This window comes from Lutjanus erythropterus, chromosome 5 (genome assembly GCF_056507025.1).
Source record: "Lutjanus erythropterus isolate fLutEry1 chromosome 5, fLutEry1.hap2, whole genome shotgun sequence".
In the NCBI taxonomy this organism is placed as follows: Eukaryota; Metazoa; Chordata; class Actinopteri; order Lutjaniformes; family Lutjanidae; genus Lutjanus; species Lutjanus erythropterus.
In genome coordinates, this window is record NC_139321.1 from 19,278,412 (window position 1) to 19,350,500 (window position 72,089).

The 72,089-nt window shown below is 39.3% G+C and overlaps 1 protein-coding gene across 3 annotated transcripts; it reads left to right on the forward strand.

The window, feature by feature from the left end:
- Positions 1-270: 270 nt before the first annotated feature.
- Positions 271-42,283, forward strand: tsc22d3 (TSC22 domain family, member 3). Of its 3 annotated transcripts, XM_084719049.1 has the most exons (4): positions 271-1,047; positions 20,619-20,654; positions 40,544-40,595; positions 41,825-42,283. In XM_084719049.1, exons 1-4 carry the CDS (start codon positions 707-709, stop codon positions 42,095-42,097), a joined length of 702 nt encoding a protein of 233 aa, XP_084575175.1. In that variant the 5' UTR covers positions 271-706; the 3' UTR covers positions 42,098-42,283. The 3 variants fall into 3 exon arrangements, with proteins under 3 accessions (XP_084575175.1, XP_084575176.1, XP_084575177.1); XM_084719050.1 differs by lacking the exon at positions 20,619-20,654 and having other exon boundaries at positions 272-1,047; XM_084719051.1 differs by lacking the exons at positions 271-1,047; positions 20,619-20,654 and adding an exon at positions 39,726-40,009.
- Positions 42,284-72,089: the final 29,806 nt, after the last annotated feature.

The window sequence follows — 72,089 nt, forward strand, 5'->3', positions numbered from 1 at the left end:
GCTCAGCCACTCCTTGTGCTGTCAGCATGGCAGGGTGGAGCTGGCGGAACGGCACATGTTTCAAGCATGCTCTAAAGCTTCACGCCCTCTCTGTCTGTTTCCCTTCCCCTCAGTGCGTGCACGGCTAAGCTGAAAAAGAGAAGAGGAGGGCTCAGAGTATGTAACTATGCCATTTACCAATCACAGGGGTTTCCCCACCCTCTCAGTCTCCCTCCCTTTCAGCTCCCTCCCACTGTCTCTAGGCACACAGACCAAAAAAAAGTGCAGGGAAAAAAGTGATAAGCAGCAAGCAGCTTCTGGGTTTTGCTTTCAAGCGCACTCCTGCTGAATCGGTGTGAGTGAGTGTGTACGTGTGTGTGTGTATGTGTGGGGCGTTCACTCTCTCTCCTGCCACAGTAACATTGCAGCAGCGTCGGCCCTGAACAAAAGGCTAAACGCAGCAGAGCCACAGGACAAGAAACTCAGGGACAGAAGCAGGCTGAGCGGCCCAGCGTGACTGCACTTCTCAGGGAGGAACTCAACCTGCCATTTAGCCCTCCTGGCCCCGGAGTGGAGACAGGATGTCACACTAGACCAGCCAGGAAAACACCCTGTTACTGACTGTTCTGTCTATCACTTTGTCTTTCATTCATACACCTCAGTCTCTGTCCTGCACCTGCCCGTCTACACCTGGGTGTCTTCCCTTTGCATCCACCTGTGCTTCAAGATGTCAGACGATGACTGCCGCTCGCCCATCGGCCTGGACTGCTGCAGCTGCTGCCTGGACCTGGCCAACGGCTGCGATGAGTCCATGTCCACCAGTCCGGCTCAGGGCCTCGGTACCAATGGGGGCCTGCCAGCGAGCCCCACCAGCCCCAGTGTCAACCACTTCCGCCAGCTTCGCAACCAGCTGATGTACCAGAACCTGAACACGGACAAGCTGAACAACATCATGAGGCAGGACTCCCTGGAATCAGTGGTGAGGGACCCCTGCTTCCTGCTCAACGAGGGCATCTGCAACAGCAACATTGACCAGACCATGCTGTCTATACTGCTCTTCTTTCACAGGTATGTCTACTGTTTGCTTATCAGACAGGTTCGTGCTTATCTGATAAGGTAGCCACTGAATATAAAAGGTCTTTTATTAGGACATGAAATTTGAACCTGAAGTGAAAGTTATTCTTTACCCCTCTTAGGGACATTCAGTACAAAGTCCAACTTTTTTCACTTGTGGATCAGCTTATATCATATTAACATGAGGGCTGCTAGGAACCATATTTTGCTTAAATGAACCAGATGGCTAATGTTGACTAATCAGGTTTTCTTGGATCAGCACTTCTTCTAAAAAGGCTGACACCAGTGTTTACTGTCATGGATTAAGTATAGGCTAAGCAGAGGGTGTTCATTTTGATCCTATTCCAGAAAAGCATTTCAAGTATGATTTAAAAAGCACATTATTACTTCCTTTAAAAGTAATTGTAGGGCTGACTGCCAGGTTGAATTTTGTCTGTGTTTGATGAACACAACAAACTTTGTATTACTTCAAATTTAAAGTTATTGGAATAAACAACAATGTCTCGCAATGTCTATTTACATCTACAAATCAATATGCCATGTGAAAGTGGCATATCTGATATGTTATTTAACATGACATTGAGAATGATATGTGTTGTTCACTATTAACACTATTTTTTTTTCTCCTTTGGTGAGAACAGTCATTAATGTTAGTAAGACATACTTTAATTCTGAGAAAAATAGTTGTTCCTTGATTCATTATACATAAAAGCGCTTTACTTCAAAACAACACTGTAAAAACAAAAAAGGTAGAAATTGAACATTTCAAGGCAACGTAATGGATTTTTGAGGTTTGAAAAAGTTTTTCCAACTAATAATATTTTGTTTAGATTATTTACTTTCACTGTTTAGATAAACTAAATTATGTGAGTTTTAGAAACCCAAGAAATTGTATTTCAAAATTTGCTGAGTAAACTCATCAAAGTGTAAGTGAATAATGACTAGTAATTCAGTATTTCGACTGCAACCATTTAATTTTTGAACATGTAAATACTGACAGTTTTTTGAAAAACCTTTCTTTGGGATTTCTAAAACTCAAAGATTCAAGTTTATCCAAAGAAGAAAACTAAATTTAGTGCAACAAAATAGGATAGGGCAGCAAAACATTGTTTAATTTGGTTTGGTGAGTTTGAGGTTGATTCAGAACTCATAAATTTCGGAAAGACAGTTGCCTTGAAAATCTGAGTTTTCTCAACTTTTTATGTTTTTTCCAGTGATCAAAACACCAGGTGGATTAAAATAAAGAAAAAAGCCAGAAAACAGAGCCCAACAAAATCAAACCTAAAATGAATTTCTCACAAAAAGGTTATTCTAAAACACCAGTTTGCTGTCATGTTGATTCAATTAAAATGATCTTTTATTGTTTGAGGTCAATTAAAACTGGCTTGACACTCTCATCGCCGCTGCCAAATGCTGTTTAGAAAACAGCGTTTGGCAGCTCACCTCGCAGTGTTTGTGAGAAGGAGAATGTCCTTCTACAATGTTGCTGGCAGTTGGAGAGTTTGTTTGGCAGCTACTGTCAAATGACTTCAGCCTCAAATTAGCAGTTACCGTCTTTCCACTCGGCTAACAGTTTTGTCTGTCATTGAACTCCTGAACCCGAGCCAGCAGTTACTGTACAGTGCTTGGAAAATCTGTAATTACATATGGTGTGTCTGGTTATCAGAGCGGTAAAATGTGGAGATCTTTGAGGCATACAGCTATCTATATGCACTAGAACAACACAACTGTGTTATCATTGTGAGAGCCACCTTTGAATGTCATATACCATGAAGCTGTCGTCATTTGTGTCAGTAAAACAGAAATATGTGTGAAAGGATCATGACATATGTGTCAGTCATACAACATGTACATCATATGATAGGGTTCATCTGATATTTTGGCAATAAACAAGGGTTTTCTATTTTCTAAAACTGATCTCTGCCCCCACTTTTACCAGCTCCTGTTTAAGGACTGTTTTCTTAAGGCTCTGTATATTCAGTCTGCTGACTTTTATACCCTGCACATTGTTGATGACTTTTCTGACTTCTTATTTTTTTTTAAATACATCAACAACCAAGTCGTTGTTCCAATAACATTTTATAGTAAGCATTTGATACTTAATGGGTTTTTCCAACCAAATACTTAAACTCAACTTTGAAAAAAAAGTCTATTGAATAAGATTAACAAGTTCTCATTTAAAAGGGCAGCACATAAACAACCTTTCAACATTAATTTCCCTCTGGAATGTAAATCCTTCTAAAAATAATTTAAGGTAAAACCAGATTTTTTTCCAAATTAAGTCAGATAAACTATCTGCGAAATGTTTATGCTGATAAAATTGCCTGGAATTAACAGAGCAGTGGCATTTGTTATCATTGATTCAGTTATTTGCAGATGTTATCATATCTGTAATGTTCTCTGGCCAAGAAGCATTATCAGTATTTTATCAAATTTCTCCAGAAGCCGAGCTGCCACAGCAGACCCTACTAAGTTAAAGTTTAACCTGTCTCAACTTTGTTATATGCTTCGGCTATTAAAGTCTGTTCTTATCTCCTGTTGTGATGATTGATACTGCATGAGTACAGACAGTACGAAGTAAAACCATTTAGTGTGCACTGCAGCTGAGGGGGCTGATGACAGCCATGATTAGATCTTAAAGCCAAAAACTGTTGCTTTTGGTTGTAAATTCTTATCTTTGTTAAACCCTCAGGCAGTTACACTCAGAAGTTATCCTTGAATGTATTTAAATAAACCAGAAGGTATTTCCATGTGATTAAATGGCTTTTTTTCACCATTAATCAATTCTGTTGGATCAGCTTCCTTTACTAGTGTAATTTAACTGTAAAAGTGATTGGGCCAACCCTATTTAATCAAGTCAGATCCAAATTAGTTGTAATAACCTTAAATTAAAGGTCGAATCAGTGGGATCTGTCCAAACCGTTTGTAAACACACCAGAAAGTTACCAGGATGTGAAGTACTGATGTTTTGGGTTGGTAAAGTGTCCTAAGAACAGCAAAATAATGGGGAAAATAAGGGAAAAACATGCAGAGGGCAGGGTCTCTGCAGCTACAGCCATCACCACGCACATCTACAGGGTCTTTAAGGATGACTGAAAGGGAGTCTGTACATTGTTCATAAAGAAATTATTGCATACTATACCTTTATGTTGACCCAACCCAAGAAAAAGTTGGACCAGCAAAACGGCTTAATGCTGACAGCAACTGAATAATGTGGAAATAGTTTTCATGACTTAATTAATTCAGTCAAACAGTTTTTCAAATGTTGAAAAAGTAACAGCTCTTACGATAATTGCTTTTAATACTTGCCACACCACACTAAACATCTATCAATCTGAATAAAACATCACATCAGGCTCATTGGAGAACTCGCACACTCTCTGTCGTCTTTTTCATCTGTTAAGTTACGTAATACTGTAGCTGTTTAAATGCTTATTAATTTGACACCATTTAGGCAATATTGTTCTTGCTGTTGAGCTGCATTATTCAACAAAGGAACAATCTGTCCTTGATTTATTTATGATAGCGAGGGTGTGTCATTATGATACTGTAGGATGAAGAACATGGGGTGAAGAAACTCTGGGTTGCAGCTCCATCCAGAACTCCCTTTTTGGCAGTGAGAGCTAACGAAATCAGTGAACAGATAGTGTTTTTTTTCTTTTAAACAAAATGTTTTTATAGTTTCAACATGTCTTTAGACTTGAAGTTATACTTGGATATGCTTGGGTGAGTTATTATTCACTGCATTAAGTGTTTACAGTATCCTACTTTGAATAACGCCTCCTGGCAGGGCTTTGTTGAAAAATGTTAGTGTTACTGTTTTTTCTTTGCTGGTCATAATAGCACAGCTTTACTTTTGAAGCATCACGCATTTCTTCACTAAACAAAGATAAATTCAATCAATTAAACATCAGTTATGTCATTAGAAAGTTATTCAGCATTTAAATCTTGATCTAATTATACATTTATGTACAGTGTAGATGGTTAAATTACACACAGGACTAGCATCTCTTTTGAAGAGAAAAGAAAAATCTGGTTATAAATGCCAATGTGTTTGACATTTCTGGCTCAGAGGCAATGTGTTCGCTCAGTGGCCGGTGTGACCGTGCATCCGTGTGTGCCAGCTCAACTGTTTGCCTGACAAACAGAGTCTTTAGCCAGAACACTTTGTTCCTGAACCTTTCCATCTCAAGAGGGAATCACAGACTCGGATCATGTGGCTTTTGTGGATAGGCTTTCTTGCAAGCTTAAAACATTGATTTCAAATGTGTGCACCATTACATGCAGAAACACAAATGCACCCATTCATTCACACATGTACTCACAGTCTAATCCTGTCAGTTGAAACAAGAAAGCTGTCTCGCTGAGTTTAGGCTTGCAGAAGTTCATGCATTTTTCAAGTACTTGCTTCGGGAAGGCCCGGCTCCTGATGAGAGCCTGGACGAGGTTTAGACTATGACCTCACCCTGGGTGGTCAATCTGCCTAGCAGCCATCACTCATATTTGCCACTTGTTAACAGAATAAAATGTTCAGCATAGCCGGAGGATGCATGCCAGGACATCTTTTGGATTGAGTATCAGTATGAGGCGGTGGCAGTGGCCAGAAAACTTGTTATGTAAATGATTCAAGGGTCGGAGAAATGTGCTGAGAGGAGAATTTGAACTCATAAGTTTGGTGTTTGAGGCAGAGCCAGAGAGCCCTGAGGGGGGTCAGTATCTGTGATTTCCGAGGGATAAAACCAGAGGAAATGTGTTGATTTACTTGGAGACTTGGCTGGAACGAGAGGGATACTCTTGCACACCTTCACCCCAGGGCAGTGAGTCAGTACTTAACAGCCACTAAACACCATCACATGGCAGGGTGAAGAGGGGTGAAGAGCCTGCAGCGACGATACAAACATTTATCACAGGACCTCGGCTCTGTGGCCAGTCAGCCTGTCTGTAAGCAGTCAGAATACAAAGGGAAAAGAAGCTAGCAGCAGCAAAAAAAGATGTCACTAAGTGTCAAAGACTTCACAAAAGAGGTTTTCTTCTCTGCAGCAGCTACTGATGTGGACACAAGACAGGGCTGAAGGAGTATCCTTCTGCCCACAGAGCTCATTTCCAGGTTTATAGACAAGAACAATGATTTGTCTTGAAACTTTGAAGAAAAAATGTTCTTTTAAGTAACGCAGTGGTGCAAGTGTCCATGTCCTTGTCTGTAGGCCAGAGCTGTAAAAGACCTTTTGGTGTTTTCATGTAAAGTCCTGTTTAAACCAGCCTAACTTGGTCCTTGGAAAAGGGATTCTCGTCTTTTTGCATTCACTGTTGGTTTATTTTAAAGAGGAATCAATTCTCTGTCTGGTCAAGCTCTGATAGAGCCTCAGTCCTCTTTCTGTTCTCTCTAAATACGTAGTTCTTCAGGAGCACAAGCACATCCACAAAGAATACTGTCAAGTTTTAGTGTCCTAAAAGAGACAAGTTAATAATTGAAGGAAAACCTTTGTGTTTCTTTGCTTTGCAGACGTGTCATTTGAGCTGTTCTTCCTTTAATACCTGCAGGAGTGCAATAGTTTCTTCCAAGGACTAAACTATCCTCATCCACTAGTCTTGCTAGCATTACCAGTGGTCATGGTTCCATCTGTTTGTGTCCCTGTACAATAATGTGGTCTATTTACAGCAAAGCCTAGACGGCTAAAATACAGTGGCAAAGGGTAAAGCTAACATGGAATGCTACCATGGAGCGCTTTGTGTTCAGAAGCACAGCGTGAACTGCAACAGGGATCCTGAAGTGAACCATGCTCATTGTTTTCTTGAAAGTGGTCTGACTTATTTTGGTCTGTTCACATATGCACAAAAAGATTAATCATCCAGTCTGAGTTTGTTTTGAGGGCTGGAGGGCTGCATAAACACCCTTTAAACCAGTTGAGAAAGTTTGTTGGTAGAGTTTAAAAGGACAAGACGCTGTTAAACAAGTGTAGGCAAGCAGTTGCCTGCCCTGTGTATGGATGAAATAACTTAAATTTCTTAGTTCAGGTCTGTTAACTGAAAAAGAGAAAGAATTTCCAGCCTGGTTGGCAAAGACTAAAAATTTTTGTCTGGAGGTGAGGTTCACTTCAGGTTCAAGACTCCACATTTGTACTTTGTCTAATAAATTGTACAGAAAAATGCCAGCAAAAGGATTCTGATGTAAGACTCACAACCTTTGATTTGGTTTCATTTTCTGCTCTGACACAACTGTTTATCCTTCTAATATATGGCAACAGCCTCATTATGGTGGTAAAAGTTCCCCACTTTGACTTGAGAAGATCACTGGCCTTTGGCTTTGGCCCAGTTGACTACTGAACATGACCCAGCCCTCCCACGGTGGAGGGAAGACCGGATCCAGCTGTTTTAGGGCCCACACTCAGCTACAGAGCTCCACTATGTGATCAAAATATAAAACAGAAAATAGCTTTACTACGAGTCCAAGACCTGATCTACTGTGGAGGTTATGGAAAGTGTTTCTACATCCATATTAACAAATATAAATATTCCCAAAAGAAAACCCATGTCTGTGAAACCATTCGAAAAGCGTTTTAATGAAGGAAAACATTACTTTAGCCAGTTTCATATTTTAGTTTCAATGTATGACAGCCGAACAATTCCACAGTATATCCTTTTGATATCCTCAATTCTAATAGCAGTAAATAGCTTCTTTATCTTGGTTATGACCGAATAGTGACCTAGAGTTCATTTCCATGCAGGTCACACCTGCAAAATTATCTCCTATCAGTCAAAGCAGAGCTGCGTACAGGGCGGTTCTGCCTACTCAGTCTTTGAGGGAAAATCATTTGCATAGAAGACTTGTTACATAAGTGATGCACACTTTTAGAGAAGTCAAACACGAATCATAGAGCACTGTGGTTCATTCCCGTGTCTGCGTGTTTTTGTTGTGTGTTTATGCTGGCTTTATGCGTTACTGTTGAAACATGGGTGTAAACAGTGTGTAGGAGGTAGATAGAAGAATCTGAAAGCGCTGAAACAAATTTAAACTTGTGACATTGTGAGGGAATGGCATCTGCCTCTTCCCTCCAGTGTATCAGGCTTGTTCTGCCGATAACATTGAGGGAGGATGGTAGCATACAAATCAGACAGGAATGTAAAGATGAAGGGATACTGTAAACAAAACACAGTTTCCTATGTATTCTCCACTGCTGTAAAATTGGCCCCATTTGCCAGACGAATGCTACATAACCAAAAAAAAAAAAGACACTCATTACACACATGCAGCACAATTACAAAAACCACTGCCTATGAATTATATGTAAGCTGATACAAGCTGTAACAGGCGAAGGGATCAGAGTGAAACTAACGGCTGCAACAGCGTTGAAATTCAAATTTTACATCCATTCCACTGCTACAAAGAAATTCCCGAGAGAGAGTGGTGTAATCTGAAGTTAGACACAAAACATCATGAGGGAGGCGGAATATGCTGAATTCTTCTGGTTGCTGTTGTCTCTCCCAGTTTTGCCCACATAAAAGGCTTATGCATGTCGAACACATCCTTGCTGACAACAGAACCTGTATGCAATTACACTTTTTTTTGATTCAAGCTCTTTTTTTTTTGCAGCAAAACCAAGCAACGTAACTTCCTATAAAAAAAGAAAAGCTACGTGTCCCACACAAGTTTGAAGAGAATTACATAACTTCATAAGCTGCAGGTGGAAGGGAGATGGATGTAAACAAAAAACAGGGATTAGAAGGCAAAGGGAAGGATGTCGGGATGGAAGAACAGATTCATGCCAAGCAAGTGTTAGGAGCCAGTCCCTAACAAACAAAGGCCACAAAGGCGAGGCCTGAGCAATGTCAGGGGAGGGAGAACTACAGGGAGAGATATCCAGAGGTACACAAACAGCCAGACAGGAGGCCGGTGCAAAGACAAAACATAGACAGGACTTGCTAAAAATAGTCAGCCGTTGACACTGGAGCTCTAAGATATAGGTAGACGGCAGACGTCTGTGCTGAAAGTCACAATCTTTCTCTGTAGCTAAAGGAAGTCATTATTTTGAGGCGGGAGGAAGTAAAAAGCCACGACAAGCGCTTGTTTTACAGTTGTTTTTATGAGTTTCCTCAGTAACATCGGCTTTGACCTCGACTGTGGTGGAAAAAAAAAAGATGTCCAGAGAGTGGAGAGAGATTGATTTGCAATATCAGAAACCGCTGGATTTCCAAACACATGCTGGCGTATATTTAGTGTACGAATTAGCTCTGTCTTTGATTTTATCACTGGGAAACCAATTTAAAGAGGGATGTACAATAATGGCTTTTTAATGGAGCGCTTGAGTTACTGCCTTGTTGTGTTGTGATTGTGTGAATAAGCTGCCCTTGGTGCCGTGCCAATAGATGCCTGGAACCACTGTCAGTTCAAGGGTTTATGTGAAAGTGCATGTGTCTGCTTAGTACTCTTCAGTACTCCACTACTGGAGTAGAAACTGTCTGCTGTCTATCTAGTGGTGATCAAATTGCTGGTGGTCTTTGAATACACAGTTTAAGTCAAATCAAGTTTATCATAGCCCGATATCACAAAGCATGTCTCCAACAGCTTTATGTAAAATAAAACTAGTAATGAACAACATTAACAAAATATATAATATATCATTAAACAATAAGATAAACTACATAGTTACCCCTCAAACACACACCATCCACTTCAGAAGACAGAGATCCGTGTGTGTGAACTCAGACATCCACAGACACACCCTGTACAATTGGTTGTTGCAACCTCCTGTAGTGTGTACAGCCCTTTCTTTACCAACGCTTCTGCGGTTCCATGTTCAGTTGCTCCTAGCAACGCGATAAACATAACACGCTCATAAGATTGGTGCTACAGTATCTCCTTATGTGTTTTAGTTTCTGTGTACTCTGTTGGTTGCAAATATTTCTCTCCATGCAGCAAGCCATCTACATATTGTTTGTTTGACTCAGAAAATCTGAGATTTTCCCTCCATTTTATTAGTTATGTTACTTTGTTGTTATAAAACAGTTCACCCACCTGATTAAAAACAAAGTCAAATACACATAAAATCCTGCCTTTTTAAACATGTCTTTGACTTAAAAGGTCTGACAATGTTCAATATTGTTTTTATTGTCATCAATTTCAAAAGACCGATAATGGACTGATTGTACATATGCAGAACAGATATAGGTTGTGTTGCTAAGACCTGATATCTGTGCCATAGAGCTCCAGACACCATTACGACACAACAAGCCCTGTAGTTCGTTCATTACAACAAACGTAGTTTACCTTGAAATGATCACATACACCATCATAAATACTTGCAAGTGGGTTAAGTCTGTGACTAAAAATAATCCCGCAAAATACCCTATTTACCTTTATTTGAGAAAGGCGGGCACTACTTATTTGAGGGGGTCTACATAAGACTGACATGACAAAATCATAACCATGACATGACACATGTCATAAACCGGTCTTTAAACACTCCCCAACCATAGACTCTGGAGGAGCAATAAATTCCTTTTTGAAATAAATCTTTTTTTGTCAAATTATTGCTGTAATAAGTGGGATTAATGTGCAGTGAGCAGTCTGTTTTGCAATATTCCTCACTTACGACTGTTGTCAGTACGTGTCATTTGGTTAGTTATGACATTTATTCTTAAACAATGTCAAGTTTGCATTCAAAATGACATAGCTGATTTGATGCCAACAGTCATAAACATTTATAAAGACTACTTTATGTTCATGACAGGTCATGTCATGGTTTTGAGAATGTCATGTCAGTCTTATGCACATCCCTTGAAATAAAGCAATCCTGAACTTTCTTAAACGAGAGTAAATAGTGTACTTTTAGGAAGTATTTTCAGTCACTGAATGTTGCTAAAACTTTTGCTAAAAAATTTCAGCGGCCAGCTGTTTGAGGAAGTTATGTAATTTTCAGTAGGAACAGACGGGCCTGAGGCTGACTGCACAGACAGGTTGGGGAAGTCTGAACATCTTGAAAGATGGACTGATGGATTGTTGGTTTTACTCTTTTCATGGGAATTGCTGACAATAACGAACACAACCAGCCTTTACTTTAACGATTCGTTAGAAAGACTCCATAATGACCCTAATAGCAGATATCTTTTTCATAAATAAGCCCTGTAATCTCTTAATCAACCAATCCTGTACTCCTCAATGACAGCTTTGAGGGTCAGGAATGAGTGATTCATCTGTCTGTCTGGAAGACATGAGACACACGTCTTGGCAACACAGACACACACAAATGTGAACACGCTTACAGCATACAGGACGCAAAGGTGACCCACAGCATTGTGCTTTTCTTGACACGTCACCACAGCAGAATCCAGCTAAGCCCTTTTGTCCTGAGTGGCTGAGAGACACAGTATGTACGAGACGTGGATTAGAAATCTATTAGCAATATGTCAAGGTTGCCATCAAGTCAAATCCTCAACATCAGAGTATGCTGGAAATCGCTTTAAGAAGAGATTTTCCCTATCCATCTTCTAAACTTATTCATCACTGTATAATTAATGGAAAATTAGTCGTTTTCACAAGTCATTAAAGTTACTATAAGGAACTTTTGTGTTTCATTGATTGTGGACCCCCCCGTGGACAAAAACAGTGGTGATTCCACAATAATAATCACAAAATATAATGTCAAAAATACAATTATTTAAATAAAATGCCTCATTTTAACTGGCTGTTACACTTTTCACTGTAACTTTGTCTTGGGAAATATAAATGCAAGCTTGTTTCAGCTGATTTCAAGAAAAATCTCACCCAGTGGCAGGCCTTAAGAACAGCTATATGTTCTCACGGATTGTCTCATTTGCTTATGTAAGTTTCAGTATTAGACTCCTTGTAGTAGCTTTAAATGCATGAAAAAGTACCATAACATGTTTGATTTAAGTTCTTTGAAGCATCAGAATCTACTTATTTTACAGTTATTGCATAAAATACAGTGAATATATACCTACTTTAAAGCTAATTTATTTGACATTTATTTGGCTTGAAATTAAACTGATTAAACGAAAATGAAAATAAGATCTACAGTTTGTGACACATCAAAAGGTAATTTTCTGATTGCTTAATGCCTATTTTATGGCTGTTATCATGCTGTGGTTGTAAATCATGAATATCGAAAATCCAAGTGTTGAGGAAACACTGGCTTCTTTGTGTTGTGGTCACGGAGTAAAATTTGTCCAGAGTAATGTCGTGGTTTCTGTTGAAAACTCTTTGTAGCGAAGCCCACAAGGCTCAGCACTGCCACATAACCATGACTTAAATGGTGAAGAATTTCTGAAGTGAGTCCATGAAAAATAAGTAGTGTATGAAGTCAAAATAAATACACAAATCTCCACTTCGCTACAGCACAGCTGAGTGCAGACACCTGTGAGATGGCTTTGGAAAGTACAAATTGGGTAATATGTCAGAGCAACGAAATGTTATTTCACAAATACTTCAAAGGAAGAAAGCACCACCCATCTATTAAAAACTTTTCTTCTTTCATGCTTCGTGTTTGCGCAACTGTCTTTGTCCTTCCCTCTTTTATTTGCCACATCTCTTTCCTATCCTTGTTTTTTCCTCCTTCTCCTTTCGTCTTGTCTTTTATTTCTCCATCAGTTGTTCTAGTGGGAAGCTGCTGGACTTATATAAGTCTGAGGGAAGGCGGGGGGTTTGGAGTGACCATGGCTTGTGCTCACTGCCTTATCTGTTTGGACCATGGCTATGGCGCCTATTTAGATAATAAGGCTGCCTGTCAACACTTGCCATCACACACACACACTCCCCTCCACACATACACACACTCCCTGTGCTTGAGAGTGAGTAATAGCATCGCAAACAGTCAATATGTCATAATTACACTCTTTAAATTGGCATTAGACAGTTATGCCACTTGCATAACACTTGATATAAAAGGTTAGTACACTGTGATTTGCTCTTTTTTTTTTTTATCAGACTGCAGCTCACGCGAAGCAGCCTGCTGTAGGGGAGACTGGGGACTGTTGAAACAGGTTTAGTTGTAAAACTGTCAGTTTAACCAGTCAGAAAAGAGCTGTTGTGATGTCATCAATTCCAATTTCTTTTTGAGAACACAAGAGAAATGGCTTGTAAAGTAGCGATGTCTCTACTTTAATTTGCTTTGCATTCATGCCACATTCAAGCCCACATGCTAAAACACCCAAGTATGTAACGGAAGCTCGAGGTGGGGATAGTTGTAACAGTTCATTAACATGATGAGACATTTCTGCACAGGGAACCCTTTGTAAACTCAAAGCCCAAGTGGGGGTCAAAAAGGGTCAAGTATGTACATTGTCAGTTCTGGACCCACAAAGCCTGCACCACATTTGTCACAACTATGACAGTGACTGAATCCTCGTGTGACACATGCACATGTAGGAATACAGTTTACACACTTATACATTTAGATTTTTTTGTGTCACATTAAGTTGTTCACTTTTTTCAGAACTGTTAAATATTATTTCCACTGATTCTGATTTCTGAACAGTGTAATAGGTTGTAAAAACAAAACTCTTTGTATTTGACACTGACTCAGATAATCTGAGATTGTGTATTTGACGTCCAAGTGACTTTTCTTTATAATAGACAAATACAGGTACCACGTATCAAAGTTTTAGAAATCTAGCACAAACAACCACTGAGTTCCTGAAGCTCAAACAAAAAGTGTTACTACCATTCCCGTCTCCCCACCGCAGTTTCAGTCAGGCAGTGGAAAATATTTGTATTGTCTCCGGTATCGTTCACGGTGTAGATGCATGGAGGCTGAAATGATGGAGTTTTTAGACTTGCATGCTGCACCACCCAAGCTGCTGTCTGGAGGGCAATAAAAGTTTCATTCCGTGCTATTTTCATTAGGAAGGGATTCCCACTCTGACTTTTCTAACTCTGCATGAGAAGTGAGAATGTGGTAACCCACCCTACTACTAGGTGCCATGTTTGGCTAAAGTGAGGAACAGTAGATCTGGAGGGGAAACACATGCTTTTCATGAGCACACTGTGTCTGTATTCAGCCACCTGGGAATGTAAAAGTATGATTGGTTTTCAAAGAGCTTGTGTGAAAACTCTGGTACTAATTTCACCTTTTTGCTGCATCCCTTAAAAGAAGTGGCATACTCTTGACTTCATTTCGTATTCAGTCTGATGCTTATTCCATCTGTTTCTCTCTGGACGCCTCTGTCATAATCCCAAGTGTTGTTGTCCCACACTGACTGTTTTTTTTTCTCACCACAATAGTCTGCTACACAATGCAGCCAGACAGCGCTTTTGTGGAGCGGGCCTGAGCCAGGCCTATCATTAGCCTATCTTATTTCTCCCTGGGCACTATTCATACGCAGGTTGGGTACATGATGTACCCTGGGAGCACACACACATGCGCAGGGAAGAGAAAAAAAAAAGAAATAAATGCATGAAAATTAGGATGCAGATCAGAGCTCACCTTTTCACAGCTCAAAGCATCCACAATTATGTACAGCCTTATCAAAAATCCATGAGCGCACACACACACACAGCCACGTACACGCTTACACAAAGACTCTTACGATATATTCTCCGCCTCAGGCTAGTATTAGACATACTTTAACAAACCGTATTGCCACAGCTGATTACCAAGAAGTGCTCCTCGAGTCTCCGGGAAAGAAAACAATTACTTCTCTGAACCTCTGCAGGTCATGAAGACATGATTTCCAGAACACAGGAAAGGTTACAGCAGCTGGACCAATCACATGTTCTATTTTTGAAGTTACTGGACATCTGTAGTTTGCCGACATACCGTGTTTTTCTTTCCTGACTGTACTTCTGTGTTCTCTAGTAAACAGTTTTGGGCTCTCGAGGGTGGATGTGTAATTTAAAAGCCACACATTTTCCCAAACACGACTCTCGTGTCATGCAGTGGGCAACATGGTAATGAGCTCGCTAATAAGAAGCATGAAAGAACACAGTTTAGGTCAGAGAGCATGTGTCAAACTCAGTTAAGCACCATTAGGTTGTTGTGGCCGGTTAAACAATTATGTAATGTAGGTGTTTAAGAGTAAATGTGTAATTGGGTTTATACTAAAGTCTCTGACATCTGCTTCACTTCACACAAACATATCCTTAATTAAATCTACAGTACCTGAGTGGCATTTTAACATTTAGTTCAATTAAAGCTTTCTGGAGTGTTTACCTCATTTTGAAAGATGTGACGCCTCACCCCCCCTGTTCTGGGGACTCCTGTGTTGTACTGTCATCTGTAATTGCATCATTAAATTGGGCCTTTGCAAAATATTAAGAAGACAAAGAAAAATAAACAAGCGAGAGACTTCAAACGGCTGTCAAGCTCGGAGAATAAGTTCAGGACGGGTTGGGCAACCCGCTCTCACCTCGGTGCAATGAGTTGGTTTCATCAGATGCATCTAAAAGCATGCAATAAACTTCTGTGCTAAATCAAGATGATTTTTTTTTTCTCTGTGAGGGCCGAAGCTGAGCTTGGCAGAAATTTTATGTAATATAACTGCCACTCTGAATTACAGTTTACAGTGTACATGCTCTAAAAAGGGCAAATGACTGGCAAATCCTCATGAGCCTTAATCAGACTCTTGACTTTATGTAATGAATATGGTTTCCTGTTTGTTACTGGTGAGTCCAAATTTCCAAACTCTCCCTGGCCTCAAGTGTTCCTACACAACAGTGGAGGCTGGCTCTGTGAGAAAGAGAGGAAGGAAAGAAAGTAACTGGAAATGGAAAAAAAAAATAAAACTAATAATAAAATAATTCAGCCTAAGATAGTTCTAATCAGCAAAGTTAGGTTCAAAATGAGTAAATCCAGATTTAAGATTAAGTCTGTTGCAGAATTCAAACCTAATTTCCGTTAAGTAAATCAAAGTTTAGTGATGTCAGCTGAAATTAAAGGAGAAAATCTGTAATACACTCACTGTAATAAATCCCAAAATACCCGCTATATGTCATCAGAGATCAAGGAAAGGATTAAGTTGAAATACTCGCTTCTTTGGCTCCAACTTACTATTTGGACAGCAGTATTCACTGAGGGCTGCTGGGACTTAGTAAGTGCAAAAGGATTGTGGGAAGTGTTAACTTTCGGCTCCTCTGGCTATTACTTAACAAAACATGGCATTTTTTGCAAACTAGCCCAATAAAAAAGTAATATTGTTTAGCTAATAAAAAGTAAAAAAGAAAACATTACATTGTTTGCTAGTTAGCTAAAAGGCTAACAAAACATTACAGTGCTTGTTAACGAGCTAAAAAAGTTGGTTAGCCTAGTTAGCCTAATGATGATGGCTCAAATGATTTTTGTCAATCCATCTCAGAAAAGGCAGCCATATTAAAAGTTAAACCTTTTCGAGTGTAAGTTTGAAGTTAAAACTGGATCAGTTTTAGTGCAAAAAAATCAAATATAATCTAGGTTTAGAATAAAAACTAAACACAGGTTTACAGAGAGGTTAAATTTAATCTTTTGTAATTTAAGATAATTTTAAAGTTTGATGCAACATAATTTAAAGTTAAACCATGATTTAACCAGGTTTAAAATTTCATCCCTGTTGGTGTAACCCAGGCTGAGATAGAACCAAACAAAGGAACAACAAAGAGCAGAAACCTCCAAATGTACCATTTTTCTTCTGTGATGACAATGCAGTTTTTCACGGTGAGTCACAGACCATGAAAAAACAAAGCAGACTATATCTGTTTTTTATTGCATACAAGCGTGGCTCCTAAAATAAAAGTCAACACTCCTCATTATAACTACAACAGAAGAAAGTAGATTGTTGCTGGACTGATGAGCAGTTTGGTCCCCACTGGCAGACAGCAGAAGCAGAATGAAAAGGTTGACCTGTTCTGCCAAGCTCTTTTTTCCTCTCTCTGGATGCCTTTCTGGCAGACAAGAGCCTGCGAGAGAGAAAAGGAGAAAAATGAACGTACGGATTTGTGCCAAGTTTCAGTGAGTCTGTGATTTTTTTTTCTTTTCTGGCTGTTCCCCAGCAGAGAGAAAAAGAGCGAAAATAACAAGATGTATCCTGTCCAAGACCTCACTTCTCTCTTTGTGACGCTGTGTTCATAAAGAGGCAGTCGCACCACGGAGCGGCCCGGGATGGCGGTATCTGATGGGGCATTATGCCTCATGCCATCTTACTGTGCCATCATGAGGAGCAATTAGCACCAGTGACATTAAATGACCTCTTTCTGCATTCCTTCCAGTATGGTGTCATGGAGAGGAATGAGTCACAGCTCATCATTATGTTTGCATGCTGTGGTGTTTACACAATCTGAGATTAAGCTAAACAACACTCTTCTGAGTACATGTAGATGCTTCTGGAGCAAAGTCATAGAGCGCTGATGCTGGGCTTAGGATGCCAAGAAAGTGTGTCTTTGGGAGGACTGTGGACGAATGCTTAAACTCCCTTCCCCTCCCTTTCTCCATCCATTCTTGTGCATACACTCGTGCAGACTGCACGCACAGATTCCATCCAAGCTGCCATGCAATGCACACAAAGACCTATTTATTACTAGTCTGAATACGAGGTGTCATATAAGGGGAAGTGGAGCCTGCGCTGCTCTGGCAGACACAGAAAAAAGAGAGGACTTTATGTAACACATAAGGTCGCAACCTTTCAGTACATGTGAGCCAACAGGGTGGAAGTTAGTCCGGGTCAGGAGGGTTTTCTTGCATCAGTAGAAGCATATTTGCCTGTTGAAGAGCTTTAGCTGGAGGAAGACTGACAGTTGACCCCCTCTTCACCTATAAAGTCACAGCTTGGTTTTCAGCAAAAGTCACTCTAAACAAGTCAAGAAAACAGAGTTTCTGCTAGTACAGATTAAATTGATACCAAAGAGGAAAATATGGGTGGGTTATATGCAATTTTTAAAATATACTTTTTAAGGAAGTTCACTTATAAATCCTTTTCCATGCTGCTAAAGCAGTGGCTCATATCTACAGGAATTCGACAGGAAATCATAGTCATCTGTGAGGTGCATGACTCTTTTCTCCTCTTCTCCTACACATTTCCATCTGTGAGCTCCACATGCTCGCTCTACCTGACCCTAATGTTTCTACTGATACATCACCCTCAGGCTTGTTTAGCATAATTTAAGCATTGCTTTGCTATAGGCTCAGACGCCAGGTCACGGTGTGTGGGAAGGAAACAGTGTACATATACTGTAGAATAATCAGGTTACAAAACGTCGCTTTTTCTTTTGAATGTTGATGAGGTGCAAGGATTCTTGGACAAGGATGTAAAGTTGAAACAACTGTTGAAGCTTATTTATCGTACAGCAGCTTTAAGGTTATGTAAGCATGCAAAATAAATAGCTGAACTGCACGCAAGAAAGACCAGACGTATCTATCCAAGTAAAGCCGATTTCAAGCAAATTTAGGTTTGGTATTTAGGGCAGTGTTAATTTAGCTAACAAATAATTTTCTTCACATTTTTTTCTGTGACGAAAAATGAATGCCGCATGTCTCATAAACTGCACTCAAATGTCAACATTTGGGGAAAAGAGAGGAACAGACATACGGATCAATTTCACATTTTATGACCCTTAACCATGTGGACCAACATCGCCAGTAAACACACAACAAAGTTTAAGCGACATTTGCAAATAAAGAAGAAACTACAGGCGCCACAAAACTCATAAGGCCCTATCTGGAGACGGTGTTTAGTTTGTTTGTTTCCAGTCACTTCCACCACAGTATTTTTGATTTGACATGAAACAGATCAAACCAAAACAGCTGTCTCACATGTACAGTGTGTGCATGAGGACAAATCCAGTTAACACGTGGGTGATGAAGGTCGTCTTGGGTTGGTGTGGGCAAAAGGTGAATGTTCTGATACTCCAACCGTGAATAATCTGAAGGTGTACTGTAATGGCTGAGCGCTCCCTCTGATTCCAAGACAGACTCCTGTTCTCACCAGAGGTTACATAACAAACAGACAGACACAACAGTGTGGAAATGTTGGCAAAACACTGACAATCCTTCCATGCTTTTTTTTTTTTCCAGGATTTTACCAGTATATTATCACTTTGAATTGGAATTAATGTGCTGTTATCTGATCCTTTTAGTGGTTTGGTGTATTTCCAGGGCTCTTTTTGTTCATGGGCCCACTTCCCAGCCCTCTGAAGGGAAAGGATGCTATTGTAGCTCGTATCAGTGGGAAATTCAGAGAAACACCCAGATAAAAAACAAAGTCCCACGCTGCTATTCTATGACAGCCAGCAAGGGGTGGATATAAAAGAAAAAAAAACTGAAAGAAAAGCAGGATACTTCCTCCAATTCATATTCAAATAAGCTTTCTAGAAGGAGATATCAGATACAGACAAGGCAGCACTTGTCCCCCTGTGTGTTTTCTGCAATAATATCTAGGCCATTCCATTGAAAACAGCATCGCTAAGCACCTCTCCTGGGGTCTGTCTTTTTGGGAGAGTGTCTCATTTTCCCTCTCATGTAGGCATCATAACTGGCATTTGCATTTTATTAAAAACAGATGGAAACAAATGCAGTGGTCCAAAACGGATGGTCAACATGCCACAAACATTTTAAGTTGCTTTAAAGACAAACTATGCACGATCTCCCCCCACCAAAAAAAACATTGCATAGACTCAAACAAAAATAATCCTTCTCAGTCGTCATCCACGACCCACCAGCGGTGCGTGGTAGCACCTGCATCCAGAGACCCCACCCTCTGGCTGTGCCTTCTTATTTTGTCTTTATTTTGTTGTGCTTGGGATGCTTTACCAACTTAAAACTTAAGTGTTTGAGGGAATATGACTCAGCAGTCAACTATCTTTCTGGCGCATTTACAAACAACAACTGACAAATATATTACCTTTACACATATCTTTTTGGAATCCCCGTGTTAAAGGGATAATTGTGATTATTTAAAGATGGATTGTATGAGGTACTTATAGTTTGTCGTTGTATTACCTATCGGAAAGATGGAGGTCGGCATCCTCCTAGTTTGGAGATGTAGAGAGAATTGTCCCTTGTTTGAAATGTCTTGTTTACATCATGTGCTCATGAATTTGTTTTGTGGTAACTTCTTTTGTTCAAAACCGATTCATGTTTAAAACATGCTTCCACGTTGCTCAAGGCCATAATGCTAACTATAATAGAGCACATTAATACTGAAAACTGTTACCCTGCAGTCATAAAACTGAACAGGCCATGGCACCTGCTGTCACAAACACAATGAGACGTGCCGTAGGACAGATTTAAGACTTACATTCTGCTTATCGTCTTGATCCCATGATAAGAGGCTAACACGTTTTGCAGATGTCTGCACTGTTGCTCCTGCACAACATCCTACTGAACAAGCCCTAAGATGTGTCATCTTACAGTATAAACACAGGTGGGGGCTTGACATACCTAGCTATTGCTTTTCTTTTTCTGGGGTTATAATAAAATACTTAAGCGTAGTATTATTGTGGCTAAATAAAACAGGTTTTATTTTGTGGCATTGTCTTCCTGATGAACTGTTCAAATAAACTGTTGGCTATAACTTTTTGTGTCTCATTTTAGCGTTTAGATTTTATGTCTTTTTTCTCATTAAGACTCTATTTCTCCTTTCTCTAGTGCAAACACAGCAGCATGCCCCCGTCATATCTCAAGGTAACCATGTTTTTTTTGACAGTTTATCTAAAGAACTGGGAGTGCAGCCAAAGCCTCCTATCAGAGGAAACACTGCCTAACAACAGCTGTGGAAGCCTTCGCCTCCCTCCCTCTTTCTTCTCCTCTCCTTTTCTCTTCCTCATTTTTGCATTTTCCTGTTTTGGTGTTTGGTAGCTCTCCGCTCAGTCTTTGATACAAAGCATGGGGCTGTCCTCAGGCCGCCGAGCGCAGACACACCGTATCTGGTGAACTCATGAAAGGTGATACCATGGATTCTCGTGATTGCACTAATTTGTGTGTCTGTCTGCTCCATGGTGCTTCTGCATATTTGTGCTGACTGTTATATTTCTTTTTATAAAGAAAGACAGCTTTGATAGAAGAGATGAGAGCCAACAGAAATCAAGACAACAACTTATCTCATGTTGTCACGCAATTACACAATATCCTTTTAGTCAAATGGAGGAAATGTTGCTGCATAATGTGCTTTGCTATGTCATCATATTAAAGGAACTATGCATATTTTGCAACACTTTCTTAACTTCCATGGGAGTATAAGTGTGGAAAAGCATACTATGCTGGTTTTTCCAAAAAAAACAAAAAAAAAAAAAATAACAGTGTAGACACATAGGCTATAGAAATAATCCATCTAAATCATTACTTATGGCTTGCTATAAGTGTGTGTCTGTCTCTGCAGGAACTCTGCTCTCTGCCTTTATTTTGTTATTTTCTCATTATTTTGCTATCTTTGGGTGGTGGTGTGTATCCCCCATCCAATAAAGCATGCAAGATGTGAGTTCAGGACTCTAAAGAAATGACGACCAATGGTTCTCTTTCTTCTGCTCTCTGTCTGTGAGAGCTGCAGAGAGAGATACACAAGCATACATACACGCAAGCAGAGCAGACTGAGGATTGCTTCGGCTGCATTCCTGTAAAATCCAGCACGTTTATTTGTGCTTTCAAACGTTAACGCTGTGAAACAATCAGATAACGTTTTTTCTTTTACTCTCATTCACTGCTTTGTTCTGACTGACGGCACTCCCTCTCTATCTCTTTTGACCAATGCACACATACAGCAGAGCAGACTGAGGATTGCTTTGGCTGCATTCACACAAAATTCAGCCTGATTTTTTGTGCTTTACAATGTAATCTATGTGAAACAATCAAATGATGTCTGATTCACTGCTTTTTTTTCCCCTCACTAACGCTGCCACTAACCCTCTTCCTGAACACTGATCATTTATGCAATATATTGTATATTTCTTATGATATACAGTATGCTCATTCATAAACATACATTTGTTTATATGTATACCTATGTGTGCATATCATACCAAAGACCATGACCTCTGTTTCTTCTAATCAGTCTAAACAAGAACACATCTTAGTCCTGGAATGATGTGTGTGTGTGATTACTAGTTTGTACTTTTATGAGGCAGGTACGTTTTGCTCCAAAATATTTTCTTTTATTTCTTGAATAACAGGATGGAAGGGCATGACCAGGCAGCACCCCTGTGTGTTCACCTTTTATTTGGGAATGCAGCCGAGATGTGGCACACTTAGAAAGTAAACACAAGTATCCAAGTTTGTTGTGCATGAGACTCGATGTTGCTTCACCGTTACTCCTCCTCCCGCAGTTCACAGTTACATATACAGAGTCAGCAACACCTCTGCCAAAGATAGGTAAGCATGTACCAGACAACAAATATGACGAGACAGGTCAGAGACAGGATAATTACCTCGAGGCAGGGTTAGGCTGTCCTGAAGCATGCCAGTCAGTCAGATGGGATTTACTGCTCAGAGACAGTGTGAAAGAACTGGAATAACAATAGCTGTTAGAGGAGGAGGAGGAGGAGGAGGAGGTGGTGACGTGCAGCACAGACAAGAGAAGAAGAGAGAGGGCGCGAGAGAAACCAAACAGAAGAGCCAGACGAGACAGACAGCAGGACAGATGACTGTGCACAAGGTGGCAGACAAGATACAGAAGTTACATAGAGCCAAATCAACGAGTCACCAGCAAGACACTGTACATTTTAATAAACAATATTAGAAAAACAAGGGGCACATGCTGTTACCATTACTATTATAATTTTTAGAGGGGTGTGTTGTAAAGGTTGGCATCTACCTTGTAGGCGCCACACTGTGCTCCTTCCTCTGCGGTTGAACTGTAATTACAGACTTACCAAGAGAGAACACCACAGTCATTAAACTGGTGTGAAGAAGACAATCAGTCACACAGGCTGGAAAACAAAGATAATGACGTGCTGTTTTTGAATGTGCGTGTGACTTGGCGTGTTTGTGGGTAGGTCAGGAGTTATCCAGTGGCTGTGGGAACCTGTGAAAGACCAGCTTTTGTTTCAGTTCTGCAAGTGCTGAAATAGTTCCTCAAAATACCTCGTATAGCTTAACTGACATCAGTTTCATTTATGATTCATAGTTTATTTCACGGTAATAAGACCAGATGGTGAAAATAATAAAAAAATCACTTGTCTTTATGAGAATCTATAGAGATGACAAGAAATCTTACACTGAACCAAGGCCACAACATCTGTGCTGTCTTTATAAGACATAAATCAACGCTGATCTCAGAAATGTGGCACTTGTAGTGCAGTTTGCTACATACTTTAAATATGTTTTTTACAACACTGTTGGAAGGACTAAATTATATAAATAAATGGTTTGACTGCAGACAGAAAATATATGAAGACATAACTCTGACTGTCTCTGACAAACATGTTGGCACATACCTACTCTTGTGTGCAATAATTCTGCAAGCTGAGCCTGGCATATTTCATGATGCGCTGCAGCGTGCCCTTGTGCTATTGTAGGGTTGAAGCCAAAGATAACCCTGTATCAGTACGCCGCTCCGGAGTGAAATGCCTCAGCATTTGACCTCCCTGACCTCTCCCAGTCTTTTCCTTCTTCTAAGATCTTTTCTGGATAGTTTTAATTGCTTTCTAGGGAACACATTTGAATACTTTGTACTTTAATATCAAGCGAACGGCTTTTAAACTTCCACTCTCAGCTTCGCTTTGCTGTGGCGAGGCTCTACACCATGCTGGTGTGAACCAAACTCTGTGATTTGTGTGCGGAGATAAGGCAACAGCTTTCTGGCTCCCAAACACTGCTTATGTCTGCAAATCTGTGCATCTCCCAAACAATAAAGGGCTTTTACGCACTTCTCCTTGCCCACAGGCCAGATCTGATTAGAGTTTTGACGTCAGCCTCAGCTTTTGTTCCAGAAGATCTCAAGCATAGCATCTTCTTCTTCTTGTTTTTTAACATGCACATTTGAAAATGTTTGATTGATGCCAGAGAATGACATTTTCAGGATTGAGGTTGGCATTTTTATTCAATCACCATGTTGATCCATGAATCTCCAGAAACATTTGTTTCACAAGCATATTTAATCCAATGCAAACGAGGTCAGTGAAGTAAAGGTAAAGAATCAATTTCAGAGTTTAAACGTGAGCAGTCACCTGCCAAACACTGTAAATCCAACCGCCCAGACAGATGAAAACAGAAAGTATAGTACTTATGCATGCTTTTATGCATTTGTGTACTCTGCCTGCATGACCTCAAACTCATGTGCATACAAATGTTCATTTCTGTGTCTGTGTGCGCCTACGTGTCTTGTCACACGCTTGTCCTTTATGTATGCATACATGGGCATGAATATGTCAATGCTCTTCATTTTTCACGCTTGAATGCACACCTTTTCTGTCATGGGAGTGTGACTGTGTACCTGGTGTGCAGTGCGTGCGTGCAAAAAGCAGATACGAGTGTTCTCTGGTGTCACAAGTGAACTTTGTACCTCTTGGATACATGCTGGAGGCCGGCCAGTTTAGCCTACATTGTTTACCCGAGCCTTTATACAATGACTGGGATGGCCGATCGTGTTTACTAGCTCTTCTGTGCAGCCTCGAGACCGGGAAAATGACATCTCAGAAAGGCAATTTGTCTTGTGTGCTTTGACCGACTCCAAGTTTAAGAGTCGCTTCAAGTGGAAGTATTTCCTGTTTGTTTCTCAGAGGAGAGTTTGAACCTCAGCTTCACTGTCAGCCAATCAGCAACTGTCAAATCCTCAAATTTTAAGGGAGTTTTATTTGTTGAAATCAAACTGAGCTGAAATTAATGTTGATTTAAATTTCTACTTGATGGCAAATCCATCACACTTACATGTTTGGAAGCAGCAAATAAAATGTTCTCTCTGAAACAGATCCCAATCTCACAACTATTTTGCAATTATTCAAAACAGTTTTGTGTCTGTGAAGTAGTGACACCATTAGTGTGATTTTTCAGTGACTACAGCAATACTTACTTAATTCAGACATTTGCATCCATTACAAAAAAAAAGAAAGCTGCATGCTCACTGAGCTGAAAAGCATTCTCAAGGAGAATCCCATTAGAAAAAGACACCTCATTTGTTTTGTCACAGCAACACTCACTGCTCAACGCAGCCTGAAAACAGCACTGATGAAAATGTCACTCAGTGAACGCAACGTGTTGTGTTTATTTCATTCACATTATGCGGTAAAGATGTCACCTCACAGTGCTTTTGTCAGATTTTCTGACTTCAGCAGTGCCACCAAATATCCTGAAGTTAAGCTCTTATCTGTTTCCTTCTTCTCAACTCTGCTGTACATCTACAAATGGACTGTGACCAAAAAAAAAAAAAAAAGAAAAATCCCTCAAATGACCAATCAGTGAAGCTTACAAGATTTGCGTCTTTGTCTGAGGGGCAGGCCTTTTAGCTTTTTGAAGGCAGGATAGGCTGGGGTTCCTGTAAACTCCCAAGCAACCTGTCAGCTCAGCTCAGCACGCCACAGTGCTGGATCTCACAGGTTTGTTTGGATCACACAGAAGCTTTTGATGCTGATCTTTCCCCTGGATGAGTCACATCCTGACAAAGTATTCTTGTGTTACACTGTAAATCCCACTGAACTGATATCAATCATAAGCAAAAAGGAAACATTCAATAGTGTTGACAGTGTAGGAAGAACTGAGGCATAAAAGAACACATTAAGCCAGCTGCTTTTCACATGTTAAGTGGTAATAGACAGGGTTGGTCAGAATATTTGAATACTTTTACATTACTTTCAGATTATATCAAAATCAAACACTGAAAATATTGCATCTCATACTAAAAAGCTGGTTGTAGCCACAAAAAGTTCCACAAACACTGGAAACCCTGGAAATAGAGATACATGCTACAGCCACTTTAACCAAATCAAGTCAAATAACTGTATATATTAAGGACATGTAACTTAAATATCATGAAACTGTCAGTCAAAGTATAAATACGTGAAGGACACAGTGTCATTGACTTAATGCGCCGACACAGTTCAGCAGCAGCAGAGACGAGGAAAGTGAATGTTTCTTCGTTAATCAATTGCCACGTTGGAATCTACGTGGTTGAATCAGACTTATATAAACTGTCTGAGCAGTGACACATATGTTACCACTCATAAGGAGCTACACTTGGTTGTATAACTGCATGTCATCCATTACAGCTGATTTTTCAGCCATAAAGTACATAGATTGAGGGCAGATTTGGGAATTAACCATAAAAAAACAGTAAACGCACCATGTGAGCAATGGACAGCCGTGCAGCGTGAAAAACATTGCTTTAGATATATAGATATATTGAATATAAATGAATATATTGATATTCATACTAATGAAACATGCCAGAAGGATGAGATTGAATTATTACACTAAATAATATAAAAGGAAAAAAGTTCATCTTGGCAGCCATGGAAAAAAAGATAATGATCTACTTCTAAACTGGTATATAAATACATACATATATGTACATACAGTGTAATTAAATTAACCAGTGATTACAGCTTCATGAGAAACATTAACAAAAATAGAAATATACCTTTGAAGATAAACATCTTTATATTTTCTTAAACTAAATAATGCATAAAAAGGATTCATTTCACATCAGTGGTGGTAATGTACTATGTAGTGTGATTTTGTGTTATTAAATTATCCTACCATTTAATACTTAAAATACTTAGACAGATTAAGACCTTATCAGGGATTTTACGAAACAGATAAAGCATCCTCAAGGCTACAATTACTTCTGTTACTTTTCATTTTTAAAGTGCATTCTAATTAACACTAATAAGTCCTCATTAGCTTTCCAGAATTTAGCAGTGAGAATGATGATGCAATGTGTGTGTTTATAGCCTCAACACATTTGTTTTACAGTCTTCACACGGGTGGCCAACATCTGGATATACATTTCAGTTTTTCTCCTTCAGGAGATGTGGCTGCCTTAATTGCACTTTCTCATTAACGTTTCTCAAAGCTTTCTTCTGTTTAACTGCAACATGTTTCTTTTTAAGACTCGGTGTGGAACAGGGGCCCGCACATCTGGTCCTGTCCTTGTCTGTCTCAGCCTGTCCTCTTGTCGGTAGGGGATCCTCACCATGCAGACAGGCTGAGGAAACATTGCGTACCCTGTGTTCTCTCCGTCTCCTTCGGCCCTCCTCTCTGTTTGCATGAGGTCCACGCTGTACCTCTGTGGGATCAAACGGACCTCTTGCCCCGTGGTTTTAGTTGAATGGTTTTAACTTGTGATGCTCTGTGAAAGGGGAGAATTATATGAGGTGCTGAAAATGTGTGAGTTCCCCGGTGCACCACTTCACAGCTGCACTTTGAGTTATAGCAGGTTCCCCCGTGAGAGAAAGTAAAAGTGAACTATGAATGGTTTTAATCCAACTCTATAGGCTTGGCTAAATTTATGTGCATATTTACATATGAAAACAGCTTAGGTTGATTTCCAACTGTACAGAAGTTTTACCGTAGCAATCAATCAAAGTTTTCAATGGTGTTGCCCCAAGTTAAAATGCAAACGGGGCTGAGATCCCTGGAGTGAACATTAATGATCAAGAGAGCACATTTAGTACAAAGGAGAAGTGGTCTGTGTCCTGCTTCTATTCAAATCCCTATTCCCTTTTGAACAGCATGTATGTGCACCTATAGATGTACTGTATATTAATTCAACAGTCTTTCAGAAGAATTGCTGCTTTTGAGGGCATTATATGGCTTCACATGGCCTTTAGCTATCTGTACACGTATGTTACCTGCTTCAGTCTTGGTTGGCACAAAAAATACCCCAAGCAGATCAGGTGCGTGTTATTCTGTCATCACCGTTTAGATTTACAGCTTCGTTGCTTTACTCACGAGCATGCTGTGTAGAAAGCTGATTGAATTATGATCTGAGTCATTCCTGTGGTCTTGTTGAAGGAGAACAATATGATTTATTTGTCTTGTACAGATCAGTGGATGGCAGGATGATGAAACTTCCTTAGGCTAATATGAGTAACTCAGAAGAAACAAAGTCCTGGTCACTGCTGTCTGTGCCTGGGAGGTGAGAGGCAAATACTGCGATTTTGCAAGTGGTTTTACCCAGGGAGGAGTTATAAATTAAGGAAAGTTTTAAGAAAGTAAGAGAGAATATGATTCATCATACTGCTTGGAAGGTATTATGAAGTCTTGGAAATATCAGCCATCCCAGGGCAGAAAGAGATCAAAAGATGTCACGAAATGAAAAAGTCTTAGGAAGTGAAGGGCAAAATATAAAAATACAAAGTCAGTTCCTAGATTCTGTCAAGTTATTGCACAGATGATTCCACTGGTGGGCAGTAATTTTTCATGGGGGCTCACATGAGAAATTAATCAGACTGCCTTGGGCCACTCACAAATGTGATATTACACACAACACACAGCTTTACCGGTGACATCAGTGAAATAATGGACGTCAATGTCATGTTAAATATCCTGAATTCACTGTTTTTGCTTTTTATCACTCATCTTTGCCATTCAGCTACTGTACAATGCCGTTGTAGCCTATGCTGTGCTGTACTCCTATAATAGTCAAAACACAGTAATGCATTTTCACTGCTGGTCACCCTGCCTGGATTGCAATGTGATGGAATTGTAGGCTAATTACTTTTGTTGGTAGGGTCCAAAATTTGAAGTTTTACGTTTTGCCATCCAGGCCAGATACATCTGCCTTTTCACATGTGGAAATATTATCTATCTATCTATCTATCTATCTATCTATCTATCTATCTATCTATCTATCTATCTATCTATCATGGCCATTTGTGTAGCATTTTAAGCTGTTAGTACACTTTCCTTCAGCAATGACCGCCAATAACTTGTCTCAAATTATCCGTGGGAAATTAGTCATTGCTCCACCGTCATCTCGCAGGTGACAAAGGATTAGCTTTAATGCTCAGCGGAGGAGCGTGCTGGAGTCTGTGGGAACGATTCAGTGTTTAGATGACACTGACAGTGAGAGTTAGCAGGGTGCCTATCATCCAGTTAAATCCAGATCGTGCTGATAAGGCCAGACGTGCATGAGCAACCACGTATGCAAGCGTGCGGCCAACCGCATGCATCGACGTACACGCGGGCAAACAAAAACACAAGCGAGCACACAAACACGCACCGGGGGACGGCTTGTTGAGGGCCGAGCTTCCTCCAGTGTTGTCCCAGTTGCTGGTGACTTGGGTCACACAGCTGCAAGCTAAGCCAGAGACACGGAGGGAAAATGTTGAGAAAAGTGGGGAGATGGAAAGAGGGGGAGATTGCGAAGTAGGAACAGACTAAAAGAAAAAGTTAGTACTGTTACAGTGAGAGATAGTTTTGAGAAGAAAGGAAAAAAGGAGATAAGGAGATTATATATGGTCGAGGGGTAGAGTTTGAGGAAGAGTGTTCAACTTGAACCAAAAACTGCACTAGGCAATTTTATACTGTACATTTTTACCAGAACATATAAATCTGTAGCACTCTACTTAAAGGGGTGTGCATAAGACATGGTCATTACACTGTCATGATATCTCTCATAACCATGAAGGAGTCTTTACGAATGTTTTTGACTGTTGTCATTTTGTGTCATTTGGTCAATTATGGTACCAATTTACTTGAAGTGTAGGGAATTATTAATGACACTGTTACAAAAGTATATGAGAGTGTAATAAAACTTAATGACATCTTTATGTCAAGTCCAAAATGTACCACTTTACTTCAGGTCAAGGAAAATTTTCATGACACACTCTTATAATTGCCAATGTCGTAAACAACTACATATGAACGCTTAAAGTCATGTTAAATCATTAAGCTAAGCAGTTTCTTTAAGTTTGAGAATGTCAGATTGTCTGAAAAAAGACACTGACAGGTTATGTTGTCTTGATTAATGTCAAGTTGTAATAACAAAGTCATTATAGGCTTTATTAATGACAAGTTGTCATAACAAAGACATTGACAGGTTATGTTGTCTTGATAAATGTAAAGTTTTCGTAACAAAGACATTTTTGTCTTGTCATCGTCATGTTCTCAAACAATGTCAACTTTGCATGAAAAGTGACACTTAACGACAACAATCATAACCGCTCATTAAGACTCCTTCATGTTTATGACGGGTGTCATGACCACACACCTCTTAAAATAAAGTGATGAAGATACTGTTGCTTCTCGTTGTTTTCCACTGAATGAAATTCTCTGTCTTTTTTTTCATATTAATTTTCTCATGCCATTTGCCCTCTTGAAAAACTCATGCAGACTGTTTTGTGCTGTAAACCAATTAAGTGGTATCCCCATAAAGATGCTCAGCCATCATTTAAAAGCATCTATTTACTCTGAGCACAGATGCTGCCAATAATCGGAGCTGCAGCCATTTGCTTATGATAAACACACTGCGCCAAAACCATTTTTGTAATGACTTATTGATGTTAAGATTCCACATGTAGCCCAACAGATGAGACAGTTTGCAGTAAAAAATAAAACCCTGCCAACTCAGAGCTGGTAGCATGATACAACTCATTGGAAAACAATTCGGTATATGCATCAATCAGCTTCACAGCCCATATAGTAGATTTATCAGTGTCAGTATGTACCCATTAGCACAATGTCAGCATTCCACGGTTGAGGGCAACTCAGATTAGACATAGACTCACACAACCACAGTAGCTACGACAGCTGAGGTATACAGTACACTAAAGTAACATAGGCAGATGAATATAGACAGATGGCCATGAACTCTGTAACCTTTTGTTCTGGGACATGATCCAGCAAACAGTGTATTTATCGCAGGTGCCATGCAAAGTGGCAACCGTCCAATGTTTTGAGTGTTACTATTCATGCTTTGTGTTAAGTAAACACTGCAGGAGAAGCTTACCTCACTTTTTTTATTTTAGAAATATAGACTCAGACGTTTTGGATTAATAACTCAAATAGATTCTTTAGGGCAGAGTATACCAGACAGAAAAAATAATGAGCAATCCAACATCTCTCTCATAAAGGTCGATGGTAAACTAGGCGACCCATAACGAGTCAGAGGGCTTTGACACGGCTAATAGCAAAGTTCACTGCTATTTAACGCTGCACGGCCAATTGAGTCCACAACCTTTGACCTTTAGTAGAGCGTCCACGGAGCCATTAGCAAGACCACTTAACTGCATCCAAAACCGAACAGTCTAATCCCTTATCTTTCAGAGCAGACAATCTCGTGTGTGTGTTTGCACTGAAACACAGATGGGGATCCTGTGGGCTATGGACTAGAACATGCTGTTATTTCTTTCTGGGGGGGGTGGATGAATGTGGCACGACAAGGGTTCACCATACTGTGATATTCCTCTAACACACTCCTCTGGGCTCCGGCTCCATTTCAGTATTTTCACAGTAAATTTAGCCAGGACATTCTCCATGTTACAACTCAAGGTAAATCTTTACATTATGGCCTGAAGCTGTCTGACTTGTGCTGAATCACAGCCTGGTGCCAGATGCTGCGAGGTCCCCGAGCTTGTTAACCGTAATATACTGCACACAGCACTGTTTGCTACAGTACTGTTTGTCCTCTTGTAAACTGCTGTTAGTGTCAGCAAAGGCTACTGTAAATGAACTGATTATCATTTTGTATGTACTGAAATTAAGTGCATTAATTTCAGGTAAGCAAAGCGTTAAAGCGGCCTTCTGTGTTAGGTCGAGAAACTGAATTAATGTGATGGAGGAGCAGCTGCAGCCTGGTCTTGGTGGTAATGCTCAAAATTAAGCACTTCGCACTTCGTGTCACACTTTATTTTTCAGTCCACTAAGACATAACAAGCTGTACTTTATATCAAATTAGAAAAAAAAAGTAGAAATAATATGTTCTTAATTAGTCAGCAAACAAACATAGGTATGGCCTAATTAGACATCATACACTAAACAGTACACTAATAAGACAAGTACTAAAGCTGTACTTTGTATCAAGTTAGGCAGACACAAGATATCATATGTCTTTTATTACATGATATTAGACAATTTATTAGATCCTTATTAGACTTTCTTAGAGGGTAATTAGGGACACATTACAACAGTGTAATAAAGTGTGATAAGGGACTATACAAGGGGCTGTTACTGTTTAATAAAGAACATATTATTCCTAGTTTTTGTCTAATTTGATACGAAGTGCTGCTTGTTATGTTGTTATGTTAGTGTACTATAAAAATAAGTGCAACCAATGTTACATAGAAAAGGAGATTATTTATTAAGGAAAAACTCAGTTAAAACAGTTCCTCACAGATGCTGATAAGTACAGGAGTGTACAAACACACACCTGCTTGTCGAGATTCTGGTTGTGTAACAGCTGCCTTTAGGGATGTATGGAGGAAGAAATGGTTTCTATGTTTCCTACCATGCAATCATAATTAAAGCCTTTCTGTATAAGTACAGCCTATTAAAAGCTGGTCCTTCGGCGCCTGTAACCAACATTTAACCAAACTGCTTAACACAGCAGCTCAGACTCATAATAACGCTGAGTTCATGACATAATTTTGTAGATTTTAGAGCCTTAAAGTAATATATAACCTGGCTTGGAACCTGGTTTTACTCTAATTCCATATATACAGGATGTATGTAATTACTGCTATCATGAAATGCTGTGACAGCAGTGGTGTCATTTATTTTCTCTTTACCCATGATTCCTTTGCTGCCCCCCTTCAGAGATTCAGGGGAATAAATAAATAGCTGTTACTAATCTCCGCATGATAACACGATGAGTTGCCTTGTAAATCACTTTTGATCTTCTCTTGATGTTTGTACAGACAGTATTGGTCATGTGTGTGAAGAGATAATTGTCGTGGACGTTTAATTACATGGCACCACTTGTGTGGCGGTCAAACAAAAACAAGAAGCTTCCTACAGTATATGGTCTGCAGCGGACTGTAAAGAAACCTGGACATACAGTATCAGTCAGCTCATCTTGTCCTTTGCTGGAGACAGAAAAATATGAAAATACATGTATACGTTTGGATATTTAAAGATAAGTACTACATTACCCAAAAAGAATAAATAAGTCATAAGTTACAGAAAGCAATGTCTTGATGTCTTTTCATGTTTTAAGCACTGTGAAACCTCATGAAATTTAGGACAGAGGGAAAAAAAGGAAGAAAAGAAGACATCCACCTGAGCTGCTTGAATGACTAAGCTGAATACAAAAGGATTAAATGTTCTTGATTTGAAATGAATTGCTCTTGACATGATGAGTGTAAACATGCCCAAATACAAGTCATCCATTCCCTTTACTGATACTATGCAAGCCCTTTCAGAGGCAGCTCAATTGCTTTCCCAGGAAAATGACCTAAATAACGAACACAGTTGAACTGAATGAACCTGAAATTCATCTGCTACAAGTAAATATAAATTACATTTTGTTGACTTTGAGGCTGTGTGGCAATGCACTGTAAAAACCCATACGGGAATTTAGTGGAATCAGCTACTGTTTTTTCATTTTAATTATCCAAGTTAATTAAACTAGTTATTATTAGTGTCTATTTTCAGAACACTTTAAAATTTATAAACATAAGTTCTTCTAACTTGAGGTCTTTTGACTTGAAATGATGAGTTGAATAAATGTGTTGTACAAAGTTCACCGGGCTGCAGCTCAGAGGAGGAGCTATCTATCTATAGCTCTATAATTATCCATTAGGATAATTTGACCCTAATGGGACCAAAGATTACAACACTGAACCCCATCTCGTGATAAATGCCAAATATTTCAAACCAAAAGATACGTCTTTGAAAAAGCAACAGGGAGAAACTGGTTTAACGTGACTGTCATGTAACACAACACTCGTTTGTACATCAAGTTCTGTACACAGTATCAAATGACAGAACCCTCAGATGGATTAAATGCAGGAAGAGGTGTGAGAAACTGTCAAACTAGAAAGAAGCTTGCAATTAACCACGGCGAGAGTGGCTTATTTTTGCTGCGACACCTTCACCAGCAACGAAACAAACATTAATACATTAATTACACCCCCGATGACAAAAGGCTTACTAAAACTGACAAACTGACTTAATCAGACTTTTAAAGTGTTTAGAGGATGTTGCATAAGATACTGCTGAGCTAATTTAGTGGCCTCAGCTCATTTTACATTCAAATAATAAGCAGTTGTGTAACATTTTCTCTGTGGTTAAAACGATCCCATATTAAAGACCATATAAGTGAGCAAACACTATGTTGCATACTCTTGTTTGGCTGCCTTTAATGTGCTGGAAAGTCTAGCGCTGGATAAGATCATTATATGGAGAACAAGTTTCACATCGTGGAACAATGGCCCAACTATGTGTTTTACTAGACATATTACCGCTGATTGAATGAGGTATGGAGATAGGCATGATGATTGTTCCCTTCAGGTACGCTTAGAGAAAGATCTTTTGCTTTGACTGCCTGAAACAGACACTCACACCGCTGTGCAGAGATGAAACAATTGGCACCATTTCAGGAAAATGTCATTTCATTGTAACTCTGTGGCCATTGTGTTCCACTGGATCATACAAGTGCCAGTCTGAGCGTGGCACTCACAGTTATGGCTGCATATCCAGAGGTATCGCCGGCGCTCAATTGTCTCTTTGTGCTTTGAGAACTCAGTTGTTGAGAACAAACAACAGCAGAGCAGTGAGCAAACAGGCAAAGAGCTCCTGCGTCTTCATTTGGAACAACATGGGCCAGTCTCACAGGCATCCCGCCGAAGTTCCCCCCATTGGGGTTATGCCACCCTCTCCCAGGACGGTGTGCGCCCTCCGGCTGGCCGAGGCGCCCCACCGATTCTGCTGTCACTACCAGCACTTCAGCTATCCTGAGAGAGTTATGAGCTACTCGCCCCCTTACTCACCGAGTCTGTTCAAGAGGCCGGATCGGCGGTAAGTGGGGCGCCGCAGAGGACAGTCAGTTTGTCTTGTGTGTGAGAGGATGATATTGACATGTGTCAGTGACAGATGCTTGCATCAAAGACAGTCCAGGTAAGGATGGATGATATTGGCAGTGTGTCAGTCTCTACATGATGTAGGGATATGGATGCACTGTTTGTCGTGGCTTTCACGTGTATGTTCACATAAGAGTCATTTAAAGCTACTACAAAGAGTTTTTAACTGGTTGTGAAACGACCTCAGTTTATTACTGATGCCTGTATATGACTTCCATAAGTCAATAAGAGCATTCCTGAGAAGACTGGCTATTACATAGTTGGATCGTTGGATCCTGCTTGAAATGATATGAAACCACATGAAACAATCCTGTGTTTACATTTTCCCAGGAAAAGTTATGGTTAGAAGTACCTAAGCCAGTTATAAAGAAGCAGGAGGAGATTTTTCTTAGAAATGCTGCGGCTTGTGTCCACTGGAGCCTTCAAGATAAACAAAATATGAAAGATCCTTGTAGTTGCTTTAAAGCAAGCCCTGGAAACTATTACAATTTTCATAATATTCATTCTTTCCAAATAGAGAGCAAAACAGAACAAGAAATGAAATACCCTATTCTCTATATCAGCTGTGTTTAAAGAGATGTTATGGCAGAGTAACATAAACCTTAATGATCATGTTGTTGAAAGTTGTCTTTTTCAATTTTCTCCCATGGTGAATTTGCTAAACTGATGTGTGCATTGTTGGCCGCTGTGCGCACAGTGTTGAAAGCAGGCAGAGAGAGATATCTCCACCAGCCCTCAGATAACAATGTCGGGCCTGTCATCATCTTCTGCATGCGCTGCATGTTGAATACAGCCTATCACATAAAGTAATATTGCATGCAATCCAAGGGCAGAAATAGACAGCCTGTTAAATTTATTGAAAAATCTCATGAGAAAGACCAAGGCCGTGTGCCTTGTCTCGATTCATGGCTCAGGAGACTTATAGGTGATGTGATAATAATGACTGCCTCTGGGTGTCCTAGTGTTCGTGGAGTGTTCAGTATTCATTGGTTGTAAGCAGTCGTGTTGGCCACACTGACAGCTTCCTCTGAGACTGCCTCTGGCTGCAGCCGGTGGCAGGCCTGTATGTTCTCAGGCCACACTCTCATACATGCCACGCATTCCTAATTGTGAGAGTGCAGATGGGACACACAGTAAAAAAAAGAGAGAAAAGGAATCAATTTTACCAAAACCGATAGACTTGTTTGTCTTCTTCTTATTGGCCTGTTTTGTGTGCATCTTGAATGTGCGTCAAAAACCCCAGAATGCTGCTCATAACAAAAGCTGTGAGGTTGGCGGCATGTCTCAACCCAATTCTTCTTCAGCCATTGGTGCAGATGAATCACAGTATTATATAATGCGGTTGGCTCTTGCGCAGGGGACATCTGATGGAAACCGTGGCCCATCGCCTAGCTTCAGAGTGACTCACTGGATTTGGCAGATGCCAAACATGGTCAGGCAGTAAGAGCTCCGCAGAAATATGAGTGACTTTATTTCGTGAAAAGGCAGCTTAAGTCAACTTCTGAGGCACTTAAACTGTTCGGAAAGATGCTAGAATTGCTTTTGTTGTGTGTCTTTAGCTTGTTAAGATTTGTGCTGGAGCAGTTATTAAACTGTGATTAAAGCAGGCAAAGCAGGAAGGTCGTGGGCATCCTATTTGACACTGTCATCATCTTACTGCATGTGGCTCATTAGGTATGTTTTACTTGAACAGTGCAGGGAGGCTCCCCACCGTCTGTAGTTTCTATCTGTGCATCTCAGCAGAGCCACAGGCAATCGCTGTGACTCGCCCCCTTCTAAATGGGACTATCACAGCGGGGCGAGGTAATTCACCAGCCCCTCATCACCAGAACAGGGCTTGATATTAAACCTGGCAGCTGTACTGTCACAGCACGAAATCTGAGACGACAGGCGCTATGGGCTCTAACACCCAGTCAATGTGCTTTCTGCTTAGACTCGTTAGGCCTACCAAAAGTCACCCTTTCCACTCTAATTGTTTCGTTATATAACAGAACTCCTTTTTCTCTAAAAAACGTGGCAGACCTTAATTTACAATGCAGAGATCAGAAAATTGAGGGCCCTGGCTTATTTATTATCATTTTAAATGCAAGTTCTTTTCCTGTGCAACAAGGAAAACCATGGCGTTATTCTTTCCAAACATTATTCATGCTAATTTATAGCTATGTTAGACACTCAGCAGAGAATTTCCATAATAGTTATTGTGACTTGGTGGTATTGTTCTACAGGTCGTTGGTGTTTTGTAAAAAAAAATTATGACACAACAGAGGCTCTCTAATAGAAATTTAATTGGCTTATAATCAGAATTGAATCAGATAATTGTAACAACAAAAGGGAACATAATGTGACAGCTGAGAGGCGCTGGGCAATTACATTAGAGCTATTAAAACCTGCATGGACGCCTCAGTAAAAACAAGGTCTATTGCTCAATAACACCGTCAGTACTGAGAGAAAATGCTGTGGGGAAAAAAAGAGAGATAACAGCAGAACTGTTTTTTTTTTTTTTTTCTCTGTGTCCTCTGTGGTTGGCTTCTACTAAAAATCGTTTTTTACATTTTGTAAGAGGCTCGGTAAAGTTGCATCACATGTTGTAAAAATGCACGTTCAGAAGATCATCTGAAGTGCAAGAGGTCATAACTGCACCTGAGAAACACCTCAGTTCTGAACCCAGAATGATCCTGTATGCCCTTCCAGTGAGGGGATGTTGATAGTTAATAGACAACATATGCATTACAGTCAGTGTTGCCCTATGAAATTTCTTTGACTGCTGTTGTTTAGGCTCAACTACAGTGTGATTTAAAAAAGCACAAGTAGCGTAGTATGGCATGTAAACACTATTAAATAAATAAATAGAATACAGAAACACATGTGGAGCGTCCTTTTAAGAATCTTCCGTAAATTTTCCAAGCAGGAAAACAACCTGGAATTATCAAATTATAGAGCCGGGAAAAGGTGCACGGAAAATTCCATGCCACTGTAAACATTTGTGTCCAGGAAAAAAGCCTTTGTCAGGAATATTGTTCCCTATGGGAGGCTGTATTCTACAGTTTCACCACCAGAGGCCGATAGAGTTCAGTATAGACTGAGGGGAAATTTACCAGGACAGAGTGTGGAAAAGTACTTATGCAGAATAACTGTACATATGTGCACAACACGGTACAGGACATCCCTTTTTAACATGTACTGTAACAAACAAACACAAGATGAAAGGAACAAAATGTGATTATTGTCAAGGACATTTTGTGAACTTATTGTCAAGGACATTTTGTGAACTTAGTTGTTTACATTCAGCTGAGCAAATCAAGAACTGCTAAATACATAAATAAATATTTAAATTTCACATTTAAAGGAAACATACTTAAAACATCCATAAAATTGCCCATTAAATAAGTTAAGTGATTCACATGGAAATCAGATGATACAAGTCCTCGCCACATGCAACCTTTCTGTGGCCGAATCGAGTTGTTCTTTATTATCAGCACGAGCTGCTTGTTTGCGCAGACCTCTCATTATTCAGTTGGTTGTTATGATATAGTTTGCAACACTGAGTACGGATTTCGGTCTGTGGGTTAACTGCAGCAGCCCGCAGCAAAGAAGTTCAGCAGCAGGGCAGACGTAATGCTGCGTTCAAATGCTCCTCTCAAGCTCGTTATTTCGATACGCGCGTTTGTTTACTGCCTGTGCAACCTAAAATTGATTGTTTTTGGAGACATTTGTTTTGTTGAGAGGTGTATTTTACACTATATTCCAGAATAGAATGACAAATGCATTGTTTTAGTTCACGGATAACACCAAAGTGTTCTTTTATTTTTGTTTTTTGAAGAGACTCATCCTTCTGACTGTAAAAAAATATATAATAACAACCCCAAAAAAGGAGCAAAAGTCTACACAATCTATATCATTTTTATACAGACCATCTAATCTGTAGCATGTGATGGATGTTCTCATAATCACAAAAAGGTGGGGGAAAAGTCCTGAACTAAAATTCCAATTAATATGAGAATGTCAGTGGACTAAGTCATCCCCAGTCTTGTCATCTCAAGGATATCAATGAATATAAAGTCCTTTGTGCTGTAAATAAGTGGTGTTTATTCCAATCTGTTAAATATATACTCACTTGCATTTGTTTCTGTCTTCTTTGCTTGTTTGCTTTGTTCTTTCTTATTTTGTTTGTGATTACATATTTGCAAAAGCATGAGAGTAAAGATGATAAAGGCCTATGGTGTAAAACAGAATAATTAATGAAATTAAATCAATAAAAACATCAATTGCAAAAAAGTGAAAATGGCGTAAAATGTAGTTATCAAATAATAATAAGTTCTTTCAACTACATTAATTCTTGTGAAATGTATGCATTAATCTAGTATGGGGCATAGTTGTGAAGCAGTAGGTTGTATAGTCCATTGCATTATATTTTATGGCAGTATGTATTGCATTTAATCTTTATTCTGCACAATAACATCAATGCGAGGGAACAAAACATTCCCTGACCTGTGGGGCAAATCTTACAAAACAGCAATACTAGAGCAGCATCGTGAGCACGAGTACGTGACCAGCGCGTTATTTACCCTCCGTGTTTACTAAGTAGGCCAAATAAAAGTTCAAGTGTATAGATTTGATTTTTACATGCTCCAGCTCTCCAGCCAAGTTTTCACGTGAACGCACCATAAAATCTGACCCGCCGACTCATTTGACTAATTCATGCGCGCGTCAGATGACGTCAGGGGGCAAGTCACTTAAATAGCAGCCAGTGGCAGAAATAGCATCAGACAGTCGCTTGTAAAAACCGGCGAAGCTCTATCCTCGACACAGCACACAGCTCAGCTCAGCTCAGCTCAGCTCAGCCAGCAGCAGCGAGTCAGTGCATCGATACTACAGACCAAACAAACACGGATCTTACAGTTTAGGGTGAACCAAACCAGTCGCAAACGTGGCGAGAAATATCATCCAAACGAGTCTGGTACTCAACATGAGCACGGAGATGTTCGCGAAAACACCCATGGAGGTGGCCGTCTACCAGTTGCATAACTTCTCCATCTCTTTCTTCTCCTCGCTACTCGGAGGAGACGTTGTTTCGGTCAAACTTGACAACAGGTAAATATCCGAAATATACTGTAAAGATATGTTTGAAAAAAAAAAATGCGTTTAATGAGTTATATAAATCGGAGCATGAGTCAGTTATTCTTATTCTACTGCAGGCCTTCACAAACTGTAAATGCATTGTTGTCCATTTGCAGTGTCTGATGTGTGTAATTATGCCTCTGAAGGCTGTCTGCTCAGCTGTGTTTCTGTCTGCTGCTGTTTACTTGGACTTTGAGCACATATCTACGCTGATTTGTCACGATTTCCCCGTACACTTTGTCCTCCTTACACCATAGCCTATATAAAATCATAATCCTACTCTCATTGCATACTTTATAAAAGTCTAGTAGATAACACTTGAGCAAACAGTTTTTCTTTCAGTTTTGCAAGCTTTCTGTTTCACTGTTTCAGACCGGTGAATTCAGGAAGCACTAAACCTTGCGTTTCTTTTGTAAATAGTTCGGGATTATGTTGACTCTGAAGTTGAAGGCAGTTGTTGTGACATTGAACTGTTAATTTATGGCCTCTTTTTCTTCTCTTCTGCAGTGCCTCTGGTGCTAGCGTTGTGGCCATCGACAACAAGATTGAACAGGCAATGGTAAGCACAGAAACACAGACAGACGCATAGATATACTGCAGGCTGCACCACAGGAATATAGATTACACTATATTGTACATGCATATTGACTGCAGGTCCTTCAAAAGTCTAAAATTCAATAGTCTGAATTTTAGGCTGTAAAATGTCAAGAATGTTTTTGACAGGTCTGAAAAATTGATTGAATCATGAAGTTAACATCACTTTTATGAAGTTGCATTAACTTAAGTTTGCATTTGGGAAAATTAGGAGTGATCACACTGTTACAACTATAAAATGAAACCAACACTGACCCATGACCACTCATGAAAACTGATGAAATGGGTCTTAAATAGTCTTAAATTCATAATAGTCTTAAAAAGTTACATTTAACCTGACGAAACCATGGACTGACTTCTACAATGCAAAATTATCATTTAACAGTGGGCTGATGCTGCTGTTTACAGTGACTACCAGTAGAGCCACATTGTTTATTACTAGCATCAAACCTGTGAGCTTTTAGATGGTCTCTCTGTCCACAAGGGTTTGTCCTGAAAAAAATATCATTGTGTATAGAACAGCGATAACCCACTGACCTCCCCAAAACGCATTTCCTCAATGCGATCTGCAGCCAGCTCTTTATGAATGCTCTGGGAAGTCCCTGTTATGTAAAGGCATGCTTTATTCATGTGACAAACTACAGAAACAAGAGCAGGAAGTCAAAAAAACAGAGCCTGGTAGCAAATTTGCTGCGCAGAATTATTGAAAACACCCTTGAGTCAAAGCTGTATCATGTATACTTCACTGTATACTCTTTCTCATAAGAAATCCATGCGAGTAAACTTGTCTGGAAAACTTCATCATTCTTTCAGCACCTGCATCAGCAGGATTTCTGCAGGTCCTTAAAAACTCTAAAATCTAATAATCTCAATTTTAGGCCTCAAAATGTCTGCCAGGGCTTAAAACTGAATTGTGAAATTAATGTTGCTCTTATAAAGTTGGATTTAACTTCATTATTGCATTTTTGGGGAAGAAACTATATTGATCACACTGTAACAACTACAAAATGAAAGCAACACTGACTTAATAAACACTAATGCAAATGTTAAATTACATTTACATTAGTCTTAAAGTCTTAAATTTAACTTGAAACCTGCAGAACCCTTGATCAGCGGTGCACCCTAGCAGATCAGCCTTGGCCTGAACATTTCTCGGTTCCAAACTGATCCATCTCTTCTTCTTTCTTCTGACAGGACCTTGTCAAGAACCACCTGATGTACGCGGTGCGTGAGGAGGTGGAGATCCTCAAAGAGCAGATCAAAGAGCTGGCAGAGAAGAACAACCAGCTTGAGAGGGAGAACTACCTGCTGAAGAACCTGGCCAGTCCAGAGCAGCTGGAGAAGTTCCAGTCTCGCATCCCAACAGACGTTCTGCTGGACAATCAGAGCTCCCAGGTGACCCCAGACCACCAGCAGCAGCAACAGCAGCAGCAGTCCTGCCTCCACAGCACTGGCTCTGCTGTGTAAGTGGCTCTGCCTTGGGGCGGGCAGAGCCACTGTCTCTTAACAGTAATGGACCTCCATTTGAATGAAGTGTTACAAAATCGCCGTCGCCGAGAACCCTTCGATGAAACAGCGAAGGTGAAGCATCGGGGCTGTAAATGATCGATGGGACACAAAAGAACTGTTGACTCTGATAAGCACAAAACAGAACTTGAGACGCTCTGACCGGTGCAGTGTCAGGCCCGTCCTCTGATACCGTCCAACTTCGTAGTCTCTGTGTAGACAAAAGCGCTGAGAATAGAGAGCGGGCTGACTAGACACCGACGAGCGCTTGCTTTCAGACAGCCGAACCCTTCCAATAAGCACCCTTTGCGAGGGTGCGAGGAGGTCAGAGGTTGATTGGGCTGGCCCTGTGGGTGCTACCTTGGAAAGTGTGCGGGGACAGTTGCACCCTGCTCACCCAGGATTGACCCAACTGAGACGGTCCTCCATGTCTCAACGAGAAGAGCCCCATCATGCGGATTCGTCCGACCTCAAAATACAAGTTTCAAGGACTCCCAGTCGCACATTTCAGCCACGTACCAAGGACTTTTCCTGTACCTGCGATGTATTGCTCATGTGTTTGTGTACATTTAAGCATAACAAGAATAATCAACAGGATAAGCTAAGGCGGTAAACAGAGGTGGCGGTTAACGCAGTATAGCCTATTAGAGCTGGTGGACTGCTACAGTAGACTGATCCAAGTATACTGTCATGATTCATAAAATATAATCTTGTATTTTCTGCAGATGGGGCTTGCTGCTTATGGGGGAAGTTAATCCTGCTATATCTCCTGTTTTTGTTTGTGATTCTGAACAAAATTTTGTAAAATAGGAGTATTGTACAGTTGTTTCAAAAGATTGTTTTGTAATCTATGAGGGGACAGGCATATCTGCCCACCTTGTTTGCCTAGCTCCTTACAGCAAAGGATAACTACAGTGTACAGAGAAACATCCTGAGGTGAACTTAGTGGAGATGATGAGCAAGCAGAATCCGGCATTTTGTTGCTGCACATGCACTCCTGTTTTTAGCAGCCCCGTCCAGTAACTGGTCCATTTTCTTGCTCAGATGCCAACTTGAAAACGATGGCATGACAACAGTGCCTGTCTGTAGTTAAGAGGAACACATTTCCACACTGAGCTCTGTTGTTGTTGTTGTTGTTGTTGTTGTTGTTTTCTAGCTACCAAAGACTTTGCCTTTTTTTATTTTCCTTTCACAACAACAACAGAGGCCGAGCAAACCAGGACCATGTGTAAAAGTTCACAGGGAGAAGCTAGCGCTACAGTTTCTATGTATTTTGTAAAGATAACGGTATTGTTGCTGTAAAAGTATCCTGGAAACAGTTGTTCACTATGGTGTTTGGATACGACTGCACATTTGCAATAAACCTTATGTTTACATAGTACAATACGTTGACGCGTTGTTTTTTGTTTTTTAACTGTGTCCACAGATCTTGTGATTTATGGTTTGATGTGTGACATCACAAACTCCTGATAGGAAAGTTAAACTCATGATCTAACATTGGGATTTTTCAATATTATGGAAACACAATATCATTTCAAGTCCTTAAATAAACATCAAATGTGTTTCTAAGTGGGTGTAATAAGTGGCTGGTATTGTCATTACTAATGCCTTATGCTCTAATACACTATAGTTACAGTAGAATACCACTGACACCAGACCAGGCTTTTTTATAGTACATTTCCCTGCAATGGAGAGATTTATTCACTGGAAGTCCAGTTAGGGAAGACAGATGAAATTGCTGAAACAACACCCAGGATGATTTCATTTTCTGCAGCTGAAGTAAGAGTCTGAGAGACGGTGAAATTCCTCTCATTTGAATTTCAGAGTGAACAACACATTGTCTGTTCACAAACCTAACCTCGCATTCTTGAAAGTTGGAGCCACTCCACAACATCTTTGAAAATATGCTGATTTGTGTTGACTTTTGTGAGACTTGTTTGGTGTTTACAAGGTCAGTCTGACGGGCAGCATGTGATTTGTAAAAATCAGCACAATGTTGCAGCGAGCCACGAGGCTCCTGCTACAAACAAAGGCACTTTTTTTTAAAGGGACAGTTCACCCTAAAATCAAAAATACATACTTTTCTTATGCCTATTGTGGTGTTTATCCATCTAGATAGTTTTTGAGGGAGTTGCAGAGTTTTGGAGATATTGTCTGCCTTCTCTGGAATATGAAGAGACTTAATGGCACTTGGCTGGTTTTGTTCTAAGCGCCAAAAAAAATACATTTGAAAAAGTCAACACCAGTGTCTCTTTCCAGAAGTCATGACCCAGTTACTTTAAATAATCCAGACATTGTTGTGAGCAGTTTCAGGAAGAAACTACTTTCTTTCTATTAAAAGGAAAGTAGATCAGGTAGATTCTACTGTAAAAAGAAAGTAGCTTCTACCCTAGAAAGAAAATGGTTGCAGCATGAAGCTGCTCCCAACAAGGTGTGTGTATTACCTTGAGTTGCATTTAATCTATCCACTTACAGTGGAGAGCAGACACACACCTCTATAGCTGATATCACCAAAACTTGGCAACGCACACCAAAACAATCAAAATGGCACTACAGGTATGAGGAAAAGTGTGTATTTTTGATTGTGGGGTGAGCTGTCCCTTTAATTTAGCATGTTTACTCCTTGAGACTTTAAAGAATCAAAGTTTGATATTAGTAAGTACACAATTTTTTCTTTCCAAAGTCAAAAACAGTGTGACCACTAATGATAGTGAAGTAATAATAGCTGCTTGCCAGTAGACTGGAATCTGCCAGAGTGAAAAAACAGTTTGTCCTAGTAGCATTTCCCTTCAGACGGATTGGCAGCCATTCAGTGCAGCCTGTGTAACTAGATATGTTGTGGCTTCCCTAGTGCGTAGACCAGGCTCACATCCATCCACCGCTAAGAACAGAGAGACTCAGCTCGGGCTCAGAATCACCACCACAGATCAAATAGCACCAGAGTAAACACAGTGTCTTCCCCACTGCTCATTTTTACACACGAAACTGTGGTCTCGCTTGGTGTTTTGTGTCATAACAACCGATTCTGTGTGAAACAGAGGGTCCTAATCAATATGGCTATCCCAAAATGCATTTAATTAGTGTCAGGTGGGACGTGCAGTGGTATTGACTGAGGAGGACATTTGTTTAACGTAGCAATGAAGAGAGGGACAGGCGTTTATTGGCTCTTTGCACAAGACAGTTGGAGTCAGTCTCTGCTCCCTATCCAGACACCTGAAGACCTTGTGCATGTCAATTTGGGAAGTGATACTGCAGAGTTGTGCGAATGGCTAATGCAGACTCAAACACTGTGGAAAAATTCATCTGGCTGTACAGCTAGCATACATGCCACAAGCTCAAGAGGCTCACAAAACGTCTGAAGACAATTAGACTTTGGCCTGATTTGCTATTTTGATTTAACACCCATTCTGTCTTTCTATTTTGAGACTGGCTTTGTAACACTGTGTTCTAGAATAATTTAAGTGCATGTGGCTTTTTATTGAAACCAATTCACCATAAATCTCCAGTAATGGTTCGCAACTAAAGCTCAATCAGGAAATATTTGTCTCTTTGCCGACACCATGTTTCCTCTTTAGGTTTTCCATGGGTCTTGTTGTTTATTTGTTCCCACTAGTTACCTCTGAAAGTCAAGCTTTTTCAGGTCAGATCGAGTGTTTTCATGTCTGCCATGTTGCAGGTACCAAACATAAACAATGCAGCTGAACTTGCCAGTTGTACCTGATTTCTTGTCCAGTATGGTCAACTTTGGTCAACCAAAAATAAGCTTATAGTTTCACGGCAATGAGCTTTTTAAATATATGGGTTTGAAGGGTATTTTGATCCAAGTAGTTGTATTTGCAGAACATAAGACATGACATCCTAAAAGTATTATCCATATTTAGTTGAATTTCCTTGGCTTTCACAATGCACACATAATGAGCCTCTCTCAACCATCCACACACCGTCTGGTTGAAGGTTTCCAAACCTTTGGAACATTTCAGGTTCTTAGCTGTGTACGGGCTTGGCAAAAAAGTCATGTCATTCCAAGGCAAAGGTGGTTCAAGACGATCAGATGCTGTTCCGATCATACAAAATGCCAGCAAGGGATCCAGTGGTGTTATTCCCAAGACCCACTGGGCAGCGTCCAGGAAACCAAAGTCTCTGGGTTCCGGGTGGAGTATGGTTGCAAACCTGAAATGTAATTGATTGAAGGGCTTCACCTGGAGTGAAGCCTGCAGCTTAATTTGACTCAACACAGGAAATATCACCTAGTCCAGACATGGACTTGGACATGGACATGGACGATTTATCTGGTTAATTCTGATAACGAATAGGACTCCAACATGCACACTAGTTGTGTGGCCTTGTGCAATCTTAGTTTTGCTGTTTCATAACAGTGTGACACATTGGAAACTCTGCCCCTGATAGGCTGGCTCTCGTCTTCATTAGTTAGGTTGGTTATTGAAGCTATTTTGTGTGGATGTGATCACAGGTGTGTCTTAAAGTTCTGGCTTGTCGCTTGTTGTGTCACGGGAAGAAAAAGTTTGAAAACCACTGCTCTCCCAGTAGTGTTCATTACTTTGGTTGTACTATTCTTACTTGTAAGATGTCTATGTGGATTTAATGTTATCCATTTTAAGACCAAACCAAGATGTTCTAAATTACATAACCCCAGTTTCAACACATTTACTGTTTTACAAACACATATCAAACATTGATCTCACCCCCTGGTTAAAAGCTCACCGGCTCATGTGTAGGACATGTTCATATTCATTCATTTGTTAATGACTAAAGTCTTGCGCCCATTTTTGGCTTCCACCAGATTCTCTGAAAAAGGCAAAAACACAAAAGATCTGAATCATCAGGGATTACACACCATTTCCCATAAAGTACAGTAAAATATTAAAAGTGTGGGAAGAGCCTAAGGTGTTGAGAAGTTGCTTGAAACTCAGCAGCCAAGAGAAGAGTTTGTGTTGGATTACTAGTGTTATGCAATGAGAAAAAAAAAGAACATCTGTTTTGGATGGAAATTCAGGGGTTGTGCTGGGATAAGCGAGCCCTGCCTCCGTGCGGTTTGGTTCGCATGCAGGGAAATAATTTGGTCTGACTTCTTCTCATGCAGACATATACAACTTGTGTGTCCTCTGGATGCCAGCGTATTCATCATGTCAACATTAAAGTCAGTGCTGAACGAACAAAATGTCAAATTTTAGCAGTGTGTCATTCTGTAATGCTGTGTTGTGCGTCGCAGTTTTCCTGTAATATGACCAAGGAGTTGCTCTGCTCTTTCCTGAAGCAGTTCAAAAGAGCTGCAAATTGTTGATGACAGATGGTTATGTAAGATGAAAAATATGCCATTACTGCTCCCTCATATAAGAAAACTATTTACAAGCCTCAGAAAAACACAACAAGACTTCACACAACATTAAAGCATGACTTCACAAATATCTTCACACCACTTATTTGTTGAAGTGATCTCTGCAAAGCAGGTGTTAATGTGGACCTCTGGAGCAGACAGGGTCAAAGAATAAAAACACAATGCACTGCAAGTCTGTGGGTCTGCTTACAACCTGTTGGTACCGGAGTGGTTTATTGCTCCCTTAGTACCACTTTACTAATGTGTAAAACTTGACGCAATTTATTCAGCTTGTGTCTGCATAATTATTATACTATTACTTATTTATTGCCATTTAGTCATGACTGTGTGTCAGTTACTGCTTCACCCATGTGAGGCAGTTCTTGCCTCTGTAACCTCCTCAAATGTACAAAGTTCATCAGATGGTGGTTATGACTATATATCAGATGTGGCTGTGTTCAATCTCACACATTACTTTTTAGTTTTGTTCACATACAAACACAACGGACCAAACAATAATCCTGTCAACAATAGAAATGAGGTCAGAGGGTTGATGCAAGTGGGTTTTTGGCTCAAAGAAACATGCTGAAAGTACAATCTCTTACCTCCTGTAAAAACAAACCCACAACAATTTACCTGCCGTAATTTGTTGACAATATATTTTGAATTTATATGCTGAAATGGTGGGAGTTCGCTGTAGAAATACTTTTGGGTTTGAAAATACGTAGCACTGCCAGTGCTTTCAGGAGGATGAACCTGATGAACCCATGTTTATGGGGTCTGTCTGAGGAATGTATCTGTAGTTTGTCATGTTTCTCAAATCAAGACATAAATTTTAAAATGTTTATCAGCCCTGAGGATGTCGGCGAGCGTGAGCTTAATCCAAACTGTTGGTTTGATTTATTATATTGAGTAAATGTAGTTAGTCCCTGTCTGTCTAGTGATAGGTAAAAACACAAACTGTGCTCTTTGTTCTGAGCAGTTCATCTGTGATAAACACTGACATTTTATTATTTCAACATTTTAACTCAAAATAAATTATGTTGTTTATTTAATCATGAGAAAAAGCAAATCACATCTGATTTGTTTTTCAGAAAAACTCAACACAAAATTGAATAAGTGAGTAAAGTAAAGTGAGTAATCACTTGACAACTTCTTGTTTTTCTTCATCAGTGTGTTCAGCTGTGTTTGTATCCCAGTAAATCAAAGCCACTTCAGGAATGCTGCCAGCTCAGAACATCTTGTTCGTAAAGACAAAAGGTCAGAAGTCAGTGGGTTTGGATTTACGGTGACACCCCGGTTCATGGCACCACTGCACAACAAGAGCCTGCACCTAACCGAGCCCTAACCCTGCAACTTAAAGCCCTGCAGACCCCCGCCCTCATGTGACACACTCACAGGGTCAAAGGCAAGATGGTTGCATAACTTGTACCACACTGAAAATGCACAATTCCCAAGCTATGTTCCCTCCTAACAGTGGTCACTAATCACAAGACTGTCCTCTTGAGTGTTGAACATATCACAACACAATGTAAAAAAAAAAAGTTAAGAAAACTCATCATTTCAATACAACCGTTTTTACAAATCTTTTGAGTTTTAAGTCAAACTCAAACAGGTTTATTTGTAGTGAGTGTAGTGAGTTTTAGAGACCAAAAACATTCTTTATTTCAAAAATTGTTCACATTGAACTGTGAACCCAATTTGTCATTATGTGGGCGTGTGAAAATCAAGTAGTCACAATTGAAAATGTTACATTATTAACCATCATTCACTGATGGTTAGTAATTCATTAGTGAATTAACCCAACAATTTTTCTGTTCCTAAAGTTCAAATACTCAAGTTTTTCTCAGAAGAAAAGTAAATCATCTTATCAAAAGATTATAGTTTGGTAAAGTTTTTTTAAAAAGTTTTTTTCAAGACAAGACACAAGTCAAATTTGAATTAAAATTCAAATATTTAGTTAAGTCAGTGCCTTGAAATTATGAGTTTTCACAACTTTTTTTTTTTGTTTCTTACAGTGCTGAGGAGAAATTTTGTATAACAATCATTAAATTCAATGAAACAGACCATGATTTTTAACTTCTAAAATCTAAACCAGGGCTTTGTGGTTTTGGTTTTTGGGGTAGCTGAAATGAGAAAGTTTACAAACCAATAGAATCCAGAGCAAGATTGTATTTTTTTATGGGTTCTGGGTGGAGCTCCATGTTCACAGATTTTTCCCTAGATATCAAGTTAATTTAAAACACACAGAAGCGCCATATTGTTGTTTACAATGCACTACTGTGCGGCTGTAACACTGGGAAGGCATGTCTCTTGATCTATATTTAACATCTTGTATATGTGACACAAGCAATAAGAATGCAAGTGAACACAGTGACAAATGAAAGATGTTAGAGTTTTTTGTGGCAATACATAAAGATGGGGGCGGTTCAGTAAACCTCGACAGATGTAAAAACATAACTATGCAGTTTATAGTGTTTATGGAACAGTTTACTGCAGCAAGTTTACGGTCATATTACTTTGTACCACAAATATGGGTTTAAAAGTTATTTGGTTTGAGTTTTGGGGGCATTATGCAACTCTCTCTTCTCCATTGTGGTCTATTTGTGTGACTCTAGCCTTGGTGTGGTAAACATCCCTCATCCTCTGTTCCAGTTCGGGCCCTTGTGAAGGGAGCTTGCAGTCGGCTGCAGGAAGTTTAAGACGTAAACAGGGCAGGAAATGAACTCCAGACAACCTTGGGAATATATTTGTTTTAAGAGCCGGTAGAGGGTTTCCCTTTGGGCCAATCGTACACAAATGATAAACAATAACTTTCTAGTTAAGGAGTTTTCAATGTTTTTCAGACAATGGACCCCAAGACAGAACAAGGACCCCCTACTACATATACTGTATTGAATATTCTCGGGTATTCTCTCGTTTGCACTTACCTGTACCTGCAGTAACTCAGGGGACCCCTGAGAGGTAGTGGACCCTGTGTTAAGTACCCAGAGTCTAGCTGATTAATAACGTGTCATGCAAATTTGAATATTATCTGTTAGAGATGATAAAATATGATCATATATTGTGATTTGACATTCAAAATGACAGCAGCAATTGAGAAATTTGCTACACTTTAATGCACAGGCTTTAGCAGCATTGCCTCACTCATGTATGAGCCATTATACCGTCTTGACATCAACACAACGATCCCAAATCCCGGCTTAGTCTCTTTTTATTATGTGCTGCAGGGTGGAGTTGACTGGGTGGCCACAGCGACAAGTCATGTCAGGAATAAAGCATGCATATCAGAGTAGGAAAACAGATGATGAAAATAACAGTCACACTGTGACTGTTTCTATTTATAATTATAAAAGAAGAGGGGAAAGTCCTCCTTTGTTGTGACATGCACAGCAGGGAAAAAAGAAACAAACAAGTGGAAGAGACGCTAATAATTTAATGAAAGACAGACTGATGCTGCTGTGACCTTAACTGAACATCTACTTAGTTCATTTGCCCAAACATTTGAAGGATGAAACTCTGTAGCCTATAAATGTTAATTTTGAGTTGTAAATGTATGTGTTGCTACAAGCATTGTATCCTCATTATTTTTTATTCATTCATTATTTTGGCACATTTTGGCAATGGGTTATAAATGTTTATAATGAGGTTCTTAATTAGGTTGTAAACATTTCATAATCATTAATGATAATCAGTAAAAAGGGCAACAATGACGTGTTTCTTGCCAAAGAATGAGCTCACATTTATCTGTACTGTTAATCCTCAGATGTCATTGCTTACTCATCTCATTTTGTCTTGTCTTGTCTCCATCTCCAGCATTTATTCCTGTCAGCTTCATCAGATATTTGTTACTTGCATTTAACCACTGTCAACATGTTTTAGTTGTCAGAAAGTTTCATTTGGCACCAAATAAACATATGATGTATTGGTGCACACTTTACAATAAGGATCACTTTCATTAGGTGTAAATGGTAGTAACTCATTAATAAGATCAATTAGTAGAAAGCAGAAACCCAATCTTGCCAAATAGTGAACCCACACTGATGTATGAAATTGTGCTATAACTGTTTTATAATTGTTTATTAATGATTTATAATTAAATTAATAACCTAATTATTAACCATCTGAGGTTCTGAAAGGTTAATCTGTAAACTGGTACCCACATTATGACTTGTCATTGCGGGAAAAGCAGGTATTCAGTGTAATTCTTAAAAAAATTGAATATTTAAACCTGTGCTTTTCCCACTGTGGCGAGTCAAAATGTCACAGATGGAAAAGGTGTGTTATATTTCAACACCACGATGGCACAAGCCAAACTGTAACAGCTCTACAATAAAGCTACAATTTTGAAGTATCAATGCAACAGTGACATTATTTAACTAAAGAGTAACTTTGTGACATTTGTTGCTGTTTCTGTTCAGGCTAGAGGTCCCCTTCTTACTGGAGACACTGTAGATGAAGAATGATTGTGCCAACCGTTTTTAAAACACTGAGAGGTGCCAGCAGTGAGCCTGTTCACTGAGGTGTTTGTTAGAGAAATACAACAGTCATCGCTGACCTTTGACATGTTGACATGTCATAGCACGAGAAGCACAGGTGTAACTAAATATCACTAATGACGGATTTGTTCCATTACACAGCACCCTGGAGCTGCCTCTTCGAAATGTAATTAAGTGTTTAATTAAACCTGTGCTGACATGTCAAAATGTATGCCTTAAAATATACAAAGAGGCTGACAGAGGAGGATGTTTGAGATGCCAAAATGACAGTCGTTCGTTACATACAGTAACAACACTGTGCAAGAATAACAGAGTGAGTCTTCACAGTTACAGAATTCAGTTCAACTGAATGTGGTGTGGCTGAACTGACTTTACAGTTATAGATAAGATTTCCATTCAGGCTCATGACTGTTTGCTCTCTGTCTGGAAAAAACAGTTTGTCTCACTTTTTCTGTTTTTAAAAAACACAATAAACCATTGTTCAATTTGAGACATTTCAGAGTGGGAGAGTGTTATTGTTATTACTCTTTGTCACAGTCACACGTTTTTCTTGCTGGCGTGGGGAAAGCAATATAAAACATGATATTCAGTGATTTTTTTTTTTTCTTAAGAAAACTGTTTTAAGATATGGGCTCAGTATGTCACATGACCTGCAGGTGCCTGTTTTCTCATAGTTTTTGTCTGTTTTCTCAGATGCCAGTTTTGTGAGCACTTACAGTTTCACATTGGTTTCTTGGAAATTCTCAAGAGAAATGTTGTGTCAAGAGGAACGGGCTGACTCAGTGTTTTCCAGTTTCTCAACTCATCTTGCTCAAATAAGTTTCAAAACCTGCCTAATTTGTGACCTCTTGCTGACAGGCTGAGCACAGACACACAAAAACATTTCACTTACCAGTCTATTTTTCAGGCGTGTCTGGCAGGTTGACGCTCCAAAAGGGAATGCGAGGCAACTTGCATGTCAAACAGGTGATGCCAAAACATTGCACAACCTCTTCAAAAACAATATTGGAAACAAAAACGTGACTATACTTAATGATCCAGTTTCATCTGAGCGCACGTTCAATTTGATGTATGTAGGTCATACCTGGTCAAAGTATTTCACATTCCTCTAGTTGTACCAGAGGAAGAATAATAAATCACTTTGTGTTTACACCCTGCTACACACTGAGGTTTGACTCATAAAATTGGGAACATCTAATTGAATCCTGCAATGAAACATATATAATTAAATGATATAATTGCATAGTGGGAAACAAACAGAGTGAGTTTTAAGGCATCCTCAAAGTGCACACCTGTCCCGTTCTGCACACTGGCAGACCGCCTCCGTTGAGCTCCTTTTGGATGGCAGAACAGCGTGTTCTCTGATGGTTTATTGCCTTCCTGCGGTTTTCCGGGGTTGTGAACTTTATGAGGGTTGCTTTACAGCCGTTTAACCTGTCCCCAGCTGTGTGGAGCTATTGTGGCTCCGAAAGGATTGTTTACAAGTGGGCCAAATCTTTATGTTGCTGTATTGGCAGCTATGTGATTATGTTTTGTGAAATTACAAATCAGGCCACCCCTGTTTTGCTTTTGTTTTTTCTACCACTTTATAATGCTGCTGCATAATAGTTATTCACCACAGATGCTGCTTCTTCAAAGGCTAATAACTACGTTTTTAGACTCCGTCTTTATTAACATTGTAACAAACAATCCAAATTAAAGGTTTTCTTGACTTTTAAAACCAGATCAGTCCTGATTCTTCCTTATATTTTTCACTTCACACCTCAGGACTCACATCTGAGAACAATAAATTACAATAAACGTGTAGATTTATCTCTGTTTATTTAAACATATATATTTCATAATTTGTTATTGTAAAATTGTATTTTATATGGAGCAACCCCAGCGTTCAAAAATTAATTACACTGTCAAAATAGGAGTTTGAGCCATAAATGGTTTATCAGATCTTTGTTATATAAGCAGCTGGTTGCTTACCCCCACTCCCTCCTGCCCAGACTTGAGGAAGCTCAGGCAGGCTGCAGGAGTGCAAGATGAGCACAACATTGCAATGAGACAATAACAAGCGACAATGAGTCATATGCTGTCAGTTAATTAGCTGTTTATAACTGACAGTTGTCTGTCAATGTAAAGCGAAGCCCGATATCCTTAAAACAACAGCTCGCTGATCCAAAAATACAGTGTTGAGTTGGTGTTCGGACATTACGGACCATAATGGAAATTTCAAAAGAGAATTTGCTGGCTATAGAATTATTGTCAAAAAAGCCAGTATTTTAATTTAACATGTTTATGATTTAGTGCAGTAAATATATCACATATTTCTCCTGTAAGACTCCTAACTCGTGGAACTTGTTCATTTTTCTTCTCTCTTACTATGTTTATTGTGACAATTACGCACCTAAATACCAAAGCAAATTCCTGCGAGAAAACCTACATAGCAATAAACCTGATTCTGAATGCAAATTAAATCTAATTAGATCTAAATTAAATCCAATAAAATGCAATTGCAGCTCTGAAAAACAGGCCCGATCGGTTCTATGTAGGTTAATATGTTAGGTTAAACACTTCATGAATGAATGTTATTATAATACACTGCACACAGTGAAGACTTCATTAGAAAAAAACAAACAGAAAAACACTGTACCTGCATAATTTATATACTTACATAAGATTTTTTTTTTTTTTTGACATATTTCAACATTTCAAACACTCTCAGTTCGTTTGAGAATTAATCGTGGAGCACACAGAACATTATGACAGCTGTCTTTGTCTCCCCTAAGGACGAATGAGATGTGTTGTGCCTTTGGGCTTCTTTTGTCACCCTGAACAGTGGTATATTCTTTACTGCTCACTCCTCAATGTAATTTTAACATTCAGTCCCACGAGAGCCGTTCCCTCCTAAAATGAGCAGAACTGAACTTCTGTCAGTGGCATAATATGAAATGAATGAACGGCTATGTGTGTGTGTTTCTTTGAGTCTGCTTAAAATGGAATTCGTTATAGATAATGTGAATTTTGGGAGAAATGTGTCACTGTGCCTGTGTTACTTATGTGACAGAAGGAAGTGTAGAAGAATGAAATGAGACGTGAAGGAAATTAATAACTTGAGATTTCTGCTCATCCCGATTACTTACTGTAATTGTATGATTTATGATTTTTTTTCTCAGTAATAGTGATAAATTGTGATAATTCACATATGTGCATTGAAATCCTTCTTGTATTCTTTCATTTTTACCTATAATAATGTACACTTGATGAATGAAGCAGGATGCATTAGCATTCAGCACGATGAACTTTTTGTAAAAGGTAAAAGTTCAGGTAAAATGGATGTGTTTCAGCAGAGCAGTTCATGCTTTGTGTTTATTACATAACACATTTCACTGCCAGCTGCACAAATTAACACACATTCTGAGTCTCAACACAAGTGTAAGGGAACACAGGAAACTGTGTGAGCATGTTCCATGCAACACTTTAGAGCAATTACACTAACATTAAACTGGCAAACACAAAACCTGCTGAGCGCTTAAAGGCACTTTGAAAGTTACATAATATTAATATCAAATTAATAACAGTTGATAAGCTGACAACCTCTGCATTTTTTCCTTCAAGTGAATTTCATGACCTCAGAGATACACAGGTTTGCATTTATCAGTGATCAATTATCTTATTTAAAGTGCAGAATCACCATGCAGCACAATCCCAATACACGTTACAATTAAAAGAATGACAAATAACACAAGAAGCAAGTGAAATAGTTAAAATAAATTACAAACATCAGTGTTAAAGGAATGTTTGAAAAGGCAATTGATCTGACAACTTTTGCATTTTAGGGTAAGCTAAAGTGAAGTGAAAATAAAGAAGGTTTTAAAGGAGAAATTCGTAATATATTTACTGTAATTAAAAAAAAAAAAATCATAAAATGACCATAATATGTCATTAGAGATTAAGGAAACATGCAAAGTTGAAACACTTGCTTCTCTGATATCAGCGCTACAGCCGCAATGTCCTCCTTCTATTCTGGTCTGTCTAACTTGTGTTACTGTTTGCCTGTTTTCTGTTAGAGTTAAAAATTAATGCTGAATGTTTGCCCAATGAATAATTGTTTATGAGTCACAAGAAATAACTGTTAATCTTTTATGAGGAGTAGATGTTCCTAACAGTTAAACTGAGCAATATGTTAATGGAGTTTGACAGGCAGTGAGACAAGCAGTCACTGAACTCAAACCCCAGTGGGCTTTTTGTTTTCAGGATATCAAGCTTAGCTCTTCATTGACAGACAGTTATAAACAGCTGATCAACTTACAGAATTCATTGTGGCTTGCTATTGTCAAATTACAACGTTGTACTCATCTTGCACTCCTGCAGTGCTCCTGTAGCCTGCCTGAGCTTCTTCAAGTCGGAGGAGGAGGAAGTGTGGGCTGGTTTCAACCAACTTGCTATTTGGACTGCAGTATTCATTTTTTGACACACAATCGTTACATGTTGCTCCGTTAACGCTCATATGTAAGATGTGGTGCAAAAAGTACAATAATGAACGGATGTATATGTTCATGAGGAATGGACGAGACCAGGTTTTAGTGTTTCTGCAAATAAAATAATTTAAAGGATGTTTCCTATCTAAATACATAAAGAAAATTGCGTGGCAGGTACAGCACAAATTAGTGATTAACAGTGAGAGCAAGAACAGAAATTGTTGTATTTCTCAAATCAAAATAATCTAAAAAATTGCTTCAGAGCTTTTCTTGAAATGCAAACGTTACCACTGTAATTTATCAGTCATAAATGTGTGCATGTTCACAGCCTCTTTGATCTGTAAATCATTTGTCATGATGTGGTGACGGTGAGCTTTGAGGCTGCGAGGTGTCGATTTGCAGAGGAGGCATATCATCAAACAACATTCCCAGCTGCTCGGGTTTGGGTGACTGACAGTCTGAGAGAAAGAAGGCCAGACAGATAACAACCCGTTAGCAAAACAGAGAGTGTGAGCGTGCTCCTAGCGCCGGTATGATGGGTTTGACAGGTTTCTAGGGAGGAAACTCACGCAACAAGAGCATATTGTACATACCACAAATGAAATCAAATGCACAGCAGTGCAGTGCAAAATGAAAACCTGTCGCTGAGGCAAAGATGAGGTGAACCTGAAAACCTCAAGAGGATAACATCCATTCTTAATGAGCTATCAGTAAAAACTGGAGGGCAATGTGCCATTTGTAGAACAAAACATTCTTTGCGGAGAGAATACCACGAGGAATGTGTGTTTTGCTGGAGGATTGTATAGAATCAGCAACAAAATGTCTGTTTCAACAAATATGTCACTGTTTCATCTGATATCATTCTCCTTGTCCTCATTTATGCGTTGCATCAGCAAGGATTCATTTTTTAACCAGATTAAATTATGGTTTGACTTGACTCACTTTAAACCTCAGTTAAGTTTTTAGGCTCCTTTAAACTTAGCCTAAATTTAATTCTGTTCCACCAAAACTTTTAAACTCCAGTTTCAACTGTGATCTGGTATTAACCATAAACTTGTTTAGAGTAAGCTATCTATCTAACGTTGTAACATTTTGTTAGCTAGCTGGCAAATAATATATTTTGTTAAAGAGATAGTTCACCCAAAAATAAGAATTGAGTCATTATGTATTCACCCTGATTCTGATTGAGGGTTGAGTTTATTTTGTTAGTCTGCAAAACACTGCTGGAGTTTCACAGGAAAACAGTGTTGCAGAATCTTCTGAACAATGTAAGTAAATGGTGATCAATGTTCAAACCTAAAAAACATCATAAAATGCCTCCTTGCTGCTTGTCTGCATAATCCAAGTCTCCTGAAGTCCCGACATGTCGTTTACACGCCGTCACAGCACACACACCCAGTTCAGACTGTGTGTGTGTGCACGTGAACGTGCCTCCAAATTAAGGATCTACAGTGAGGATTCAGGCTAAAAACATGGTGTAAAAAACATTTTTCAGTCAACATGGTATGTTTTCATTCTGTTTCATGTTTTTTATGTTTGAAAACTGGTCACCATTCACTTCCATTTTTTTGGGGAGATTCTGCAACACCGTTTTCCTGTGAAACCCCAGCAGTGTTTTGTGGACTAAAAACCTAAACGTTATCATTATCTATTCACCTTCAATTGGCATGAAGTCTCCCCCATCTTCTTTTTTTAAAAAATTCTTTGTTTAATTTGTGTAAACATCTCAATGATCGATTAAACTCTGCATCAATAAATTTTGATTTATGAAACTGAGATTAGTTTTCAATTTTTCAACAGAGCTCTGCTTAAATTTAAATCTGTATTTACTCATTTTAAACCTAGTTTTGCAAACTCTGATTAGGATATGGATAAAAATACCCTTACTGCCATTACAACGAGATTATTAAATTAATTTAACCCGGTCTGAGCATCACTGCCTATTTAGGTGGTGTTGTGGGCATCCCTTACCCTCCCAGACTACAGCTGAACATTGTGATCTAATTCTTGGCTTCAGTGGAGCCACAGTTGCAGATGATAAGGTTAAGAGTATAAACATAACTTGGCCTGGATTCATGCTTGCCGCCCTGCTGTGTTGTCCTACAGATAAATGCTATGGCACGGAAAAAAAGCGGGGGCACTCATACACATATGCACACATTAAAAATAAACTCTAAGTGCTTTTCTACACATGCGTTCAACTCAAACGCAAATATCCCACCACATGCGAACCACACATGCAACCAAGCAAACACACAAACAAACACAAACTCTGCTGGTGCACATTCCCTTGTGCACTCATGCTGAGGCTTATGCAATGGTTATTTTTGCAGAAAGGTCACCAACATGCAGCTCATTTTCTGTGCTACCATGAGCTGACCTTCACCTCTGACCATAACTTTTCACTGTGAGAAAGTAACTCGTTGAAATAACAACCACTGAACTTTGGAGATCGGACGGCGCGGATGAGCTCTATCTTACTGAATAATTAGCTGAATAAACCTGCTCACTTCCAGACAGAAAATGTGTCGCCGATAATCTGACAGAAGGCTTTAAAATTCAGCTAGAATGTGTGAGGTGTGGCAGGATGTTCTGCAAGGAAGACTATGGAACTGCAAACCAAGATAAAAAAAAAAAAAGTTTCGTCTGTTCAAATACACATGACATGCACACACACACTGGCACACACACATATAGACACTTTAGGCAATATGCAAGTGTTACATAAATTTGTAAGATGATACCCTCCAGCACATTCTTAACACCTTTAGATCACTTCAAGATACTTCTTCTCTTGAAAATGTAAGTGACTCGTGGAACTTGCCCAGCAGTAACATGTGTGAAGATGTCTGTCTGTCACAGCAGACCTTCATAGAGAACAACCAGTTTCAAGTGCTTTTAGTTTAGTCTCAAGTAGCAATTATGTGCAGTGAATGCAGGCTAGGTGTAAACGTAAACCATTTAAACTGACAGGCACATAAAAAACTGCCACCTGTTGTCATTGTACTTTCAAGTGCTGGTATGAGACTTAGTCTGAAATAATGGGTGTCATGTTTCTGTTAATCCTTGTGCTCCAGCTACTGCGCCAAAGGACAGTTCAGTGTGACGTGGTTCATTTCATGTCATAGTTTATTTAAAAAAGTTTGCCTCTGTTTGTTTTTCTTTCTTTAATGTAAATTCAAGTCAGGGTTATCACCCCAAAAGCTATAGTAGTGCTCAGAGATTTTACAATCTGTAAATATTTTCTTCCTTTAGACCCAGAAACTTCACAAAGGAGCCTAAAATGTTTGTATAAAAGCACAAAACTTAAATCATGCTGGGATTGTCCTTTAAGAAGGCCTCATTTATTAATTATATATGATGCATTGTGTATTTATGATCACATTAATAATCAGTTGATACATTATAAATCATCCAATGATGCAGATGCATCATTGTTTTTGAAAAAAGTAAATTTTTTAAAAGTTGAATTCAAGTTCATATTCAGTGAGTGACATTGTTACTTTGAAACATGTGTAACTAAGTTTAGCTGAATGCCACTGTTTATAAAGATTAAAAAGGGCTCAAAGTACAAGATCCAAACTTTTTTGTTATTCAAAGAATTTAACAGTGAATTATCTGTGCACAATTTTAATAACATATGATATGCATTCCTATAATATTTTTTCTATATTTTACTGTCAGTTTTCTATTTATGCTACTTTAATTGCATTGTCTGCTTCTATTTTTCTTTATTTTCTACCTACTGTGTTTACTGTTGCACTAGAACACCACCCCTGTATATGTGTAAACCTCCTTGGATTCTACAGGTACAGTCACTGCAATTGTGACCAAGTGCCACTTGATTTTTTCTGACCCTAATTCTCACTGTGTCTGTCGTTGTGTAAGTCTTAATGTAGAGGACACTGGCAGGTCAGACACTGCTCTCTATATTTAGGTTACGTGTTCCCAAGGGAATAAAAACATGCTGGACAGAGCAAACACTACTCATAATGTACACACTCAGACGGCCAGCCTTGCACATAGACAGGCTCGTGAGCCAACATACGCTGCACAGCAAAACTACACAGACAGGCACATGCATGCACACACACTCCTGACCCTGCTATCAGCTAGCTGTGTCTGTCCATGGTTCCCTAATAATTCACTGCCCACCTTATGTACTGTTTGATAATATGGTGTGAAGTAAAATGAATTTGTCTTGTCACCTCATAAATAAATTCACAGATATATCCTCAGGGCCCGGCAAATGAATCGGACCATTCTAGCCCGGGGCATAAAAGTGACAGCTGAGTATGAGAACATGATATATGATGTATGCATGTTATATACTGCTAAGAGGTCCTGAGTGTTCCAGCACTCGCTGTACCGAGCAAGTTGGTTACAGATGCCTCTTTGTGTGTGGCAGCAGTCAGACAGAATGTTTGCTTTTCTGCATAATCACTCAGCCTTTTAACCCAAAACTCTTATTTAACTTATTTAGGTCTGCCAAAGTGCCACTTCAGCAGATTGACCTGCTGAAAAGATTACAATAATTTCAAAAGTAAAGTATGCAAACAACTGTAGAAATGAAAGGGAAAGAAAACATCTGTGCAAAATAGTTAATTTTTCTTGCACCAGTCCTTTCGAGCAAATTATTTCTGCTTGGGTTTTTAGTTTTTTAAAGGAGCAATATAATTACTGTGCAAAATCATAAAATTATATGTTATCGGACATTAAGAAAACTAAGATGAAATACTGGTTCTCTTACAACAAACGTACAGCCAGTATGTCCAAATCTGAAATTTCCTTTCTGGTCCAAGATGACTGTTGTAGTTTGCTTGTTCCACGTTTCATAGAATTAATACAGAATGTTTGCTGAAAGTAAGGCAGGCAGTCACAGAACTCCAACTCTACAGTATGTATTTTCAGAGCAGTGGGCTTGCAGGACTTCAAGTATAAAGTTGCACTTGTCTTGCACTCATGTAAGTTCAGTGTCCTTGCAGCCTGCAGGCAACATGCCTGGGCTTCAAGTCTGAGGAGGCAGGCGTGGAGGGAAACAACTTGCTGCAACCATAGATCATACATTAAATAGAGATTTAACCGATTTAATATACTGTCTGTGGTTTTCACTTGCTATTTGGACTGCAGGACTCATTTTGAACACAAGGATTTTACACATTGCTTTTTAAATTTCAACTTAACTTACTATGTCCATTATAATATTGACCATTACAACAAATCCTGCATAATCATAATAAAAGATTACTATGTATCACATTCATGCTGGTATTAATACAAAATTACAGATAAAAATGAACAATCGTTTACAACTTGATCCAAGTCAGGATATGACAGGACAGACTTATCAGAAAAGAGAACCAGACAGGCAAACAGCAGTCAAACAGACCAGAACTCATTGGATGACCCCATAACTTAAGCACTGATAATCAATGTGTGACGCAATTTTCAAACATTTCTAAGAACAAAACATCGATAGCAGAGACAACCTGTACAAGGAGTGATGCCAGACGGGTCGCTGCCCTCACACTTTATCATGTGCAGCTATGTTTGGCATCAAATAAAGATGCCCCGATGAATGGCGTTGTGTTTGTTTTAGACGGTGACTCACCTCTGGACCAGAGAGACGAGGAAAGTGACAGCACTTTTCTGATCTGATCCATTGTGCTACTTTCTCTGATGCAGGCCAAGGCCTGGCGAGGATTGTTACTGACATGTTGACCATCAGAAGGACAGAAGGTCAGACAGGATGGAAGGAGAGGTGCTACTGGGTCACATCTGTTTCTGCTTCTTACGCCTGTCAGCAGAACTGCTCTGTGTGTTTTTGTGGGATCATCACACAATGATAAAATATACTGGAGGTTCAAGGTGAGGTGATGTCCTGACACAGGGACTGTTTGCTGATGCAAAAATGCAAAAAGCAATGTATAGCTGCAGAAACATTATCCCTTTCAACCATCAGTTGACCCACTAGAGGTGTGTTGTGGCTGTTTATGCAGAGATCCTGTCTGTATTTTTCAATGCTGTGTTTGGGTTGCTTTACCAACCCAAAAATGTTGGCATTTGACATCCTGGGACTGAGACACAACAATGAACTATCTTTCTGGTGCATTCACAAACAGCTGATTCTATGTTTAAGTCAAACCCAATAGCAATAATTTACTTTTCTTGTTTAAATAAAACCCCACCCACAAGTTTTGCATTTCAAAAATTGTTCACAGTGAGGTGAGAAAAGTGAATAATCGCAACAAAAGATTATAAGATGGGATGTTAACTTTAATTATTTGAAAATTTAGTGAAGACAGTTGCTTTGAAATTTGAGTTTTCTCAACAGTGAAAGTTCAAGCAAGCACAAAAGACTTTTCTGGGTGCACAAATATGGGGTTGGTTCAACATGTGCACTATGTGAGTGCAAGCATTTTGGATTAAAACTGTATTTTTTCTCCATAAAGAGAAGGGTGTGGTTTCTTTCACTATTAATGAACATTAGACATGGGTGTGTGTTGTTTTCTTCCCTTGTTTGGAAAGTACAGCTGAACCATGGCCTTATGCAAATTAAAATAAGAAGCGAACATGAAGTGCTCCATCTTATGTAAGATACTTGGTGAAAACAAATCAAATGCCTTTCCAGGATTCTGAGAGACATCATGTCTGCATCACAAAATAACATTTTCCAAGCGTGTTAGTCTTGCTTGTCTTGTCAAAGGAAATGCAGCATGAAGAAGGAAGTCAGTGCAGATATTTCCATCTCTGGTGGTCCACGCCGTTTGAACGAGATTTTCTTTTTAATGGTTACATAGTTGAGGACTTTGCAGAAGCCGTGGGCATAGCTTTGGTCTATATTTGGTCTTGGATGAGGCAGGTCAAACTGAAAAAGAATATCTTTCCCATGCCTCTCATAGCAGGCACAAGTGGAATTCAGATTCTTATGTAAGACAGCGTTTTTCATTTTTGACATGTCACACTTTGGAAATGCATCTCCCCCCCATATTTGATTATACTACTGAAACTAGATCCCAGAGGAGGTTAGATTTGTTGGTTTAGCTTCATGTGTCTTCTCCTTTTTCTTTCTTTCAGTTCACTCAGTTCACTTACTCCCAGAACAGTTAAGAAGTATTTCTTTGCTTAAGATTTCCTTTGTGTTCAACTGCCAAATAAAGATGAAAAAGTAGGACCTCAGATGTTTTTTCAGCGCTCTGGATGTTCTAAAGTGACGTACAGTCATTCATTCAAAACAGTCCTGCTCTCAGCCAGTTGAACTCCAGACAGAAACCGTTTTGGGGGGAAGGGTATTCAAATCAGTCAATTTCATGCAGCCAGTCAGAGAGAGACAGAGTAGCGTGTGGTGTGGCCAAGCCTGTCTTGCATAACCTCTGAGGCAGACAGACCCTTGAGCAGAGACGTCTACGTCTGCAGACTCAACAGTCTTCACACGCAACACTCCCCGAGCAGAGGGTTTGTGTGTACATACTGTACAGTGCATGTGTGTGTGTGTGTGTGTGCTTAAGAGTGTATGGTTAAGTTTTGCTTACTTTGCTTTGTTTGTTTTGCTTCCCCGCACTGTACCTCAGCATATACCTATAATTATGTCTTTGATGAGGTGTTTATATAGGTCGCTGCAATATGAATGGTACATTAACATGTTTTTCCTATTAAGTTCTGCAGAAAAGGTTTCAAGTGCCAGTCATAATGTGAACACTGTAAAACTGAAAGATCAGAAGATGAGACTTTTACAAAGGCCATTTTTGAGTTTTTTAGATATTACAAAAATACATTAATGGCACATTATGACAGTAGAGTTTAATCAGCTTGCACAGTAAATAAATAAAGTGATGTAATATATAAAAATAGTGAAGGGAATTTCTAGTATTTAGGGTATTTATTTTGTGAAAAATTTAATACACTTTCTACATTAACAGATGTTGAAAGCCAGTTAATATATATCAAATTTTCACATTCCCAGTTTATTGCTATTATAATCATATATAAATCCCATATCTTTTATCTTTTTTCTCTCCCCAGCCTTCTGATACTTCTAAAATCTGTATGTACATGTTGTAAATTATTTTTATTTGGTAACACTTGATTTGAAGGAGTGTATATCAGACTGTCATTACACTGTCATAACCATGTAATTACACCTGTGACAACATGAAGGCGTCTTTATGAATGTTTATGACTGTTGTTATTAAGTATCATTGCATCAGTTATTATTTTTAAAGAAAAGTTGACATTGTTTGAGATGGCTGCTATGACAACTTGACAAAACTAAAACAAAAATGTCTTTTTTTTTTTATGACACTATCAATCTTAAATAAACTGAGCCGTAAACATTCACAAAGACTCCATCATTTCCATGATATGGTAATGACAGTTAAAGTCTTATGCACACCCCTTGTGTTACTGTTCAGTCCTACAGCACAAAGATTTAGGAACAGGGCCTGTGCAGACTGCAGATGTTTTTCAAACCGATTCTTTCAGCTAAATTCATGATACAGATCATATTGTCCATGTAGCAGCAAATCAATCACACAGACACAGGATGTGCTTCACTTTTCAGCTGGTCAGGATATGGAGCCATTGATTCTGCATGTTTGTAATTCATTATTTATACTAAAACCCCTGAATGTTCCCTACAGTGCATACTGGGATATGATCCAGCTCCCTGTGTCTAAAAGGAATAAACAGATAAAGACATGGAATGAATGATACACTAGACATATTGTAACAGGATGTATGATACTACACTGCTATCGAAACCTGATTCTTGGGCCTCCCAGCTAAAGAGCTAAGGGCAGGTTCACACCAGCCTTGTTTAGTGTGGCTGAACCGAGCCCTGGAGCGTTTACTCAGTTTGGTATGAATGCTGGACTTGAACTCTGGCGTGCACAACAACGACAACCGCTCTCTGGTCTGCCTCAAACGGATGGTCTCAGACTACTGTCAGCTGAGTGGTTGATTTCTCATCAGATCAATCTCAGAAACGCACCACTGTATGTCTTCTATCACTGGTTAAAAAAATATTTTCCTGTTCAGGTGAACTAGAAGCATGTTTGTTGCCAAAATATGAACTAGCAGGGGATAAAAACCTCATGTCTGTTGACCTGTGCTCCAAATCAACAAGAACATCGACAAAACCTTATGGTGCCCCATGATGTATGATATCCTGGTAGAAATGAGCAGATTTTTTTTTTTTACATGCTGACTGTATGACCAATAGAGCACGTGCAGAAATGATTGAAATGCCCTTCTGCTTCCCATGTCTTGAAGTCATTAGGTATTTTTTAATGGGTTTTTCATTATTTTCCTAAAAAAAGGTTTGTGGTCAACACAAGCTTAAGAGATTTTCATATTTTTCTCTGTAACATAAAATACATCAGTAAATACCCCACATGTGAATTTTGAAGCTCTTTAGTGTCTTTAAAAAAGGCAGTTGCTAATGAATGGCTACGTGCAGCTACCGTGATTCATTTTGAGACATTTTTAATTACAAAAAATAAATGACACTTCATAATTATGTCAGCATTATACTGTTTGAGTTGATTTTCAGATGATATTATAATTGTAAGCTCATACATAAAGCCTCTCATCATTAATTTGTGTATTTTTACCTACTGTCAAGTGTCTTGGTTGTATCTGCACATGCAGGTTCATTTATTCTCTGTCCAAGTGAACATTCTCACTTATTCTGTCCTCTATCATGGAAATGTTCATGGAAATGTCAGTTGCTTTGCTTTTTTTTAAATCTTTGAAGTCATTTTCGTATCGAGACATTTCTTCTTTATTTCAGTGACAGTCTGACCCTCTGGTAACACAGCATTAACAGCACTTATTTTTCCCATTCTTTGCTTCAGTAAGTCTTTTAATTCCACTGCTGATGCTGTTAAAACAACAGACTGTCTTTAATGGATCTCTAACAGCAGGAAGTCAAACTTGTAAAGTTCTTTTTACTCTTCGATGCCATCTTCATGAATGGACACTTTCTGACAGATAGGGCAGGAAGTGTAGTCTTATATGGTGTTATTGGGGTGTTATTTATGCTTATTTACAAGTCTTATGCATGTGCACCCAGTTATAAGAGTTTGCAGAATCTGACGTAAGATGTTTGTACAAACCCATCATATGAAGTAAGAGAGATTTAAGATAAGAGTATAGAAATGTTCTTCCGGCCCTAAGGCTGACAATCAAAGACCCACTGCAGGCAACTGATTGAAGCAATACACAATTTTCTGACATAAATACAACGTAAACAAAGTGTTTACCTTATGTTCAAACCAATGTCTTGATGCTGTTGACATTAATTTTAACACGTCATTCATATGAATCAAGGCTTAAGCCCTATTCCAAAAAGATAAGGGGATGAACATTCATTTTCCTTTTTCATTAGAAGAGTGTGTGGGATGTTTTCTTCATCATTTACTGGATGTATCACTGTAAGTGAAAACACTGGACAGTCACCAGCTGGAATCCAGCATCCAGTACGAAGCATCGTATGGCAACACTCCAGGTTTTTCTGCTCGGTGGGTCTGAGTTGAGGGTGGCACACAAATAAAATGAAGGAAAATCAAGTTCGTAGTGTTTGTTGAGCTTTAAAAAACAGAGGAAATGTTTGGCTGTGCAGGAAAAAATAACTTGGAATGTACAAGTACAATGGCTGGTTATATTCCCCCAGGAACAAGGTTTTGTCTGTGCCAGAGTCAAACAAGGTCAGGCAAATGTTAATGGTTCCACATTTTTGTGTTGGAGGCCCACACACATCTTTCAGTTCATAGTGGTGGTAATAAACAGGCGCAACCATACATTTTTACGGGGATATAACTGATTCATTGATTTTAGGGATGCATGTACTCACTGAAAATCAAATAGCCAACACCAGTGCCCTAAATCAGCAGGCCTGTTGCAGTGTGAGGAAACTGTAGGTGTTGTGGTATAAATAAGACTTTTTTTTAAACCAGGGCACTTTGTAGCAAATATCAAGTCCATGACTGAGACCTCAGTGCCAGATGATTACGTTTCAATTGCTCGATTCCTGTTATTTCTTGCTATCTAAGCTGCCTATTAACAATAGATTCTCACAGTGTCACTGGGATGAAAATAAACTGAGGAAAGATTTGAAACCCTCCTGGCTTTTCCTGGTGCTGCCTCAGCTACAGTGTGGGACTCACAAAGCACTATTCAGGTCTGACTGTGCGTTTTCAAGGAGTTTCCTGAGGGAAAGCTCTGCTGGCGCACTGACAACACTAACATGCCTTCTTTCTCTCTCCTCCGCAGCCACAGGGACTGTGGGCCTGTAAATTGGACAGGAAGGATCACCAGCCTACTTCAGAATCATTTCCTCCCAGCTGTCAAAGCACCAGTCAGCCTCTGAAGGGTGGGTCAGCTCCTTGATAATGTGGAGGTAGAGCTGTGCTAGCTTAGGGCCCAGCTGCTTCCTGAATCTGCTGAAGATGGAGCCTTTGCGAGCGTGATAACATCTCTCCTCAGAAGATATTTGTGGATTCCTGGTGATGCAGTTCTTACTTTCAAACAAACAAACATAAATTCCTTTTACATATATGAAAGGAAATGTGAATTTTAACGACTAAAATGCCAAAATAATATATAATATTACTATAAGCTTGTGTTGCATTGTATTCTGTATTATTTTTTCCCGTGTTAGTTCATCTACATGACATTATAAATGTATTATTACTTAGCAATTTATATATACTTATAAGATATACTTGAAGAAAACCAGAAGGACTCCAGCACACTGTCTCTCTTTCTGCTGATTTATTAAATATCCGATGTTTTGGTCTGGATGACCTTCATCACATATATAAAACAAGGAGACTGGCAGTCTCTTTGTTTTATATATCTGTAGAAATGTGTGCTGCCAGTAAACCTGATAAAGGTAGTCCACACCGAAACGTTGGATACTTAATAAATCAGCAGAAAGCGAGACAGTGTGCAGGAGTCTTTCTGGTTTTCTTCAAGTTGAATCTTCCTCCGACGCACCTGTCATACATTCAGGTGTGCAGAGATCTTTTTTGATAATTTAGACATACTGTCAGCAGCTTGTGGAGTGAAAATATATCCATATGAAAGCATACCAATGAATGCATCTTTTTATGAATGTCAGTAGATTTTTTTTTTGGGCAGATTCTATACAGTTTGCCTATTTTTCCAATGGCCAATTATTTGAACACCAATAGCACAAAAAGTGTCCCACTGAACTGAAAGCCCATTTGTCTGACAGCCTGTTGTCCTGAAAATAAATGTCCATCGCTCTCCCTGCAGTTTGTGCTGAATCGGTGGGGGTTTTGCCCTTCATTGGCATCTTTCTGGCCATATCAAATGACATTTCAAGCGATTTTACTGTCACAGACAAATTTCCAATGTCCAATAGCTGGTTTGACAAAATAAAACATGTTTGATATTTGTTCGGCTGTTAGATATTAAGGTTATTTTCAGAACAATGACTGTTTGCTTTTGGGACAACAGGCTTTATGGAACAATAGGTCATTGGAACAATGGCATTGCACCATTAGCTTAGTTTAGAATAAGGACTGCAAGCAATGCAATACAGCTAGCCTAGTTATACAAAGTTAACAAAGAAAAAATGTTATGTTGTATCTATTTTTGCCAATCCTTACCTTAAGCGCTTTTATGGGAATATTTTGAATAAGAGTAGTTTTTGGAAATTCTCTTATCTGCTTACTTTATGAGAGTTACATGGGAAGATTGATACTACTCATGTCTGTATGCAAGATATGAAGAAAAAACCAGTAGACAGTTAAACTTAAGATAAGGACAGGAAGCATAGAGGAATAATTTGCCTGGGCTAGCAAGCCCAGTTTTCTGTACAACAAATACGTGTAAAAATGATCAGTTGTGATTTTACTGGGGCGTCATGTGCTGGACTTTTTCTTGGTTGGAGAAGTGACTTTCTGGAGTTTCTGCTTGCAGCCACATGATGCTAACAAGACTTCAAAGTGACTCAATGCTTGATGGTCCCACACTGGGGTTTTTAGTTGTGTCTAGTTTGTCCTGCTGAAAGATAATGGACTTACACAACTGCATCAATGCCCTGTTAGTGGTCTCTGTCTTGGATTTTTTTCTTTGTCCTATTAAGGTGGACATCTTGTTTCCGGGTGAGCTACATACTTTAGGTGTGCAGTATATGTGCTAATCCTGGGCAGCATGAATCCAAACAGGATTTTTGAGATAAACTTTTACCCTTCCACTTAAAGTTATGGCATGTGACATTCTGTTGTGTTGGATCGCCTGACCTACATTCATTCACATGCTGCATGCTCACGCTAATCTCTGGCTCAAATGGTTTGTTTTTAGGTCATGTGGATCACAGATGAGAGAACATTCCTGCTGAGCATCATTACGTTGGATATGCTTGAAGGGTGCCGATGCATGGTGGACCGGGTGAGTGTATTTCTTCTGTATGGCACAAATACAATAGACAGATTAAGGTCATGGTTTCATAACTTGATCTTCCTCTTGTGTCCCTGCACTAGTTCTTCGCTCCACTGGTCTGGTCAAACTTCAGCATTAGTTGGATTTAGAATTGGTGCTGGTCTAGTATTAGCCCCCAGACTATAATAATCCATTTACCAGAACAGAGGTCAGTTTTTAACTTGTCCCGCCACACTGCATGTGTGACAACAGAAGCTTGTCTGGACAGTTGTCTCATTCATGAATCATAACTGATGACAGAAAGTTTAAAAAATCCCACAATGTTTCATTAAACTTACTGGACATTACACATTGTGACATTTTCTATCTACTCTCCTCCTCCTCCCACATCTTCTCACTCTTAACTCATCAAATACAGCAGCAGTGATGTATTCTAGCATCAGTTTTGCAAGTGCAATATGCTACGTCCAGGCAGACTTTCAAAATAAAGGCACAAATACTGCTTGGTTAAGTTTAGCCAACCCGTTCTCAACCTGTCATTTTGTGATCACACCTTGGTGTCCATGACAGACACACAAGGTGACAGAAGTTGTGATAGTTTGGGTAGGTTTAGACAATAAAACTACTTGGGTAGGTTTATGATAAGGTCATATTAGGGATTACAATAAGTATGCTACATTCATCACATGACATCACTATGTATTGTAACTTAAAAAGAGATCAGTGTTCACTTTTGGTTTCTCAGAAGACAGAAAACTCTGGTCTTGTGGGTGAAAATCTTGTGTTTGTTTAACCGTACCTCCTACATACATTAACTTTCTTGATCTTTATACTATGTAACCTGACTTTGACAGCACATCAAGACATAATGCTGATAGGGGTACCTACAGTGTCATAATTTAAAGCATAGGGATTCTTACTAAGGTACCACATTTGACACATTAGGAGTCAGAATGGACTGACTCTGCAGGCACATTTTTGTCATTAAAATACACACATGGAGGATAGATACTTTATATTACTGCTACAAAATATACACAAATTAGACTTTCAGTGATCCAGACCAGATATTTGGACAAGAATTACTCAGTAATCAAGTTCATTTCATAAGAAAGACAAACATTTTGACTACGATGTTAGGCAGCTGATATGGATTTGAGCTTCACAGTAATTACATGCTGGCATGTAGTTCATTTCCAATATTCTGTGCTTCTGTGCATAATCTAATCCAAAACTTGAAAGCGGATCAGAGCAAAGTTTACCTCTCGCTAAGACCCGGTGTAAGGCGCTCAAATGTGCTTATCACTGCAAATAAGTTCATTTGTAAATAACTATTCCACTTTCCCAGGGAGCTAAAGAGCCAGTCTTGTGCAGCACCTAACCAAATACCTACAAGGTTGTACACACATATGTAACATAAATGTGTAAACAGGTGGATACTGATGATTTGGTGGCTATGCAATCATCTGTATTCTGTTTGTTTTACTTGAAGAAGGATAATCAGGTTTAAAACACCCTGATGGTAGCACCGTTGTAAATCTTTCACATTAAATGCATGTCCTGAGGACTGCTGTAGTTAATTGACTCTGTTTATATGCATAGAAAATATCACTATGAAAGGGGGAAACAGTCTGGTTTAATTTGGCATAGAACGCATGGGGAGTTTTATACCTCCAGTTAAATTATTTCGCTGGTTGCGGAGAGTCACACAACAAATGTTAAAAGATGACGCCATGCCTTTTGGATTTAATTCAAACAACCTCAAAGTTTCAAAGTCCTAAACACACTGACATGCATCCCATTTATAAACCTATAAAGCCAGTCAATGAAAACAGCTGCTGAATTGGCAGAAAGCAATTTTAATGGTTGCTGGATACAACACGTGCACAGTAAAGGGCTTGTGTGCAAGCTAAGTCTGAGGAGTAGTGAAAGTGTAATTCCTCATCAACTTTACAGCTCTTTTACTATCCACCATATAACTAATTGCCAAATCTAAACTGAGATGCAGAATCCAACACACTGCTGTGCTGAAAAAAGAAAAAAATACTCATGAAATCTCTTCTCTTGTGACCTACATCGAAGATGCTGACGGGATTTGATGCAAAGTTGTCATGCCACAGACCAAATGTGTTCACAGGATGCACAGACAGAGAATGTCATTCTTGTTGAAAATGGCATTGGATATTGTGTTGACCTATGTAGGGGTGCTTTCATAATACAACAGAGGAGGCTCTTGTTCG

What these genes read in the sequence shown, in the direction of transcription:
- tsc22d3 (XM_084719049.1), top strand. Translation starts at nt 707, where the DNA reads ATGTCAGACGATGACTGCCGCTCGCCCATCGGCCTGGACTGCTGCAGC. An exon ending in TGCCCCCGTCATATCTCAAG is followed by an intron (nt 20,655 to 40,543) that starts GTAACCATGTTT and finishes TCTCTTCTGCAG; the next exon opens with TGCCTCTGGTGCTAGCGTTG. An exon ending in ACAAGATTGAACAGGCAATG is followed by an intron (nt 40,596 to 41,824) that starts GTAAGCACAGAA and finishes TTCTTCTGACAG; the next exon opens with GACCTTGTCAAGAACCACCT.